General features: G+C 26.2%; 3 protein-coding genes across 3 annotated transcripts; 2 read left to right on the top strand and 1 right to left on the bottom strand.

The window, feature by feature from the left end:
- The first annotated feature begins 8,027 nt into the window (after nucleotides 1–8,027).
- Nucleotides 8,028–9,799, top strand: LOC122725087 (GDSL esterase/lipase-like). The gene is made up of 5 exons (XM_043961676.1): nucleotides 8,028–8,321; nucleotides 8,408–8,529; nucleotides 8,667–8,876; nucleotides 8,976–9,219; nucleotides 9,308–9,799. Exons 1-5 carry the CDS (start codon nucleotides 8,069–8,071, stop codon nucleotides 9,616–9,618), a joined length of 1,140 nt encoding a protein of 379 aa, XP_043817611.1. The 5' UTR covers nucleotides 8,028–8,068; the 3' UTR covers nucleotides 9,619–9,799.
- A 207-nt stretch (nucleotides 9,800–10,006) lies between these two features.
- On the bottom strand, nucleotides 10,007–45,672 carry LOC122725126 (GDSL esterase/lipase 1-like). Its single transcript, XM_043961856.1, has 5 exons — nucleotides 45,665–45,672; nucleotides 44,340–44,521; nucleotides 44,132–44,253; nucleotides 43,803–44,031; nucleotides 10,007–10,245 (listed from the first exon to the last, which is right to left on the bottom strand). The coding sequence occupies exons 1-5, from the start codon at nucleotides 45,670–45,672 to the stop codon at nucleotides 10,007–10,009; spliced, it is 780 nt and encodes a 259-aa protein (XP_043817791.1).
- A 2,901-nt stretch (nucleotides 45,673–48,573) lies between these two features.
- LOC122725085 (GDSL esterase/lipase-like) lies at nucleotides 48,574–50,275 on the top strand. Its single transcript, XM_043961674.1, has 5 exons — nucleotides 48,574–48,862; nucleotides 48,958–49,079; nucleotides 49,169–49,393; nucleotides 49,484–49,733; nucleotides 49,823–50,275. Exons 1-5 carry the CDS (start codon nucleotides 48,613–48,615, stop codon nucleotides 50,077–50,079), a joined length of 1,104 nt encoding a protein of 367 aa, XP_043817609.1. The 5' UTR covers nucleotides 48,574–48,612; the 3' UTR covers nucleotides 50,080–50,275.
- The last annotated feature ends 18,393 nt before the right edge of the window (nucleotides 50,276–68,668 follow it).

The following is a 68,668-nucleotide window of genomic DNA, read 5'->3' as shown; positions in this document are numbered from 1 at the left end:
GAAAATTTTCCGTCGCAGAAGTCCAAATACACATAGTGGTGCAAATTTATTGTGAAAACTTTTGCAAACAAACCCTTAGCAAGGAAAATATTTCATTTAACTTTTTTTCTCATTGAAATTTTATTTACACAAAATCTTTTCAAAAATTAAAATTTATTTTTATTTTCCAAGATAAACATTAAATTTTTATATCATCAAAAAGTCATTGATTTTAATTAAATGAAAATTATTATTATATATAAGATATTGGGTAGGATGAAATTGAAAAAAAAAACTAAATAATTATTAAGTGAATTAGGTTTAATAAATAAAGAATTAAATATCTTAGTAGAAAATAAAAAAATTAAAATTTAATATAAAAATTTAAAGTTGCTAATAAATAACTTTATTGACATATGAATTTGATGGTAAATAATTAAATTTTTACTTAGATTTTGATTTTGGACATATTTGAAGCTGAAAGTATAAAAAAAAACAGTAGAGACAGTTTTAGAATTGTTTTAGACGAGAAGGTACAGCCTTAACCAATGCTATAACTCAAACTCGACATACAGATCGTAAGATTTTTATTTGGACAGCTATATAGAATTCAAATTATTTCAAATAGTTTCAAATACAATCATATTAAAAATTAATTAGGATAACAACGATAGAAGTATTAGTCAATTTATTTTACTTCTTTTGAAAAAGTTGTTTTAGAAGTAGGGTTTCATCTCTCTTCTTTCAATTCTCTTCCTTTTCGTCTCTTATTTTTCTACAATTTTGTTATAGTCGTTATTTCATGATATTAAACTTTTATTTCGTTTAATCATTTTCATGAGTCGAAGAACTTATAAGCTTTATTTTTAGTGTTAGCTTTGATTGTATATAGTTATTATTTTTCAATTATAATTGAAATTTATTATAATGTTGAACTACGTGAATTATAAATTTATAAAAAACTATATATTTCAAAATTGTGAAGAGATTATAGAAATATATTTTATTTTTTTTTTAATTTAATATATTATAATTCTCAATAAATTAAATAGAGTTAAAATTTTATTAGCTTTATTTTCTTAATTTTTTAATCAATTTTTGTACCAAATCAATTTAAAAGGAAATTTGTTTATTTTAAAAAATACTTAAAGTTACATTACATATTAAAATCATTTATTTTAATTTTTCAGTTTTATAAGGTGAAAGTTACTTTTTTTTATTTTAATTAAAATATAATAAAAGATAAACTTGATTAGTTACTTTTTTTTATTTTAATTAAAATATAATAAAAGATAACTTTTTTATTATATTTTAATTAAAATATAATAAAAGATAAACTTGATTTAACTTGCATGAGATAATCCATAATAACATGTAATATTAAATTGAAGTAGAGTCTAAGTAAGAAAAATATAAAAGCAAAAAGTAATTATTGCTTACCGCTAGTTGTTAGATACAAAGGATTATTTTATGGATATGTATAAACATCGTCATTTTGTCAATAAAATAATTACTAGCTTTTCTTTTTTTCTCTTTTTTTATTATTTTTAAAGAAAGTCTTAATCAAGCACTAATATTGATAGACTTTCAAGTTTAATGGAAGCCAAAGAGATACTTAAAAATAATATTGTGTTAAAATATTTATGCAAGTTATTTAGCGATTAAAAAAATTCCGTTGTTGATTTAACGACTGATATTTACTATCATAAAATCCATCGCTCTAATTTAGTGATGTAAATTTTAGTTGAAAAAATTTTGTGATGAATATCAAATATTAAATTAAACTCATCGCAAATTTATTATCAAAGTTTTTATGATGAAATAAAATATTTTTAGCGACGAAAATTTTATTAGCTTTATTTTCTTAATTTTATTAGTCAATTTTTGTACCAAATCAATTTAAAAGGAAATTTGTTTATTTAAAAAAAAAATACTTAAAGTTACATTACATATTAAAATCATTTATTTTAATTTTTCAGTTTTATAAGGTGAAAGTTATTTTTTTATTTTAATTAAAATATAATAAAAGATAAACTTAATTAGAAAAAAATTGAAGTATAAAAAGATTAATAATGTTAAATTTATATAAAAAGATTAATAACTTAATTAGAAAAAAATTGCAATTGGTCGATCTATAAAAAAAAAAAAGAAATTGTAAGGTGGTTGGCACCTATAAGCAGTCACTTCAATGCTCAAGTGATGAGTTGCAAAACTTATCACTTTTTTCACATTAAATTTCATAATTTTGATATAAACAATTGGTTTTTATTTTGGACAGGTTTTGAGCTAAACATGAGAAAAGAAACGGAAAGAGACTGTTTTAAAGTTTTTTCTAACTGGAAGGTATAACCTTATCTAAGGCTGTGATTCAAGCTCAATTGACAAATTGCAGAATTTTTGTTTTGCCATCGATACAGAGTTTAAAATTGTTTGATATAAATGCAAATACAATCAAATCAGGATTAGGATAAGAGTCGGAGTAGTAGATTTATTTTTTTATTCTTTTAAATTGTGAATAATTATCTTTTTATTTAGGAAATGCCTATATAAATACCTAAACTTAAGCTTTAGATCATTTCCACCGTTACGCACCATTTTTTATATTATTTTAGTGCAAAACATTAATTTTTCTCTCGATGAACTTGTCATATTGTGAGATTTTGGCAATGAGTTGCCTTGATCTTTTCTTTGACACCTGTCACCTTATGGAATTTTAGTAATGAGTTGTCTTGATTTTTTCCTTAAGGAACATATCGTCTTGTGGGATTTTGGCAATAATGTGCATTGGTTTTTCCTTTAACAAACTTGTCGTCTTGTGAGATTCTTTTTCTCTTGATAAACTGTCGCCCTGGAATTCTTTTTCCCTTGACGAACTTTTCACCCTGAGAGATTCTTCTTCTCTTGACAAACTTGTTGCCTAGTGGATTTCTTTTTCCCTTGACGAATTTATCGCATTGTGAGATTATTTTTCCCTTGATGAACTTGTTGTCTTGTGAGATTGTTTTCCCTTGACGAACTTATCGTATTGTGAGATTATTTTTCCTTTGACAAACTTGTCGCTTTGTGGGATACTTTTTCTCGTGACGAACTTTTTGACTTATAAGATTCTGGCAATAAATTGCTTTGATTTTGAAATCCACTATAATGGATGGAAAGCCACTGAAAGAGAGCATAAAACTTTTATTTTGTGAAATGTATCATCACTATACAGTTGGTCCTCTTTTATAACTCATATGCAAAGTTAATTCTCATGCAAAATATTTATGTGAAATTTCTTAATACTTATTAGGAATTATGATATAACATTATAAAAATTTAACTTGTATGAGATGACCATAATAACACGTTGATATTAAATTGATGCAGAGTCTAAATAAAATAAATATAAAAGGAAAAAATAATTATTGCTTACTATGGGTTGTCAGACACATAAGATTATTTTATTGATATGTGTAAATATCGTCATCTTGCTAATAAAATAATTAGTAGCTTTTTTCTTTTTTTATTATTTTTAAAAAAGTCTTTATAAAGCACTAACATTGATAGACTTTCATGCTTAATGAGAACTAAAGAAATACATAAAAATAATATTGTGTTAAAATATTTATGCAAATTATTTAGCGATGAAGAAATTCCGTTATTGATTTAGTGACATATTTACTATCATAAAGCCTGTCGCTCTAATTTAGCAATGTAAATTTTAGTCGCAAAAAAATTATGACGCAATTCAAATATTGGATTAAACTCATTGAAAATTTATTATCAAAGCTTTTACGATGAAATAAAATATTTTAGTGACAAAAATTAAAATTTATCATTATTTCCCAAGATAAACATTACATTTTTATATCATCAAAAAGTCATTGATTTTAATTAAATGAAAATTATTATTATTATGTATAAGATATTGGGTAGAATGAAATTGACAAAAAAAAAATGCTAAATAATTAATAAGTGAATTAGGTTTAATAAATTAAAATTTAAATATCCTTGTAGAAAATAAAAAAATTAAAATTTAGTATAAAAATTTTAAGTTGCTAATAAATAACTTTTATTAACATTTTTTCCATATTAATTTTTACGAGTTTATTATGAATTTGATGGCAAATAATTGAATTTTTACTTAGATTTTAATTTTGAACTGATTTAAAACTGAAAGTATAAAAAGGAACCAACAGAGACTGTTTTAGGCGGTAAGGTACTGCCTTACCCAAAGTTGTGATCCAAACTTAATGGATATATTGTAAGATTTTCATTTTGACAGTAGTATAGAATTCAAATTATTTTAAATAGCTACAAATATGATCAGAGTTTTAAATTTTGAATATTATCTATTATTATTATTTTTAAAAAATATATATATATAAAGACTGTTTTAGAAGTAGGATCTCATCTCATCTCTTCCATCGTTATTTTTTTAGAGATTTAAGAAGTGTATTGAATATTTTAAATAGACAACATATTACTATTAATACAAATAACAATTAGTATATCTATGTTAAAAAATTGAATGATTTAATTTAAATAATTCGCTTATAATTGTTGATTAAGTTGGATTCTTCTCTTCTTAAAGTAATTAATTAATTAAATCTACATGTTTGATGAAATTATTAATTAATTAGAAATTAATATAGCATTTCGTAAATTAATTTAATCTTAAAAAAAATCGATGGGATCCACTTGTTTAAACACTCTAACCAAATAATAGAAAATTAAATAAATTACCTTTTGAATCAATAAACTGAAATCTATTAACTTTGATTATCTAAACTTTTAAATTATTTATTTATTCATCATTCAATCACACCATTTTATTTCTTCTTCTCTCATTCGTTTTAAATAATTTTTCTTCTCCTCACTTGTTATAAAAATTAAATAAATTTAAGATTTATATGGGATCGACACACATTATTCTACCTACAAAAATTATTAAATTAAAAATAAAAATCAGATTGATGGATTTAACACCCTCAAAAATATTTATCATAATAATTGTAATCAAATCAAAGAATTTTTAAGATTTCATACTATTAATTACCTTTTAATTAAATTAGGTCATGATATTAGTCTTTTATTTCTTGTAATCATTTTCATGAGTTGAAGAACTTTAAGTTTTTTTTTTGTTAGCTTGGATTGTATATAGTTATTATTTTTCAATTTTAATTGAAATGTATTATAATGTTGAACTAAGTGAATTATAAATTTATAAAAAAATTATATATTTTAAAATTGTGAAGAAATTATAGAAATATATTTTATTTTTGTTTTAAATTTAATATATTATAATTCTCAATAAATTAAATAGAGTTAAAATTTTATTAGCTTTATTTTTTTACAAATTTTTTAATCAATTTTTGTACCAAATCAATTTAAAAGGAAATTTGTTTATTTTAAACAATACTTAAAGTTACATTACATATTAAAATCATTTATTTTAATTTTTCAATTTTATCAGGTGAAAGTTACTTTTTTCTATTTTAATTAAAATATAATAAAAGATAAACTTAGTAAAAAATTGAAGTATAAAAAGATTAATAATTTTAGATTTATATAAAATTTATAAATAATTTAAATTAAATTAAATTGATTTTAATACGGTCTCAAAATTGTCTCTAAAGTCTTTTTTTTTTTAGTATTTTAAAATTTTTTAGATTTTTTATACAACTATTTAAGAGGGATGATATATTTAATGAGACAATTTATTTTTTATTCAAAATTATTTATTTTTAAAATTTATTTAGGGTTTATTTTTGAAGGCTTTTATATGAGTGAGTTTTTCTAAAAAGAAATTATAAAATTTAAATTTAAAAACAAAACCAGGTTATTTATAAATAAAAGAAAACAAAATCAGCAATTGGTCTCTATCAATAGTAGCGTCCCTGCTTGGAGCTAGAAATAGTGTTTAACTTATCAAAACATTCTAGATTAATTTAGGCAAAGATACAAATATTTAATTGATAATTAACGCATTAATTAGATTGCTAGTTCTACTTATATTAAATTTTCAATTCAAAATAAAAATAAAAAAATATGAAATTTACTGGAAATGTATTTCCATTCAAAAAAGTTATCATAACCCACAGTTACAAATTTTTTCTTTCCAAAAAGTTGATAATATTCCAAAAAATTGATTATGAAACTTAATCTGTTTTAAAATAAAAAAAAAAGTTATTATCACCTTACAAGGCTGAAAAATTAATATGATGATTTTAATATGTAATGTAATATTAAATATTTTTTTAAAAATAAACCCAATAAACTTTTTTTCTTTTAAAATTGATTTGCATAAATAAAAACTAAATACGCGATGATAATGATTTTAAATATTAAATCGAACCTGCTTACCGAAGAAATAGATATGCTGTAAGTGTTTTTAAAAAACAAACAAACTAAATAAATTTGAATTGGATATTATTTAATTTTATTTTGATATTTATATATCATATTAATTGTCCAATCAAATTTTTAATACTGCAAACAATTTTTAGATAATTTTTAATAATGCAAACAATGATATTTATATATCATATTAATCTTATCAGCAGTTAAATTCTATTTAAATTTTTTTTGTCATAATTGAAAATAAAAATATTTTATAGAGAATATCTAAGATATAATCACTTAAAAAAAATAATTAACTAGCCTATATATTAAGTTATTAGATTATGAGTGTGCATATATGTACATAAATTTACAGCAGTTTCATAAATTTATTTTTATTTTTTAATTTTAGTTTTATCTCATTAATTCGATTTGAAAAAAAAAATATTTTAATTATGTGAAAGTTAAAAAAAAAATAAAAGTGAGGAAAAAAATTATTTCAATTATTTTATTTAAAAAAAAGTCAAAGTTTAATATTTTATTCACGAAATTTTATATTAAATTCAAAAAAATCATATATATATAAATCCTTTTCTTATCGTTATAAATAAGATTTGAGAAGGAATTTTTTGTCATTGTGAAAGTTTCAAATTTACAAATCAAATTATCATTCTTTAATTAAGACTTAAAAGATAAAAATTATATTTAAAAAGTATGGATAAATTAGTTAAAAAGATAAAATAAATTAATTTTAACAATGAATCAAATTTAGTACTTATTATAATAATATAAATTATTTTATAATAATTTAATAACTAATTAATTAAAAAAATAAAGAAATCCTTAATTATTTAAATATTGAAACTAAAAAAAGATGGTTTAAAAAATATAATCTAACTTTATTTAGGGCAAACAAAATAATCAAAAGTTGTATGATGATTTTCTTAAGCCTTAATTAACTTTTTTTTTTAATTTTAATTCTACAAAATATAGTTATATCTTTCAATAATATTTGATAATTGAAATTCAAGGTCATTTCTCACAAAAATTTTAAATTTCATATTATTATCCTATAAAAAATAAAGTTTAATATTTATGAAAATGGATAAATTACATCCAGAATATCTAAACTTAAGTTTTAGATATCTCTAACCTACGCACTATTTTTTATATTATTTTAATGAAAATATTAAAATAATAATAATATATATATATATATTAGCTTAAAAACTATATAAAAAAATTCTTAATTATTCAAATATGTACAATCTCTTGGAGTGTTATTAAACTATATAAAATTAAATACAAATTTTATAAATAAATAAAAGAATAAAGATTTAAAATAAATTAATTTTTGATGGTAAATTTAAATTTAATTTTATTGTAATAAAAAATATAATGAGTATTTTAGATAGTCTTTTTTACTCATTTCTTAAGCTAAGAAGTATACACCATAAATAATATGCTAAAATAACGACCATAAAAGTGTAATCAAAACACATTGATCTTCGTCATTAATTTTTTTAGAATTTCATCAAATTTTTTTAAAAATATAAAATTATAATATTTAATAAATAAAATTATTCAAAAACTTAAGTAAAACATGTAAGCATCTAAAATTCTTAAAGAATGATTTTCACATTTGCATACATATGTTGAATATAGTAGACTCCTATCTAATCTATAACCATTATAAATTGGAATCAGAAATGGCCAAACTCAAACCACAAAGAAACCAAATCTACATAAGCTCAATTAAAGTTGTGCAATGGCAATCTGTTTAGCTCATTCGTTGTTCATTTTAAGTTTATCAGTTCTCACCCTTGTCAATCCAACCCCAGTTTACTCCTTTGATAAATATTTCTTCATTTTTGGGGATGGACTCTATGATCCAGGCAATAAAATATTCTTAAATCCTGATGAGTATCTTCCTTCTTTTCATTCACCATACGGCACCACCTTCTTTACTGGCCATCCTACGGGAAGATATTCCGATGGTCGCACAGTGGCTGATTTTATTGGTATGTAAGATGTATATAACATATATAAATCGAGATTAATGAGAAATTTGATTAACTCTAGTGTTGTGCTTTGATTGCATGCACAGCTGAAAAGGAGGGATTTCCTTTTCTAATTCCTGCTCTCAACGGAAGTGAAGATTTCACTTATGGTGCCAATTTCGCCAGTGAGGGTGCAACTGTTCTTGATAGTAAGAAGGACGAAACTTCTGTAAGCACGTAGTCTTGATATTTGTTTTTGAGTGATTTTGTCTGTATAGATCTCGCTCTATATAAACAATAAGAAACTGAAATTTTGAGGCTAATAGAGCACTGTTTGTATTATAATTTTCTTGTTCTATGTTTCAGCTGAACCTTACAAGCCAGGTTGAGCTTTTTAACTTCGTCATAGACTTATGGAAACTCTTATATAACGAAACTGAAGTGAAGAGGAGGGTGAATATGGCTGTTTACTTGATTAGCATAGGTGCACAAGATTATTTCGATTCCGTATACTTTATAGGAAATCATACAATTATAGTGGACAAGGTGGTTGCAGGCATATTGGATGCAATCAAGGTTTGATAATCGTCTATTCCTTGTCAATAATATTTAAGATGAAGCATTGCTTTACGTGCATCTACATATAAGTGTTGTTGTATTGTTGATTTAGCGCAGGCTTTGTATGCTATTGGAGCAAGAAAATTTGTAGTTCAGAACGTGGCACAATTAGGTGGTCTCCCTTTTGTTAAACAAAAATATGGAAAATTGAATGAAACTTTAGCAATATATGCAGAAGCACACAGAGATGAACTAAATCGTACACTTGTGGAACTAGGAGAAGAGTATCCAGACCTCAATTATACAGTCTTTAATGCATATGATGCCATCGGCTGCCTGATTGATGCACCTGAAGATTACGGTAATTTTAATCAGCTTCTCTCTCTGTTCTGTCTTTTGTCTAATATACATATATAAGATTCATTTGGATGATATATATGTATGATCAGGGTTCAAAAATGGGAGCAGTGCTTGCTGTGGGAACTCGACATATCGTGGGGAAGCTTGTGGAGCTTTGGAATATGAATATTGTGTATGTGGAAACAAGGCAGAGTATGTATTTTTTGATGGCGTCCATAACACAGATGCTGCCAATGAACTATTAGCTGAATGGATGTGGAATAAAACGAAAGGATATGTGCGACCTTACGGGGTTCACGACTTTTTTAAATCCTCCTCTGATAACTCCAACCTTCAGATTCAGATTCAGATGCCTCGTACCCAAGCTGCTAGAGCTAGGCCCTTCAAAGTATATTATTAAGTAGCTAGTTATATATCAAGTAAGGCATTCGTCATATATTACTATGGCGTATCCACTAAATAAATATGCATCTCATCATCTCTGATCTTGAACATCCCAGGTGATGTTATTGCTGCAAAATAATATAGGATCTGATGTCATCTTCAATAAAATGCCTTGCTTCTTTTGTTTCTTATATATATATATTTTGTTTATCTATGATATTTCTTACTGTTGATTGATTTTTTATATCAAAATAAATATTTACAATAAGCATAAAATTATTTCTGATAATAAAAATTGAGTACAACTGAAAAATAAATCACTAAAAATGAGAGTATAAAACTCAAGTTATTTTATAAAATAATAAAAGAAAGTTTAACATTTTTTTATATAAGGGATAATTTTATTAAAATATCTTGAAAAAGAACTGGTTAATTAAATCCCGTTGAACTGAATATTCAAATCCTTCCAGTTCTTGCTCTAGATCTTCAAGTGCTTTTGAAACTTCTTTGTTGTGTAGTTTTATTAGAGCTGTGGCTTCTTCCAGGCAGCCACCGCTGGTGCTTAGTGCTCTAGTGAATGGTGCACAACCGTAAGGCCCTATATTTACAAAGCCAAATCTCCTTCCTCCCTTTTTGTAAAATTTCCTGAAATTTAACGTTCAATTACGTATACATAATTAAGCTATTTTAAATTTGAATTATTATTTATTTAATAATAAACCAATTAAATTCCAATTTAATTCGATTTAACTTTAAACTCTTAACTCTCTATTTTTATTAATTTTGAAATTGATCTGAATATAAAAACAAGACTAAAATACGTCGAATTTCATCATTTATATTTTAAAAATTTATTAACTAATTTTTTTGAGAAACCATAAATTTGTAATTGTTAGGAAGTCACATTTTCAATAAATTTCATCTTCTTCTAATTATTTTCACAAAATTTATTTTGATATAAAGTTTAATATAAGTAGGACCAACAACTTCTAATTTGTGTAAACACTAAAATTAAAAATTTTAAATTTTTATAAAATTTAAAATTAATTTAAATAACAAAAAATATAATTATAAATAAATTTTTTTTTATTCCCCTCTTTTTTTTATTTGATTGCTAATAAGAAAATAGAATAATATATTCTGTAATAAACCTCATCCATGATTTTTGTGCAAGATTTCTGTCTTCTATTTAGTGTGCCTTACGCGTAACTTGTACTCAGGTGGACTCATAATTTTTTTAATGTAATTTTATATAAATTTTTTATCTTAGTATTTTAATTTTCACTAATTAATTAATTAAAAAACTAAAAAAAAAACTTATTTAATTACCATCTAACAATGGAACTAAAAAAGTTTTAAAATATAATCTAATTAATTTGTCTAGGACAAACAAAATTAATAAAAATGGACTGATGATTTGTTTAGATTTAATTAACTTTTTTGAATGGTACTATTTTTTATAGTAAAAGAAATATGATAATTAATTATTATGATTCTGCATAAGATTGTTATATCTCTCGTAACATCCAACATCGATGTTATAGAAAAATATATAATAATTAGTTTAAAATTTTTAAATAAAGTAAATTAATTATTATCAATGAATAGAAAATTAGATTTAAAAATTATTTAATTTATTTTTAGTTCGATTGTTACAATAATATTTGACAATTTTTATATTTTATGAACATTCTTAATCTCCAAAATCACTATAATATTTTTCTAAATCCTTGTCATTACCTTACCAAAAAATTCAATATTTATTAAAGTATTTTTTAAAAAATAATCATTCTCTATTATTTTATAATATTATTAGCAAATGATTATCTAAAGCGATGAGAACATGATAAAATGAATAAATTAAAACAAAAAATAGAGCACTTAGATGTTAATTAAGCTAATAGATCGGCAAGCAAACTAATTAAAAATTAAATCTAGCAAGAACAATTAAACTAGACTAGAATTTAACTAAGACTAAACTCAAATAAAATTCATAGCATCCCAAACCCTAGAATTAAAACTATTCACTAATTAGTGTATTTACGATAAAAATATGAAATAAAACTAAATGGATATGGAAATAACGAAGAAATAATAGGATCCAAATTGAATTTTCGCCTAGATTATCAAATCCCAGTTGAAAAATTACCAAGTACAGAATATTATAGAGCTAATTAAGTAGGGATTTCGCGCGATATGAGGAGCAACACGGGTTTATGTTATAGCTTATATTGCATCGTGCCTCAACAGAACATCAGGTTAGTAGATGACATAAACTTTGACACGGGCGTGTAATGTCTTATTGATGTTGTATGCATCATATTTCTTTGGGTATGGACTTACAAAATAAGAGAGGACACTGAGTGGATTGGCTTAGTAATCTCTATGATCTATACGTCATATGGATACTGAATAATTAAATTGATTATTGAGATAATAACATACCTGATTATGGAGGTTGTGAGCTCGTATTGGATAGAGTTTGGATATTGTTAAAAGTGTATGAGATGATAGCGTTATATCTAGTATGAGATATAGAATCCTACATAAAATAGAATAAGGAATTCTATATAAGATACTATATAGAACTCTATCAGATAAGAATAACATTCTGATATGAATAATATCCTATTATGATTAGAATTCTACCACTCTATTAGAAGTTTGATGTGATTTAGATTATTAAGATCCAAATTTAATATATTTTAATTTTGATCTACATCAGTAGTCCCCTCTCTAGTTTTCAAATCTTTAGGTTAGATATTGGATGGTTCCATTTGACGAACTTGTTGCCTTGCAGGATCCTAGTGATGAATTGCCTCAATGGTCACTTTGATGAACTTGTCATTTTGCTGAATTCTGGCAATGAAATGCCTTAGTGGTTTCCTTTAACGAACTTATTGTGTTGTGAAATTTTAACGATGAGTTGCTTTGGTGTTCCCTTTGATGAATTTATTGCCTTGCGAGATCTCTTTAATGGTTCTCTTTGACGGATTTGTCGCCTTGTGAGATTTTGGTGATAAATTGTCTTGATTTTTCCTTTGATGAACCTGTCGCCTTGTGAGATTATAGCAATGAATTGCCTTGATTTTTTTCTTAATGAATTTGCCGCCTTGTGGGATTCTGGTAATAATTTGCCTTAATTTTTCCCTTGATGAACTTGTAGTATTGTGGGATTTTGGCAATGAGTTGCCTTGATTTTTTCCTTGATGAACCTGTCACATTGTGGGATTTTAGTAATGAGTTGCCTTGATTTTTTCCTTGACAAGCCTGTCGCCTTGTGGGATTTTGGCAATAATGTACCTTGATTTTTTCTTGACAAACTTGTCGTCTTGTATGATTCTAACAAACTCATCGTCTTGTGGAATTCTTTTTTCCTTGACGAACTATTCGCGTTGTGAGATTTTTCTTCTCTTGACGAACTATTCGCGTTGTGAGATTTTTCTTCTCTTGACGAACTTTTCGCGTTGTGAGATTTTTCTTCTCTTGACGAACTTTTCGCCTTGTGAGATTTTTCTTCTCTTGACGAACTTTTCGCCTTGTGAGATTTTTCTTCTCTTGACGAACTTGTCGCCTTTTAAGATTTTTCTTCTCTTGACGAACTTGTTGCCTTATGGATTTCTTTTTCCCTTGACAAACTTGTCATTTTGTGGTATTCTTCTTTTTTTGATGAACTTGTCATCTTGTAAGATTATATTCCCTTACGAACTTGTGGCTTTGTGGGATTCTTTTTCTTTTAACGAATTTGTAGACTTGTAAGATTCTGACAATAAGTTGCTTTGATTTTGAAATTCACTGGAATGGGCGAAGAGCCACTGGAAGTGAGTATAAAACTTTTATTTTGTGAAATATATAATTACTATAGAGTTAGTCATCTTTTATAGGTGACATAACCTTTTAAAGCTCATATGCAAAGTTAATTCTCATGGAAAATATTTTTATAAAATTTTTTAATACTTTTTAGGTATTGTGATATAATATTATAAAAATTTAGCTTACATGAGATGACCCATAATAACACATGATATTAAGTTAAGTAATTATTGCTTACTGCTGGTTGTTAGACACGTAGAATTATTTTATTGATATGTGTAAATATCACCATCTTGCTAATAAAATAATTAGTAGCTTTTTTTTTCCTTTTTTTATTATTTTTAAAAAAAGTCTTAATCAAGCACTAATGATTTTGTTGCAAGTTATTTAGCGATGGTGAAATTTTGCTGCGGATTTAGCGACTGATATTTACTATCACAAAATCCATCGCTCTAATTTAGCTATATAAATTTTAGTCGCAAAAATTTTATGACGGATATCAAATATTGGATTAAACTCATCGCAAATTTATTATCAAAGCTTTTACGATGAAATAAAATATTTTAGTGAAGGAAATATTTTGTTGTAGAAGACTAGATTTCTACTAAATTGTTAAATAGATACAAAGTGAAAACTTCTTGCAATGGAATAAAATTCTTTAGCGATGAAAAAAAAACTTTTTTAGAAAAACAAATTTCTAAAAAATAGGAAAGAAATATAAATTTGGTGTAAAAGTTTTTTGCGATGGATCACAACCCTTTAGCAATGAAATTTTTCGTCGCAGAACTCCAAATATGCGAGTGGCGCAAATTTATTTTTTAAATATCAATTTATTTCTATTGAATTTTAAACTCTTTTAACTCTCTATTTTTACTAATTTTGAGATCGATTCGAATATAAAAATAAGGACGAAAACACATTTCAAATTTTATCATTTATATTTTAAAAAGTTATTAACTAATTTTTTTGAGAAACCATAAATTTGTAATTGTTAGGAAGTCAATTTTCAATAAATTTCATCTTCTTCTAATTATTTTCACAAAATTTATTTTGATATAAAGTTTAATATAAGTAGGACCAACAACTTCTAATTTGTATAAACACAAATTAAAAATTTAAAATTTTTATAAATTTTAAAATTAATTTAAATAACAAAAAATATAATTATAAATAAAATATTTTTTTATTCCCTTCTTTTTTTTTATTTGATTGCTAATAAGAAAATAGAATAATATATTCTGTAATAAACATCATCCATGATTTTTGTGCAAGATTTCTGTCTTCTATTTAGTGTGCCTTACGCGTAACTTGTACTCAGGTGGACTCATAATTTTTTTTAATGTAATTTTATATAAATTTTTTATCTTAGTATTTTAATTTTCACTAATTAATTAATTAAAAACTAAAAAAAACTTCTTTAATTACCATCTAAACAATGGAACTAAAAAAGTTTTTAAATATAGTAAAAGAAATATGATGAATAATTATTATGACTTTGTAAGACTTTCGACGCAAATTTCCTTTTGTGATCCCTTTATGACTCGATACTATTGTCTTTTTCTCTTTCTTAAACCTAACTTCTTCTTTTCCCTTTCCAAGAAAGACGATCTGCGTCAATTATGAAAAAGAAGATGTTGTTATCCCTATTAATTAAGAGTTTCAGAAATATTTTGATCGTCACTTATGATTTCTGTATGGTGGAAATGTTTCTCATATACAATCCAGTCAGTTTTCAGAATATACAAACCTCTTTGGCATATTTATGGCATTCTTTAGAGGGGTATTTATTATGGAATTAGAGGCAAAAATATATCTGTTTTGGTTCTTTAATAATATTGATTTTGAAAATATAGGGAATGAGGGCTCTTGGTTGTATATTCAATTCCTGTTTGTTTAGAAGGAAATACAAGGTAATGAAAATCGTTGGAGTAGTAATAAATAAATATTTTATTCATTTATTTTAACAAAACATACCATATATGTCTTATAATGTTAAATAAGTATTTAATTATATTAATGAGTTTTAATTTAATAATATTGAAATAATTTTCATAATTAAAATTCATGATTTAGACATTCAAGTATAAAAGTACTTAAAATTAACTAATATTAATGGCGGGATTTTACTATACTTGTTAGTGATCTACGGTTGAGAATATATATATATATATATATATATATATATATGGTAGTTTAATATGCAATAGGCCGAAATGGCCAAATCAAAGAAGAGTTTAACGTTTGGTTTGGGGCAAGTTTAAGTTTTCATATCATGTTATTAATGGAACAATCAAAATTATTGTTGGATAAATTAAGAGTTTTGGTCTTTCAGTTGCTGGAATATTTACAAGTTTACCTACCAAGTATTTTCATCATTATAAAATGATTCATTTTCTATATACCAAGTATTTTCATCATTATAAAATGATTCATTTTCTATATCATATTGTCGTGTATTGTTGAGCGAGAGTTCAGTCACATGACCTGTAGTTGAGTTGTACATGACACACTTCTATTCACAATAATTGCTGGTTGGATCATCAATCCATGAAGGCAAAAGATGGTTTGTGTCGAGCCTATTTGATCCAACAAATGCCTTGAAATCTAAGAGAGCCAATCTCTCTTCTTCAAAGCAACCTTTGTTTCCATGGATTTGAATCCACAGAATCACAACACCCAACAATAAGCACTTTGCTATTTTAGCCAACTCCATTTGGAAATGCGATGCTCCCATCCACCACTCCTTCCCCTTATTTATATTCATTCATAACTATTTGTCTTCCATCACATCCCTAATGACAAATATTGGATTTTTTCTTTTTAACAAAAGGTAACTTTTAAAGTCTAGATCAATAAATAAATTATATATATATATATATATTTCTGTGAAATTCTTACATATAGAAACAGTTAAGCCTAAAAAGTATACTCATAATTTTTTTATATATAATTTATGTAAAATTTTCATATATGTAATATAATATATCTTAGTACATTACTTTTATATTATTAAAATTTTAATTAGGAAGAATGGTTTGATGTAATTAAGAAAAAAAAGAAGGGAAATCAAGTAAATATAACTAATGAGAGTAAAATGAAAGTTAAATGTATTGGTAATTCTATTTAATTTGGAGGCTGAAATGGTTGAAATTTCAATTTAAATGGAATTAGTAATTGAAATTTTTTTTTATTATTTTTAGAATTTTATTTAGTGACAATCAATAAAATTAAATTGTGAGTGGTTAATCAGTAGAATGATTTTTGAAATACAAAAAAAATTAATGGTTCTAAGTTATATTTTATTAATGAGTTTACGCCAATCATGTTAATTTTTATATATTTTTTATTATTATTAGATAATTATCACACTAATGAGAGAACTAAAAAGATGATTTTGAAAACATAATCTAATGTCTTTAGGATAAAGAAAATTAAGAAAAGTGGAATGATGATTTGATTTTCTTGAGACTTTCCTTCAATAATATTTCATAATTGATATATTTGATGAGCATTCCAAGTTAGTTTCCATAATATTTTCAAAATCTTTGCCATTCTCATATAAAGAGAAAGGTTAACATATATAAATGGTATTAACAACATATGTAATAGTTAATCTTTTTTTTTTAAAAAAAAATATTAAATTCACTTTTTTTTTCTCATTGAAAAATTATTTATATAAAATCTTTTTTTATCACTATTTTCACATAAACATTAAACTTTTATATTATCACATAATTTTAATTAAATATAAAATTAATTTTGTAAGATGTTTTGTAGATAAAAAATGAAAAAAATATTTTCACTAACTACTTACTACATTAAAAAGTATGAATTCAAAAACATAAAATTACAACTATACCTATGTAGAAAAAAAAAATTTAGTGTAAAAATTTTAAGTTGCTTATAAATAATATTTATTAAATTAGACCATGAGATAATATTTTTTAAGGTGAAAATTTTATTAAATGCTAAAATTTTTGTATTAGCTTGTGTTTGTGTTGTATATAGTTATTATTATTTTTTTCTTTTCATCATACTAAAAATTTATTGTAATGCTGAACTTTGAATCATAAATTTGTAAATTATCTATTATAAAATGATAAATATAATATAGATTATACTTTATCTTTATTTTAATTAAATTAATAGTTAAAATATTATTAGTTAAACTTTTTTATTTTTTAATCAATTAATCTTATGCAAATCAATTTAAAAGGAAAACAGGTTGTTTTTGTTTAGTTTAAAAAAAATATTTGATGTTACATTACATATTAAAAATATTATTAATTTTTTAAAAATAATTAATGGTTATTACACATTAAAAATATTTTTACTTTTAAAAAATATTTAATGTTACATTGCAGGCTAAAAGTATTACTTTTAACTTTTCATTTTTATAAAGAGAAAGTAATTTTATCTTAGTATCTTGTACTCAGGTGGACTCATAATTTTTTTTTTAATGTAATTTTATATAAATTTTTTATCTTAGTATTTTAATTTTCACTAATTAATTAATTACAAAACTAAAAAAAACTTATTTAATTACCATCTAAACAATGGAACTAAAAAAGTTTTAAAATATAGTAGGATACAAATTGAATTTTTGCCTAGATTATCAAATCCCAGCTGAAAAATTACCAAGTTGAGAATAGTAGGAATTTCGCGCGATATGAGGAGCAACACGGGTTTAAGTCATAGCTTATATTGCATCATGCCTCAACAGAAATTCAGGTCAGCAGATGACATAAACTTCGACACACGGGCGTGTAATGTCTTATTGATGTTGTACGCATCATATTTCTTTGGGTATGAACCTCGAAAATAAGAGAGGACAGTGGGTGGATTGGCTTGACAACCTTTATAATATTTACGTCAGTACGGGTATTGAATAATTGAATTGACTATTGAGATAATAACATACCAGATTATAGAGGTTGTGAGCTCGTATTGGATAGAGTTTGGATATTGTTAAAAGTGTATAAGATGATAGAGTTATATTTAGTATAAAATACGAAATCCTATATAAGATAGAATAAGGAATTCTATATAAAATAGGATATAGAATTCTATCAGATAAGAATAATATTCTGATATGAATAATATCCTATTGTAATTAGGATTCTACCACTTTATTAGAAGTTTGATGTGATTTGGATTATTGAGATCCGATTTTAATATTATCTTAATATTGATTACATCAGTAGTCCCCCTCTAGTTTTTGAATCTTAAGGTTAGATATTGGATGGTTCCCTTTGACGAACTTGTTGCCTTGCAGGATTCTAGCTATGAAATACCTCAATGGTTCACTTTGATGAATTGGTCATTTTGCAGAATTCTGGCAATGAAATGCCTCAGTGGTTTCCTTTAACAAACTTATTGTGTTGTGAAATTTTAGCGATGAATTGCTTTGGTGGTTCCTTTTCATGAATTTATCAGCTTGCAGGATCTTTTTTATGGTTCTCTTTGACGGATTTGTCGCGTTGTGAGATTTTGGCAATAAATTGTCTTGATTTACCTTGATTGTTTTCTTAACGAATTTATCGTCTTATGGGATTCTAACAATAATTTGTCTTAATTTTTCTTTTGATGAACTTGTCGTATTATGAGATTTTGGCAATGAGTTGCCTTGATTTTTTCTTTGACGAACCTATCACCTTGTGGGATTTTAGTAATGAGTTGCCTTGATTTTTTCCTTAACGAATCTATCGTCTTGTGGGATTTTGGCAATAATGTGCATTGGTTTTTTCCTTGACAAACTTGTCGCCTTGTGAGATTCTTTTTCCATTGATAAACATTTCGCCTTGTGCAATTCTTTTTCCCTTACAAATTTGTTGCCTTGTGAGATTCTTCTTCTCTTGAAAAAATTGTTGCCTTGTGGGTTTCTTTTTTCCTTGACGAACTTGTCATTTTGTGGTATTCTTCTTTTCTGGATGAACTTATCGTTTTGTGAGATTCTTGTCTCTTGGCGAACTTGTCTTCTCTTGAAGAACTTATCGCATTGTGAGATTCTTTTTCTCTTGTCAAATTTGTTACCTTGTGGGATTCTTTTTTTCTTGATGAACTTGTCAGCTTGTAAGACTCTGGCAATAAGTTGCTTTGATTTTGAAATCCATTTGAAAGTGAGCATAAAACTTTTGTTTTGTGAAATGTATTATCACTATAGAGTTGGTCCTCTTTTATAGGTGACATAACTTTTTAAAGCTCATATGTAAAGTTAATTCTCATGCAAAATATTTTTGTGAAATTTCTTAGTACTTATTAGGAATTATGATATAACATTATAAAAATATAACTTGCATGTGATGACCCATAATAACACGTAATATTAAGTTGATGTAGAGTCTAAGTAAGACAAATATAAAAGAAAAAAGTAATTATTGCTTACTGCTGGATGTTGGACATATAGAATTATTTTATTGATATGCGTAAACATCGCCGTTTTGCCAATAAAATAATTAGTAGTTTTTCTTTTTTCTCTTTTTTTATTATTTTTCAAAAAAGTCTTTATCAAGCACTAATATTGATAGATTTTCATACTTAATGGGAGCCAAAGAGATACTTAAAAATAATATTGCGTTAAAATATTTATGTAAGTTATTTAGTGATCGAAAAATTTCGTTGTTGATTTAGCTACTGATATTTACTATCATAAAAATTGTCACTCTAATTTAGTGATGTAAATTTTATTCACAAAAAATTTGTGACGGATATCAAATATTGGATTAAACTCATCGTAAATTTATTATCAAAGCTTTTAGGATGAAATAAAATGTTTTAGTGACGAAAATTTTTTGTTGTAGAAGCCTATATTTCTATTAAATTGTTAAATAAATACAAAGTGAAAACTTCTTGCGAAATAAAATTCTTTAGCGTTGAAAAATTTTCATAGAACCCAAATTTCTAAAAAATATGATAGAAATACAAATTTGTCGTAAAACCCTTTTGCGACAGATCACAATTTTTTAGCGATGAAAATTTTCCGTCACAGAAGTCCAAATACACAGACTGGTGCAAATTTATTGTGAAAACTTTTGCGAACAAACCCTTAGCAAGGAAAATGTTTCATTTAACTTTTTTTCTCATTGAAATTTTATTTACACAAAATCTTTTCAAAAATTAAAATTTATTATTATTTTCCAAAATAAACATTAAATTTTTATATCATCAAAAAGTCATTGATTTTAATTAAATGAAAATTATTATTATATATAAGATATTGGGTAGGATGAAATTGAAAGAAAAACTAAATAATTATTAAGGAAATTAGGTTTAATAAATAAAAAATTAAATATCTTTGTAGAAAATAAAAAATTAAAATTTAATATAAAAATTTAAAGTTGCTAATAAATAACTTTATTGACATATGAATTTGATGGTAAATAATTAAATTTTTACTTAGATTTTGATTTTGGACATATTTGAAGCTGAAAGTGTAAAAAAAAACAGTAGAGACAGTTTTAGAATTGTTTTAGATGAGAAGGTACTGTCTTAACCAATGCTATAACTCAAACTCGACATATAGATCCTAAGATTTTTATTTGGACAGCTATATAGAATTCAAATTATTTCAAATAGTTTCAAATACAATCATACCAAAAATTAATTAGGATAACAACGATAGAAGTATTAGTCAATTTATTTTACTTCTTTTGAATTTTAAATATATATATTTTTTAGAAAATGTATATATAAAAGTTGTTTTAGAAGTAGGGTTTCATCTCTCTTCTTTCAATTCTCTTCCTTTTCGTCTCTTATTTATATTAAACTTTTATTTCGTTTAATCATTTTCATGAGTCGAAGAACTTATAAGCTTTATTTTTAGTGTTAGCTTTGATTGTATATAGTTATTATTTTTCAATTATAATTGAAATTTATTATAATGTTGAACTACGTGAATTATAAATTTATAAAAAACTATATATTTCAAAATTGTGAAGAGATTATAGAAATATATTTTTTTTTAATTTAATATATTATAATTCTCAATAAATTAAATAGAGTTAAAATTTTATTAGCTTTATTTTCTTAATTTTTTAATCAATTTTTGTACCAAATCAATTTAAAAGGAAATTTGTTTATTTTAAAAAATACTTAAAGTTACATTACATATTAAAATCATTTATTTTAATTTTTAAGTTTTATAAGGTGAAAGTTACTTTTTTTTATTTTAATTAAAATATAATAAAAGATAACTTTTTTATTATATTTTAATTAAAATATAATAAAAGATAAACTTGATTAGTTACTTTTTTTTATTTTAATTAAAATATAATAAAAGATAACTTTTTTATTATATTTTAATTAAAATATAATAAAAGATAAACTTGATTTAACTTGCATGAGATAATCCATAATAACATGTGATATTAAATTGATGTAGAGTCTAAGTAAGAAAAATATAAAAGCAAAAAGTAATTATTGCTTACCGCTAGTTGTTAGATACAAAGGATTATTTTATGGATATGTGTAAACATCGTCATTTTGTCAATAAAATAATTACTAGCTTTTCTTTTTTCCCTTTTTTTATTATTTTTAAAGAAAGTCTTAATCAATCACTAATATTGATAGACTTTCAAGTTTAATGGAAGCCAAAGAGATACTTAAAAATAATATTGTGTTAAAATATTTATGCAAGTTATTTAGCGATAAAAAAAATTCCGTTGTTGATTTAACGATTGATATTTACTATCATAAAATCCATCGCTCTAATTTAGTGATGTAAATTTTAGTTGCAAAAATTTTGTGATGAATATCAAATATTAAATTAAACTCATCGCAAATTTATTATCAAAGTTTTTATGATGAAATAAAATATTTTTAGCGACGAAAATTTTATTAGCTTTATTTTCTTAATTTTATTAGTCAATTTTTGCACCAAATCAATTTAAAAGGAAATTTTTTTATTTAAAAAAAAATACTTAAAGTTACATTACATATTAAAATCATTTATTTTAATTTTTCAGTTTTATAAGGTGAAAGTTATTTTTTTATTTTAATTAAAATATAATAAAAGATAAACTTAATTAGAAAAAAATTGAAGTATAAAAAGATTAATAATGTTAAATTTATATAAAAAGATTAATAACTTAATTAGAAAAAAAATTGCAATTGGTCGATCTATATAAAAAAAAAGAAATTGTAAGATGGTTGGCACCTATAAGCAGTCACTTCAATGCTAAGTGATGAATTGCAAAACTTATCACTTTTTTCATATTAAATTTCATAATTTTGATATAAACAATTGGTTTTTATTTTGGACAGGTTTTGAGCTAAACATGAGAAAAGAAACTGAAAGAGACTGTTTTAAAGTTTTTTCTAACTGGAAGGTATAACCTTATCTAAGGCTGTGATTCAAGCTCGATTGACAGATTGCAGAATTTTTGTTTTGCCAGCGATACAGAGTTTAAAATTGTTTGATATAAATGCAAATACAATCAAATCAGGATTAGGATAAGAGTCGGAGTAGTAGATTTATTTTATTTATTCTTTTAAATTGTGAATAATTATCTTTTTATTTAGGAAATGCCTATATAAATACTGCCTCAGAAGTAGGAAATCACCTCTCGTCTCCTCTCTTCTTCTCCACACTCACCTTTCAGTTTCTCTTCGGCGACCACTCCTTCCCCTTCTTCTTTTATTTTCTGCAATTTTTATTATGGACCTTAGATGCTAAATATATTTTTTTTTCAGTTAAAGGTTAATCAAGTTGAGATTTAATTAAGTTGTGAGATTTTGTTCTTAATTTTTGTTCATCTTAATTTTTATTTTCAATTAATTTATATTTTTGATAAACACTACCTCCATTGTTGTCCTCTTAGGAATTCAAGAGGCCCATTGAATCTCATAAGAAGATAACATATTGCTAATTAACCCAAGTAAATACCTAATTATCTAACTAGGTTAATATTCATTTATATTAAGGAATTAATTAATTTGGTTTAAATAATTCGCTTATCATTATTGATCAAGTTTGAATTTTTCTCTTCTTTAAGCAATAAATTAATTAAATTTAGACGCTTGATGGAATTATTAATTAACTAAAAATTAATTTAAACGCTACATGGATTAAATTAATCTTAAGAAAAGAAAAAATTGGTGGGATTCGCTTGTTTGAACACTATTACCAAACAATGAACAATTGAATGGACTTTCTTTTTAATCAATGATAAACTATAAACCTACCAACTTTGATTACTTTTAGCTGAGTTTTTAATTTGATAATTTGTTTCATTGTTCTAATTGCATTATTTTATTCCTTTTTTAGTTTATTCTTAAAATCAACTTCTCCAATAACAATTTTATTCTTTACTCTTTTGTTTTAAATAATTCTTCTTTTTCTCACTTTTCATAAAGATTAAACAATTTTGAAGTCTATGTAGATCGATACTCATTTATCCTATCTGCAAAAAATTAGTTTTAATTGACGGATTTCATAACCGTCATCAAGTTAATAAATTGATAGAATGAGCAAATGTAATGAATTATTTTTTAGCTTAGAATTAATGTGTCAGAATGTATACTTTAATCTATGTGTATATTTGTTTTTATGTTGTAAGAAGATGGAGTTGGTTATTGAATCTCCTGGAAATTCATCTGGTACCGGCTATTAAATAGAGAATTCCATATTTGTAAGTGTTGTGGGAATCTACTAGATTACATCTACTAATAGTAACTTTCTATGAACACTCAACCTGCTCAGAACAAAGCGAATCTTAGTGAAGAACTGAGTGCTATGGTATTCAGATTTTCCGGAGTGAAATATCTATGATTAAGTATCAGATTTTCCTGGGTGAAATATCTACGATTAAGTATCAGATTATCTTATCAAACCCTTAGTATGTGACCCTATCTTACGCTAACAACTCATGACTTATTTTGTGAGATTATTATGTCCCATCACGAATGTATTAGATAAGAAACTTGAGTGATTGAAAAATGCAAATACATAAAATTGATGAATGATGATTTTCACATACATGCTGAATAGTAAATCTACAACCATTTATTTATCTATATTTATCTATTTTATAAATTTTATTTTTTTTATTTTATCTCGTTATTCCAGTTTGTAAAAAGAAAAAAATTATTTTAATTATGCGAAACTTTAAAAAATTAAGAATGAAGAAAAAAAATATTTTAATTATTTCATTTAAAAAAAATGTCAAAGTTTAGTATTTTATTTGCGAAATTTCATACTGAATTCAAAGAGAATGTCATATACATAGTGATGGGAGCGGGTATTAAGCGGAAACAACCCAGATCCGAAACACATATCAAGGGAAACTAAAAACATAAATATTAACTGACCTCTTGAAGCGCAGAATCGCTCACCGGTCTTTGTTCCTAAGATCTTGGAGTCACCCACGATCTTCTGCAGTAACCCTAGCTATCTCTCTAGAAAGTTTTTCTGAGTGGGCAGAAAAGAATAACGCAAGCGTCTTTTCAACTTAGGGTTTTTCTTATTTATATTCTTCAAAACGTATTTTCCATAGGAAAATAACATTTAATATAAATAAATAAATAATAAATTATTTTATTAAAATAATTATCAATTACTTAAATAAAATAATCCATTTATTATTTAAATAAAAACCCTATTATTCCAAACAACTAGGGTACTACAGGGACCGCAGGAATAAAATAAATTAGGCCACTAATTACAATAAGAACCTATGTAGGACCAACATATTCTTATTATAATTAATCAAGAATTATACCACTAAAAATTCATGATTGAACTCCTTATTTATTTTACAATTCCACAACATAATAATATTATGTTCTCCATGTTAAGATTACTGATGCTGTTATTTAAATAACTCACTGACAATTTATTTAAATAACAATACAACTTTAAGATTGTCGCTCAACTTATTTCATGTGTCGGATTCAAAATCCACCTGCAGGGTTTACACAATGAAACCTTATAAGCATACTTAAAGTGCATCATCAATCTCTAAATCGAGACATGGATTCCATCATTAATTAATATTTCACAAACACAAATTATCTTTGCCCAATCCACCGAGAATATTATTCCAATAATGAAACTCACCCTTTAATGAATCAAAGCACAAGATAACAAATGCTTGCTCATATTAAATTAAATCAAGATTAAGAACATAAACTATATTTCTAATGTCCTAGAGAATATGTTTAATAGCCAGTATAAACATCCATTCTCTATTTGGTCCAATTAGATACATACAAAATGTACTAATCACAATTATTGATCATATGCTGAAAACCAATTTATTTAATGCAAAAATCTAATTAAATACATAGATATAATTGTCAATAGAAAAACATAAAAACTATACTATTACATTTGCATGGTTAATAGTATATCTCTATCAATCTCCCACTTAGACTCATAACCATGCATCAATTATTCTAACTCCCATTCCTTCTACATGACTGTCAAAAGTCTTTGCTGGTAAGCTCTTTGTAAAAGGATCAGCCAAGTTGTTTTCCGATGCGATCTTTGTCACTACCACATCACCCCTTTGAACTATGTCACGTATCAAATGATACTTTCGCTCAATGTGTTTTGCCCTTTTATGGCTCCGTGGTTCTTTCGAGTTTGCAACTGCCCCGCTATTATCACAATAAAGTGTAATAGGCGATTGCACTGAAGAAACCACACCTAGATCCATAAGGAAGTTTCTAAGCCATACAGCCTCCTTAGCAGCCTCAGAGGCTGCTACATACTCAGCTTCCATGGTGGAATCAGCAACACAAGTTTGCTTAATACTCCTCCAAATTATGGCTCCACCTCCTAAGACAAAAACATTTCCTGAGGTAGACTTTCGAGAGTCCCTATCAGACTGAAAATCTGAATCTGTATATCCAATGGGTATAAGATCCTCTGACTGAAAGACTAACATATAATCCCTAGTTCTTTTTAAGTACTTGATTATATGTTTGACTGCAGTCCAATGTTCTCGCCCAGGATTAGACTGAAATCTGCTAACCATGCCAACTGCAAAACAGATATCAGGTCTAGTACACAGCATTGCATACATGAGGCTTCCAACTGCTGAAGCATAAGGAACTGCCTTCATGTTCTCTATCTCATCAGGTGTCTTAGGACACTGATCCTTAGATAGAGTGATTCCATGTCTGAAGGGAAGAAATCCCTTCTTGGAATCTTGCATGCTGAAACGAGCAAGAATAGTATCAATATAAAGTGCTTGAGATAAACCAATCATTCTTTTCTTGCGATCTCGCATGAGCTTGATCCCAAGAATATGAGCAGCTTCTCCCAAATCCTTCATATCAAAACGCTGGGATAACCAATCTTTGACAGAAGTCAACATACCAACACAATTCCCTATAAGCAGAATATCATCCACATATAGTACCAGAAAAACAACTTTATTACCATTCCATTTCTTATACACACAAGACTCATCATGACACTGATCGAAACCAAAAGTTTTGATCGACTGGTCAAAACAAGTGTTCCATGACCTAGATGCTTGTTTAAGCCCATATATGGACTTATTCAATTTGCATAGCAAATTTTCTTGTCCACTTGTTATGAAACCCTCTGGTTGCTTCATATAGATGCATTCATCAAGACTCCCATTTAGGAAAGCTGTCTTGACATCCATTTGCCAAATCTCATAATCAAAATGAGCAGCAATGGATAGAAGAGTTCTAATAGACTTTAGCATGACAACTGGCGAAAAAGTTTCCTCATAATCGATCCCTTCTTTTTGAGTAAACCCTTTTGCAACAAGCCTTGCCTTATAAGTTTGCACTTTACCGTCTATACCCCTCTTTTTCTTATAGATCCACTTGCATCCAATGGGTTTAACCCCTTTGGGTGGTTCTACAAGTTCCCAGACTTGATTAGAGTACATAGACTCCATCTCAGATTTCATAGCTACAAGCCACTTATCAGCATCTTTATCTTGTAGTGCTTCATCGTAACATGCTGGTTCGATATTCACTTCTTCAGGGATTCTGTCAAATGCTTCTCCCAAAAGTGTATATCGAATCGGCGGTCGTCTAATTCTCCCACTACGACGAAGTACTACATTTTGTGCAATCTCACCTTGATCTTGCTGTGGCTGTAAGGCCAGCAAGTCAATGACTGGTGGTACTACATCCTGGTCATGTTCTAGAGTGTCAACATGTCCTTCATCACCCACAGGCAATGAAATGTCAATAGCTCCAACATGTTCTTGCTCATGTAAAGTTGGATCAACATCTGCAATTTCAGTTCCAACATAACTCCCACTACTTTCGGGCTGTAGTGAAATGTTGGGTGCTGAATGTTCATGCAGAGGTCGATCTACTGGTCCACTAACATGTCTCCCACTACGTTGAGGTAATGGAATGTCAGCTCCGACCATGGATGGATCAGGTTGGTTTTTAAATGGAAAAGTTCTAGTTGGTATATTCTCTCCTCTCAATTCATACAAGGCTAACTGACTTTTGGGAATATGGTTTCTAATATAGTCTTCCTCAAGATAATGTGCATTAGTGCTAACAATGACCTTTTTATCTTGAGAACTATAAAATAGACCACCTTTCGTTCCTCTAGGATATCCAATAAAGAAGCATAAGTCTGTTTTTGAATCCAATTTATCTGCTTTCCCTTTCAGCACATGGGCTGGGCAACCCCACATCCGAACATGTCTTAGACTAGGCTTTCGCCCAGTCCACAGTTCTGTAGGAGTTTTAGGTACTGACTTAGATGGAACCAAATTCAAAATATATGCTGCTGTTTCTATTGCATATCCCCAAAACGAAATAGGCAAATCTGAATAACTCATCATTGATCTAACCATTTCCATAAGTGTCCTATTTCTCCTTTCTGCTACACCATTCTGTTGTGGCATACCAGGTGCAGACAACTGTGAGGTAATTCCTTGTTCTGTTAAATAAGCAATGAATTCCCTAGAGAGGTATTCGCCACCACGGTCAGACCGCAATGACTTGATATATTTTCCATGTTGTTTCTCCGTTACTGCCTTGAATTCTTTGAATTTCTCAAAGCATTCAGACTTACGGCGCAACAGGTAAATATACCCATATCTTGAGTAATCATCTGTGAAAGTCACAAAATACTCAAAACCACCCCTAGCTTGGACACTCATTGGACCACACAAATCAGAATGAATCAATTCAAGCACATCACTAGTTCTATTACCCTTTATAGGAAAAGGCCTCTTAGTCATTTTACCTTCTAAACAAGATTCACAGGTTGGTAGTGCCTCTACTTTCAATGAACTCAATGGTCCATCCTTGACCAACCTAGAAATCCTATCTAAATTAATATGACCAAGCCTTAAATGCCACAAATAGGTATGACTAAAATCAATAGGACGTTTTCTTTTCAATGAAACAATGACATCAAAGTTATTAATTTCAGAATTAGGAATTTGCAGTTCAGGTGAAACTTTGAGAATAAAAAGATCATCAATCATTGAGCCAGAACATATCATTTGTTTTCGAAATTTAATAACGACTGAATCATCATAAAATTCATTGAAACAAACCGAATATCCATTCTTGCTCAAACTAGAAACAGAAATCAAATTCCTTCTAATAGAAGGTACATATAAAACATCCTTCAAAACCAATGTTCTTTTATTCTCAAAATTCAAAGAAACATTTCCTATAGCTAGAACTGCAACTTCTGTGCCATCTCCCAGAAAAATGCTTACATCTCCTTCACTTAGCTGACGAGTTACCTGAAACCCCTGCAATGAATTGCAGACATGATTAGTGGCTCCAGAATCTACACACCATTGGAGTGTAGTCAACACCGCTAAACAAGTTTCAACTATCAGCATATAGAAAAAAGATATACCTTGCTTCTTCTTGGCTAACCAAGTTGGACATTGTGCCTTCCAGTGACCAGGTTGCTTGCAGTGAAAACACTTGCCCTTAGGCTTTTTCACAGCACCATTTGCATTGGGCTTAGCCTTGTGAACATTTTTCTTCTTCTTACCCTTTTTCTGGGCAGAAGAAGAACCTCGCTCAACATTAAGCACAACAGGTTGAGCTCCTTGCTTAATGATAGTCTCAGCAGCTACCAGCTCATTCAGCAATTTAGACAGAGTAAAATCCATCTCATTCATGTTATAGTTCAGACGAAACTGCTGAAAACTGGCGGGCAGTGTGTTCAAGACCATTTCTATCTGTGTAGTCTGGTCAACCACAGCACCTAGAACCTCCATGTCATTCAGAAGACTCATCATCTTCAAGACATGAGTTCTAACAGGGGTTCCCTCTTCCATTTTGGAAGTAAGAATCTCCCTCAGTGCATTTTGCTTGGCCGCACTAGTTTGGTCTCCAAACATCTCCTTGAGATTTGCTAGCATATCATAAGCTGTGTCCATCTTCTGATGCTGATGCTGCAAAACATTTGACATAGAAGCCAAAATGTAACATCGCGCCATCTCATCAGCTTTAACCCATTTCTGGTAAGCCTTGGTGTCCTCCTCAGAGGCACCCTCACCGGGTTTTTCAGGACACTCTTCATTTAGCACAAACTTGTACTCCTCAGCAGTAAGTAAAATGTCCAAATTTCTTTTCCAGTCAACATAGTTTGAACCCTCAAGTTTGTTTTGGGTAAGGATGTTGGCAAGGGGACTGAATGATGCCATTTCTATTGTAAGATTATGCATTAAACAACAAAAAAAAACAGCATATCAATAATAAAAAAAATGAATTTAAACCAAAAATTGCACATTGACAACAATGATATCAAAATTCACATATGCATATCTAAACATTCATGAATAGTAACCTCGATGGGAGAATTCAACCAAACACATGTTATGCATATTATAATAAGATAAGACCAGCACATACTACTCGATGGGAGATAACATGCTTCTTAAATAAATATTAATATGTGGGAAAAAAAAAATTATATCTAATTCATGTCCCCAATTAATTTATTCAGATGGAGAATTAAATTAATATAGACAAATTAGACTAGCTCAGTAATTATATTAAAACATGACATCTTCCGATGGGGAAGAAATGCAAATAATCACAACTAAAAAGTAATAATTAACACCCACAAATTAATTTTAATATAATTAAAACTTTAATTAAAAAAAAATTTAATTAAAATTCATTATAAAGTAAATTTTGCAAAAATAATAAAAATAATGGGACCATTTTGCAAATAAAATTACACATTTTGGACTTCAAAGTGAATAAAAATATATATGGGTCTTTTAAAAAAATTTATAAAAATAAGAGCACCAAAACAGAAATTCGGCAGGCAGCAGCTTCTTCTTCACGAAGAAACCCTAGCCGCCGCCGCCACTTCCCTTCAAACTCCATGGCCGCCGTCTGAAGAGCTTCAACCGCGCCGGACCAGGACTCAAGCGGCTTTGCGACCACCGCCCATCCACTCCAGCACCTAGAAGCTCGCCAGCGATCCAAGCCAGAAAACCGATTGGTATTCTTTGCTGCCGTTTTCAAGTTCCGGACGTCAAACCAGTCTACCGGCGACGAGCTAGCGAAGGTTTGAGGCCTTACGCACCGCCTGCCGACGACGAGACTCCGGTTTCACGCCAACTCACCTTCTGTTCTCTACTGTTCATTCTGTTTCCCTTTTTTTTTTTTTATTTAATATTTAATCACAACAATTCGTTTTTCCAGATTTTTAATCAAAAACGATTTAAATTAAAACCAGTATATAAAACAACAACAATCATGTTTCAATCGCCAGAAAACATCAAACGAACAACATGATATTAATGGCAAAATGAATTTAGCCACCCTGTATGGTTTCGAAAGGCTCTGATACCAATTGATGGGAGCGGGTATTAAGCGGAAACAACCCAGATCCGAAACACATATCAAGGGAAACTAAAAACATAAATATTAACTGACCTCTTGAAGCGCAGAATCGCTCACCGGTCTTTGTTCCTAAGATCTTGGAGTCACCCACGATCTTCTGCAGTAACCCTAGCTATCTCTCTAGAAAGTTTTTCTGAGTGGGCAGAAAAGAATAACGCAAGCGTCTTTTCAACTTAGGGTTTTTCTTATTTATATTCTTCAAAACGTATTTTCCATAGGAAAATAACATTTAATATAAATAAATAAATAATAAATTATTTTATTAAAATAATTATCAATTACTTAAATAAAATAATCCATTTATTATTTAAATAAAAACCCTATTATTCCAAACAACTAGGGTACTACAGGGACCGCAGGAATAAAATAAATTAGGCCACTAATTACAATAAGAACCTATGTAGGACCAACATATTCTTATTATAATTAATCAAGAATTATACCACTAAAAATTCATGATTGAACTCCTTATTTATTTTACAATTCCACAACATAATAATATTATGTTCTCCATGTTAAGATTACTGATGCTGTTATTTAAATAACTCACTGACAATTTATTTAAATAACAATACAACTTTAAGATTGTCGCTCAACTTATTTCATGTGTCGGATTCAAAATCCACCTGCAGGGTTTACACAATGAAACCTTATAAGCATACTTAAAGTGCATCATCAATCTCTAAATCGAGACATGGATTCCATCATTAATTAATATTTCACAAACACAAATTATCTTTGCCCAATCCACCGAGAATATTATTCCAATAATGAAACTCACCCTTTAATGAATCAAAGCACAAGATAACAAATGCTTGCTCATATTAAATTAAATCAAGATTAAGAACATAAACTATATTTCTAATGTCCTAGAGAATATGTTTAATAGCCAGTATAAACATCCATTCTCTATTTGGTCCAATTAGATACATACAAAATGTACTAATCACAATTATTGATCATATGCTGAAAACCAATTTATTTAATGCAAAAATCTAATTAAATACATAGATATAATTGTCAATAGAAAAACATAAAAACTATACTATTACATTTGCATGGTTAATAGTATATCTCTATCACATAGATTCTTTCCTTGTCGTTATGGATGAAGATTTGAGGAGAAATTTTTTTTCTTGTATTATGGTCGAAGATTCGAGGAGAAATCTTTTTGAAGAAGAAGATAATGATCTAAACACAAGAATGACACAATTTTTTTACAAAAAGTTATGCATTAAAATCTTTATATTACCATCATTTAATTCAAGACTTACGAGATAAAAACTGTAATTAGAAAGAATGGATGATAAAAAATAAGTCACACTCTCTTCAACACATATGGAAGCGTAATACAATTTTAGATCACTTAATACATGTATGGTCAAATTACACTTAAACTAATTTTGTTATTTTAGTATTTTAGTATTTTGTAAAATTTATTTTAAATTAATTTGGCCTAAATTAAAGTCAAATTCATGCCGCCCATTTTAAAAGGAGATTCCTCCGAAGATAATTTAGAAAAAGGATCTTCAATCTAATTTAGGTTTGACTAGATATATTTCCTATATTGTAGTTACACCTTAGAGGCTATAAACATAACCTTAAGATGGTAGCCACAAGAATACGATGAAAAAAGATAATGTTATGGATAATATTTTGGTTAATCTCCATTATTTAATACATTATTAAATTTCAGTTTTGTGGTGCTCTAATATGAATTTTCTCTATATTTAGTTAGTTTATCAAGAAAATTTTGTGATGTTCTCAAAACTTGAATCGTTTAATTATCTATATTTCTAACCACATGAGTTGATTAAGGGTATAGTAGAACAATCTTTACTCCATAATCTTAGTTTCAAATCACATTAATTAGTTAGAGTGTTATAAACCAATTTTCTGGAGGATATTTTCGTTTAATTTTTTATCATGTGTTCAGATTCTTAATACATGTTGGTCTTGAATTCCGCTTTGAACTATTTTTAAAGTATATTATAAAATTTATAATTATTTTTATAATTATTTTTCTTCTATTGTAGATCACGTAGTTTAATTATTGGAACGCTATGTGCGATTTTTAAAAATTTAAAAATATTGGTTTAAATTAGTTAAGAAGGTAAAATAAATTAATTTTAACAACGAATCAAATTTAATGTTTATTATAATAATATAAATTATTTTATAATAATTTAATAACTAATTAATTAAAAAAATAAAGAAATCCTTAATTATTTAAATATTGAAACTAAAAAAAGATGATTTAAAAAATATAATCTAAATTTATTTAGGGAAAACAAAATTATCAAAAGTTGAATGATGATTTTCTTAAGCCTTAATTAACTTTTTTTTTTTAAATTTTAATTCTAAAAAATATAGTTATATCTTTCAATAATATTTGATAATTGATATTTCATGGTCATTTCTCACATAAATTTTCAATTTTCATATTATCACCCTATAAAAAAATAAAGCTTAATAAATGTATAAATTATATTCAAAGTACCTAAACTTAAGCTTTAGATAATTTCCAACGTTACTCACTATTTTTTATATTATTTTAGTGCAAAACATTAATTTTTCTCTCGATGAACTTGTCTTATTGTGAGATTTTGGAATTGAGTTTCCTTGATTTTTTCTTTGACACCTGTCACCTTGTGGAATTTTAGTAATGATTTGTCTTGATTTTCATAGAACCCAAAATTCTCTAGCGTTGAAAAATTTTCATAGAACCCAAATTTCTAAAAAATATGATAGAAATACAAATTTGTCGTAAATCCCTTTTGCGAACAAACCCTTAGCAAGGAAAATGTTTCATTTAACTTTTTTTCTCATTGAAATTTTATTTACACAAAATCTTTTCAAAAATTAAAATTTATTTTTATTTTCCAAGATAAACATTAAATTTTTATATCATCAAAAAGTCATTGATTTTAATTAAATGAAAATTATTATTATATATAAGATATTGGGTAGGATGAAATTGAAAAAAAAACTAAATAATTATTAAGTGAATTAGGTTTAATAAATAAAAAATTAAATATCTTTGTAGAAAATAAAAAAATTAAAATTTAATATAAAAATTTAAAGTTGCTAATAAATAACTTTATTGACATATGAATTTGATGGTAAATAATTAAATTTTTACTTAGATTTTGATTTTGGACATATTTGAAGCTGAAAGTATAAAAAAAACAGTAGAGACAGTTTTAGAATTGTTTTAGACGAGAAGGTACTTCCTTAACCAATGCTATAACTCAAACTCGACAAACAGATCCTAAGATTTTTATTTGGACAGCTATATAGAATTCAAATTATTTCAAATAGTTTCAAATACAATCATATCAAAAATTAATTAGGATAACAACGATAGAAGTATTAGTCAATTTATTTTACTTCTTTTGCATTTTAAATATATATTTTTTAGAAAATGTATATATAAAAGTTGTTTTAGAAGTAGGGTTTCATCTCTCTTCTTTCAATTCTCTTCCTTTTCGTCTCTTATTTTTCTACAATTTTGTTATAGTCGTTAGGTCATGATATTAAACTTTTATTTCGTTTAATCATTTTCATGAGTCGAAGAACTTATAAGCTTTATTTTTAGTGTTAGCTTTGATTGTATATAGTTATTATTTTTCAATTATAATTGAAATTTATTATAATGTTGAACTACGTGAATTATAAATTTATAAAAAACTATATATTTCAAAATTGTGAAGAGATTATAGAATATATTTTTTTTTAATTTAATATATTATAATTCTCAATAAATTAAATAGAGTTAAAATTTTATTAGCTTTATTTTCTTAATTTTTTAATCAATTTTTGTACCAAAATCAATTTAAAAGGAAATTTGCTTATTTTAAAAAATACTTAAAGTTACATTACATATTAAAATCATTTATTTTAATTTTTCAGTTTTATAAGGTGAAAGTTATTTTTTTTTTATTTTAATTAAAATATAATAAAAGATAACTTTTTTACTATATTTTAATTAAAATATAATAAAAGATAAACTTGATTGGTTACTTTTTTTTTTTATTTTAATTAAAATATAATAAGAGATAACTTTTTTATTATATTTTAATTAAAATATAATAAAAGATAAACTTGATTTAACTTGCATGAGATAATCCATAATAACATGTGATATTAAATTGATGTAGAGTCTAAGTAAGAAAAATATAAAAGCAAAAAGTAATTATTGCTTACAGCTAGTCGCTAGTTGTTAAATACAAAGGATTATTTTATGGATATGTGTAAACATCGTCATTTTGTCAATAAAATAATTACAAAGTTTTCTTTTTTCTCTTTTTTTATTATTTTTAAAGAAAGTCTTAATCAAGCACTAATATTGATAGACTTTCAAGTTTAATGGAAGCCAAAGAGATACTTAAAAATAATATTGTGTTAAAATATTTATGCAAGTTATTTAGCGATTAAAAAAAATTCCGTTGTTGATTTAACGACTGATATTTACTATCATAAAATCCATCGCTCTAATTTAGTGATGTAAATTTTAGTTGCAAAAATTTTGTGATGAATATCAAATATTAAATTAAACTCATCGCAAATTTATTATCAAAGTTTTTATGATGAAATAAAATATTTTTAGGGACGAAAATTTTATTAGCTTTATTTTCTTAATTTTATTAGTCAATTTTTGCACCAAATCAATTTAAAAGGAAATTTGTTTGTTTAAAAAAAAATACTTAAAGATACATTACATATTAAAATCATTTATTTTAATTTTTCAGTTTTATAAGGTGAAAGTTATTTTTTTATTTTAATTAAAATATAATAAAAGATAAACTTAATTAGAAAAAAATTGAAGTATAAAAAGATTAATAATGTTAAATTTATATAAAAAGATTAATAACTTAATTAGAAAAAAAATTGCAATTGGTCGATCTATATAAAAAAAAAAAAAGAAATTGTAAGGTGGTTGGCACCTATAAGCGGTCACTTCAATGCTCAAATGATGAGTTGCAAAACTTATCACTTTTTTCACATTAAATTTCATAATTTTGATATAAACAATTGGTTTTTATTTTGGACAGGTTTTGAGCTAAACATGAGAAAAGAAACTGAAAGAGACTGTTTTAAAGTTTTTTCTAACTGGAAGGTTATTGACAAATTGCAGAATTTTTGTTTTGCCATCGATACAGAGTTTAAAATTGTTTGATATAAATGCAAATACAATCAAATCAGGATTAGGATAAGAGTCGGAGTAGTAGATTTATTTTATTTATTCTTTTAAACTGTGAATAATTATCTTTTTATTTAGGAAATATCTATATAAATACCTAAACTTAAGTTTAGATCATTTCCACCGTTACGCACCATTTTTTATATTATTTTAGTGCAAAACATTAATTTTTCTCTCGATGAACTTGTCATATTGTGAGATTTTGGCAATGAGTTGCCTTGATCTTTTCTTTGACACCTGTCACCTTATGGAATTTTAGTAATGAGTTGTCTTGATTTTTTCCTTAAGGAACATATCGTCTTGTGGGATTTTGGCAATAATGTGCATTGGTTTTTCCTTTAACAAACTTGTCGTCTTGTGAGATTCTTTTTCTCTTGATAAACTGTCGCCCTGGAATTCTTTTTCCCTTGACGAACTTTTCACCCTGAGAGATTCTTCTTCTCTTGACAAACTTGTTGCCTAGTGGATTTCTTTTTCCCTTGACGAATTTATCATATTGTGAGATTATTTTTCCCTTGATGAACTTGTTGTCTTGTGAGATTGTTTTCCCTTGACGAACTTATCGCATTGTGAGATTATTTTTCCTTTGACGAACTTGTCGCTTTGTGGGATACTTTTTCTCGTGACGAACTTTTTGACTTATAAGATTCTGGCAATAAATTGCTTTGATTTTGAAATCCACTATAATGGATGGAAAGCCACTGAAAGAGAGCATAAAACTTTTATTTTGTGAAATGTATCATCACTATACAGTTGGTCCTCTTTTATAACTCATATGCAAAGTTAATTCTCATGCAAAATATTTATGTGAAATTTCTTAATACTTATTAGGAATTATGATATAACATTATAAAAATTTAACTTGTATGAGATGACCATAATAACATGTTGATATTAAATTGATGCAGAGTCTAAATAAAATAAATATAAAAGGAAAAAATAATTATTGCTTACTATGGGTTGTCAGACACATAAGATTATTTTATTGATATGTGTAAATATTGTCATCTTGCTAATAAAATCATTAGTAGCTTTTTTCTTTTTTTATTATTTTTAAAAAAAGTCTTTATAAAGCACTAATATTGATAGACTTTCATGCTTAATGAGAACCAAAGAAATACTTAAAAATAATATTATGTTAAAATATTGATGCAAATTATTTAGCGATGGAGAAATTCCGTTGTTGATTTATTAGTGACATATTTAATATCATAAAGCCTGTAGCTCTAATTTAGCGATGTAAATTTTAGTCGCAAAAAAATTATAACGCAATTCAAATATTGGATTAAACTCATTGAAAATTTATTATCAAAGCTTTTACGATGAAATAAAATATTTTAGTGACAAAAATTAAAATTTATCATTATTTCCCAAGATAAACATTAAATTTTTATATCATCAAAAAGTCAATGATTTTAATTAAATGAAAATTATTATTATTATGTATAAGATATTGGGTAGAATGAAATTGACAAAAAAAAAATGCTAAATAATTAATAAGTGAATTAGGTTTAATAAATTAAAATTTAAATATCTTTGTAGAAAATAAAAAAAAATTAAAATTTAGTATAAAAATTTTAAGTTGCTAATAAATAACTTTTATTAACATTTTTTCCATATTAATTTTTACGAGTTTATTATGAATTTGATGGCAAATAATTGAATTTTTACTTAGATTTTAATTTTGAACAGATTTAAAACTGAAAGTATAAAAAGGAACCAACAGAGACTGTTTTAGGCGGTAAGGTACCGCCTTACCCAAAGTTGTGATCCAAACTTGATGGATATATTGTAAGATTTTTATTTTGATAGTCGTATAGAATTCAAATTATTTTAAATAGCTACAAATATGATCAGAGTTTTAAATTTTGAATATTATCTATTATTATTATTTTTAAAAAAAGTATATATAAAGACTGTTTTAGAAGTAGGATCTCATCTCCTCCATCGTTATTTTTTTAGAGATTTAAGAAGTATATTGAATATTTTAAATAGACAACATATTACTATTAATACAAATAACAATTAGTATATCTATGTTAAAAAATTGAATAATTTAATTTAAATAATTCGCTTATAATTATTGATTAAGTTGGATTTTTCTCTTCTTAAAGTAATTAATTAATTAAATTTACACGTTTGATGAAATTATTAATTAATTAGAAATTAATATAGCGTTTCGTAAATTAATTCAATCTTAAAAAAATCGGTGGGATCCACTTGTTTAAACACTCTAACCAAATAATGAAAAATTAAATAAATTACCTTTTGAATCAATAAACTGAAATCTATTAACTTTGATTATCTAAACTTTTAAATTAATTATTTATTCATCATTCAATCACACCATTTTATTTCTTCTTCTCTCATTCATTTTAAATAATTTTTCTTCTCCTCACTTGTTATAAAAATTAAATAAATTTAAGATTTATATGGAATCGACACACATTATTTTATCTACAAAAATTATTAAATTAAAAATAAAAAATCAGATTGATGGATTTAGCACCCTCAAAAATATTTATCATAATAATTGTAATCAAATCAAAGAATTTTTAAGATTTCATACTATTAATTACCTTTTAATTAAATTAGGTCATGATATTAGTCTTTTATTTCTTGTAATCATTTTCATGAGTTGAAGAACTTATAAGTTTTTTTTTTGTTAGCTTGGATTGTATATAGTTATTATTTTTCAATTTTAATTGAAATTTATTATAATGTTGAACTAAGTGAATTATAAATTTATAAAAAAATTATATATTTTAAAATTGTGAAGAAATTATAGAAATATATTTTATTTTTGTTTTAAATTTAAAATATTATAATTCTCAATAAATTAAATAGAGTTAAAATTTTATTAGCTTTATTTTTTTAAAAATTTTTTAATCAATTTTTGTACCAAATCAATTTAAAAGGAAAATTGTTTATTTTAAACAATACTTAAAGTTACATTACATATTAAAATAATTTATTTTAATTTTTCAATTTTATCAGGTGAAAGTTACTTTTTTTTCTATTTTAATTAAAATATAATAAAAGATAAACTTAGTAAAAAATTGAAGATGGAGAGACAACTCTCTCATTTTCGGGCTGAAGATGGAGAGACAACTCTCTCATTTTCGGGCTGAAGATGGAGAGACAACTCTCTCATTTTCGGGCTGAAGGCCTCTTATAGGTGGCTGGAGAAACCACCTTCAGCGGCCGAACAGGAAGGTCCAGTGCGATGACTGTGCGGTTGTCGAAGTCGGTAAAAAATACCTTTTTAGTTATCAACAATTTTACAACTGTAGATAGTGGCAAAATGATCGAATCCACAGGAAATTGATACTTACCTATTGTTCTTATCAAGACCAAGTAAACAAATTGAAAATAAAATAAAAGGGGGGGGGTTTTGAGATTGATGAACTGTAACGACCCAGAAACCGGACCGCTACCGGCGCTAGGATTCAAATCGACTTAAGGTCGCCGGGACCCGTAGCAAGCCTAATATATATCCTGTATACCTGATAACATCCCATACATGATCATACATTTTCATAAAAATTTAAAACTTTCCATATACCAAGCTTGACCTGTACATGCACTATAACCATATACATAAAAACCCCATACTAGAGCCCTCATCAAATGTTCTAGTGGGTCTACATAACTGATCGCGGTTGTCGAAGCCGGTCAAAAATAACCTTTCTGGTTATTAACAATTTACAACTGCAGATAGTGGTGAAAGGATCGAATCCACAGGGAATTGAGAACTTACCTATTTTCCTTATCAAGACCAATAAAATAAACTGAAACAAAAATAAACTGAAAAAGAAGAAAACTAAAAATGAGATAAATTGAAACGAGATAAAACTGAAATGAGATAAAACTGAAAGTAAAATGGGGGGTTTTGAGATTGATTCAATTAAACAACTACTGAAAGCAATAAAATAAGTGAATAATAAAATAAAAGAGAAATAAATAATAAGAAAGCTCTAGTTGAAGAATTGGATCCACTTCAATTGTTGAGATTGATCATTGACACTTAGTTTCTTTTGATTGATTCAATAGATTAGTTATGGAGATGGAAGACGCTTCTCACCACCATGTCTCTCCTTATGATTAAACCAATTAGGGAACATCCTCTAATTAATTACTAATTAAGAAATTGCCAAGGAACGTCCTTGGGCCTTAGGCATCAAAACAATTGTTAATTGCATGAAGAGATAGAGAGATCCAATCCTAACTACTCAAACGCATGAGATGTCGTTAGATCATACAATTTCCTTAGTTTTTACACCAAGTGTTCTTATGTTTGAATAATCCAAGCAATTACGGACTTAAATCATCCAAACTAACATATTATTACTTTGCAATCAAGAATCAACGTAGATCTAAACAACAAAGCAATATTGAAATCAAGCATGAAATTGCACAAATATTGAACAACTAAAAGTTAAACAATGTTTGATCAAGTCTCCCAATCCATATAACAACTAAACTATCACCTAATCTTCAACTAGAATAAAAGATTTCAGCCTCTCATGACTGAAACAAAATCAAAAATAAAAGAAAAAAAGAAAGGTAGAAGAAGAGATGTGAATCCCATAGGTGTCACTAAGGGGGTGTGTAAAAGAGTATGGGGAGGCTCCTTAGGAGTCTTTTTATAGTTGAAAGTATTGCCCTAGGTCTCCTTGCTGCCCAAGAGGCTACTTGTTGCCTAAGTTGTGTCTGAAAAGGAAAGAATCGCATTGTAAATTATTCAGAAGGAAAGAGGTGCGCGGCATGCACTGCAGAAGGAAGTTGTGCGCCTTGCTCTTCAGAAGGCAAGAAGGAGCGCAGATTGGCTCTCAGAAGGGAAAGAGGCATGCTTCAAGGCTTCAGAAGAGGAAAGAGACGTGGCTTTAGCATTCAGAAGAAAGGAGGCACGTACCAAGGGATTCAGAAGAGGAAGGAGAGGCGCCTTGGTCTTCAAAAGGCAGGTGGCGTGCGCATGGACTGCAGAAGAGGGAATGGAGCGCAGTCATTAATGTGCAGAAATGGAAAGATATATGTCCTGTCTTTCCTTTTTAGGTGGAGCCTTCGTTTGAATTTTGAATGCTGAATACAGAAGAGGCAAGTGCATCTCCTTGAAATCTTGCTGCCTAAATAGGAAGATTTGACTGCTGCAGTGTGTGCACATCTTTGAATGAGGAAAGAAAGATCTACGATTTGAATTTCAAATAATCTTCTGACTGAGTTTTCCTTATTTTTTTTTGCTTCTGCATTTTCCTTATTTGAAAACTTTTCTTTTCTGAAAACTTTCATTTTTTGGCACTTTCCATATTTGGCACTTTTTGGCAGTTTTAAAAGCATTTTCTCCGGATTGTCCCTTTACACCTAATATCTGCAAAACATGATTAAATCCACAAAATTAAGCAGAAAATGTACAAATAAACATCAAGAACATAATGATAAAGTTGATTAAAATATGCTCTATCAAATACCCCCACACCTAACTTTTTGCTTGTCCTCAAGCAAAAAAACATAGTCAAACAAGCTCTCTTTGCTCTAGATCCTTATTTCCACTTAAGCTCTTACTCAAGACGCCTATTTTGAATCATTGCAGTGAAGAATATATGCATCAAAGTTACTCACCTTCTTTCCTTGTTTCCCTTTACTTACCATGGCTAGAATTTGTTTTACTCAAGAGAGAGATTACACATGCACATGTTATTGCTCAGTTAAGACTTTTTCTAGCTTTCAGAGTGATTTGCCCTTACCTTGAAGTACTTTATTCCGCTTTTTGTACCTTAATCTTGCTTGAAAAAGTCACCAACCTTTTGACGTGAAGGTACATATTGGTGATACCCACCCCCAGTTACTCAGTTGGTCACCTGTCCAAGTGGCTACTAGCTCTGTTCATAGTCTTTCAACCATTGGAACAGTTTTCAATTGTGCTTATGAAGTCTAAACCTTTACTGAATTTCTTTAATCAATGCATTGGACAAATCAACACCAATTGCTAAATCAAGTCATGTTAAGTTCATTCATACAATTTCAATTCATTCTCTCTAATGAGTGTCATCAATACATTTTTCACCATGGCAAGCTCAAAGATTCAATTCAAAAGGCAATTTCCAAACATAAATATAACTCATTGCAATTGATTCAACATAAGTTTAAAGAGTTATCACATCAATGGGGTCATGGAAAGAAAAGCTCATTCAACATAGTCTATCAGTTTGAGTAGAGCACATCAAAACACAAACGAGAAGTTGTAGAAAAATGAAAAAAATCACACTCAAAATGAAAATAAAAATTCAAACTGAAAACTAAAGCAAAAATTAAAAATCCAGAAATATGCACCCCCACACCTAAATCATGCATTGTCCTCAATGTATAGGAAATATTAAAATGCAAAAGAAACTGAGTACTCCCCTGGGTGTGGTGTGCATGGTGCGATCCACTTGATCAAGGCTCAAGTAATTGGGGAAGGAAAAAGGATCCCAACTGCATTAAGCAAAAAGTGTAGCACGCCCTTTGATTTTGTCATAGCCCATCCCATTTTTTCCATGTACTCATGAAGCAACATGATTAGCTTCTCTTCTTTCAGATGAGGTGTGCCTCTAGCCCTTATGTTTGCATTTTTGAGATGATTGGGAAGCACTTTGAACTCCAATTCATGTTTCTCCATGTGTAGCTGCAAATTGGTACTAAAGTTTGGCAAAACAAACTCTACCTTATTCGGAGGTTTGGGCAAGCATTGATCAGTATGGTCCTTTGGTTTGGGTGCTTGGAATTCCATTTGTTCCTTGTGAGCATGGGCTGTTTGCATTGGATCTATGGCTGAATTGGTTTCAGTTTGCTCCTTCTGCGCAAGATCTATCTGCAAGGGAAGACTGGAAGGAGTTTCAGGCGATGGAAGCTGAAGAGGTGCGATGGGAAGTGTTGCAAGACTGTCTTGCGATCCAAGTTGAGGTGGTTCGGTTGGAGTTCCTTCTGACTGCGCAAGATTGATCTGAATAGGTGCGATTGGCTCTCCCTTGTTTTGTGCATGGTTGCAGTCCACCTGTTGGATGCAACAGTCAGTTTCTTTCAGTTTTGGCTCTTTCTGGCTCTCTTCCCTGCAAGGATCATTGTTTAGTATATCATCTTGATTTGTATAAAAAACATCTTTGCTCAAATAATCAATGACATCTAAACTATCAACAGGTTCTATTTGACTAGTTTGTTTGGACAAACAATTTTCTGATTGTTTCTCTTCAGCAGCTTGCTCTTGTACTTGCCAACTTTCATCATCTGTCTCATCATCTTGAAATTCTTCCTCTCTTCTCAACATGTTTACATTCATTGAGGTGGCCAGTTGATCATATGTGTACGTACTTTGATCCCAGTCGTGAAGTTGTCGACGACCATCCCTACGTACTCTTCGCTGGAGTAGTAATGCAGTACACTGAAACCGTCGGTGACTTTCCCATAGTCATTGGTTCCAAAGCTGAATAAGTAAATGGCTTTGGACAACAATGCTTCGGTCTCTGAATCACCTAATTTATGCCTTAGCCGTTTCTTCACATTCTTGAAATTACTAAGCTGACCTTTAAGGTGTATTACCTATTTTTGAAAGCAAAGATATTAAATCAAACTCAATCCTCTCCGACGACCAACCCACAAAAAGATGCGAAGTATGAATGACAAGAGGAAGATCACATACAATTTTATCAGGATTTACACCCAGAACTTCAGCTCCTCCTGATGCAAAGTTCACTCCATATCTCAATTGACGATTTCTTGTCTGACGATATGGTAGGGGGAACGGTAACTTGGCATATTCAGCTGCAATAGATAATATTTTTTTTGGTCGGGAATCATAAACAATGTATATATTAACCTACAATTAGAGAAAAATATAAGTTCCATACCGATAAAATCTGGAATCAATCGACCATCAGAAGCTCTCCCAGTAGGATGCTTGAAGAATGTTTCACCGTAGGGCCAGTAGCAAGCTGAACTTGTGGGATTGTTATTATTTCCAGTATCAAATAGAGAGTCTCCAAATATGAATAAAGGAGCATGATTCTCTGGAGAGGGTAGATGACTTGTGCTGATAATGTTTAGTTGTTTAGGTTGTATATATGTAAATTTTTTTTTATATACAGTTTAAATTTGAGATCTCTTAATTATAAAAAAAATTAATTTCAATAAATTAAAATTTAATAATATTTTTATTTATTTATTTTTTTAACAAAACATATCATATATGTCTTATAATGTTAATTAAATATTTAATGATATTAATAAGTTTTAATTTAATAATATTGAAATCATTTTCATAATTTAGACATTCAAGTATAAAAGTACTTAAAATTAACAAATATTAATGGCGGGATTTTACTATACAAGTTAGTGATCTACGGTTGAGACTATCTATATATATGGTAGTTTAATATGCAATAGGCCGAAATGGCCAAATCAAAGCAGAGTTTAATGTTTGGTTTGGGCCTCCTGGCCCATTTAAAAGAATTCTGGGACATCGAGGCCCAATTCGAAATTTTGAGCCATACAAATGCAGTATGACCTTTTGAGCCAAATTACAGCCCAATTTATATCTTTGAAAATTATTTAGGCCCAATCTATGCCCATTAATTAAATTTAAAATGAATTAAAAAAACACTTAATGCTTAAAATCTATCTTTTTCAAACGCAAAAAAGTCATGAGGTGGGTATTCATTGGAGTACGCGAACGGTTAGTAGTCTCATTTCATAAAAAATTTATAAGACTTTTTATGTTCATGTCACAAGATATGTATTTATTAGGCCAGTGATTAGAGTTGATCTTGATTTAGGACACCACGAGACGAGTATCTATTAGGCTAATAACCAAAGTTGATCTCGATTAATAAAATTTTTATGCCGTTATCGTAATCGGATAAGTCAATGTTGCTCCAAGTTGTGAAAATAATTATCACTTTCGAATTTAAAGGATAAAAAACCAGCGAGAGACTTTTGATATAACACAATAATTATTTAAAGTAAATCATATGTTTGCATTCAAAGACAGAACCATGTGACAATAATTTGATCAAATGATATTCGGTTCCAATGAAAGAAAAGAAAATTCGAATACTTCATGTCTCAACTTTTCATCAAAACTTACACTTTTAACCACACGGCGAGACTTCTTAGAAAATTAACATTAGAAAACGTAATACAACACATTTCTATTATATTGATTATCGCAGAATACCTATCCATTAACTTGTATCAGTTAAAATTTCAGAAAATATGATAAATAACTCTATTTTTTTGCAGTATAACAGTTAATAATTATATAAATTAAAATATTTAATTTTTATACAACTACTCTTGAGTTTAAAGTATTATATTATATAAAATAAGAAATTTATTGACTTAGTATCGGACCAGCCGTTGGAGGCACCAATCACCTCACATCACGCTTTTTTGGTAGATTGACTAATTGTAACGTAATTATGTTTCAACTACATAAATATTATAATATTATAATGAATTTTTTTAATTAAATATATAAAAACATATATATTTTAAAATGACATTAAAAATATTGAAATTAAAAAAAGTCATTACATAAATTAAATAATTTATATAACAATTTTACATCTAAATTATTTTTTTGAATATTTAAATATTTAATGATATAATATTTTTATTTATATTTTTATAGAGAAACATCAATTTTGTACATCTTCTGTAGTTAGAAAATATATTTTGTTGGACCGTAAAACCTAAACTTTACATGAATTCTCTATATTTAACACATGATTGCTGAATTGTTTATAGACATTATTTTAAAGAATAATTACTTTTTTAACTTTCATTATAAAAAACATAGCGATTAAATTTATCAATTACATTATAAAAATAATCGTTAATAATTTTAACGATTACTTACTAATTATTTAAAATATTATAGTGTTTATATATTAAAAAAAATTAAACTAAATTTATTTGTATATTATTTTTTTATGAATCAAATATTATCATATGATAATATCTAAATAATTCACTAAGATCAATTGTTGAATGCTTTCGTCAAATAAAATATTTTATTGCCTAAAAATGTTTTATTGAATAAGCCTAGTGAATTAAGTTTAAGGTAAAAAGTAAGTTAACAAGAATATTAAGTAAAGGTGCCAAAGTTCTCTCTCTAATTAATTCTGTATTTATCAATTATTTCAATGAACAAGTAATTGTGTCTTTTTAATGAAATTAATTCTTAAAACTCTAAGATCCTTTGTTTTTTTAATTAAACTATCGTTGGTTTTTTTTTATTGTATTAAAACCTATCAAGATTTATTATTAATTTATAAAATATATAGGTAATTTACATCAATTCTCCTTTAACTTAGATGATAATTTTATTTTAATCATTAATTAAATTTAATTTATTAAAATAAAATCAGTAAACTTAATATTTGTTTAAAAAAAGTCATCTCTACCTGCAACAGCAAGTTTTTGCTGTTGCATGTAAAAAATATTCAATTATTCATTTTACTCCAATCTCTTAAAAAGAATAAAGAACCCCCCTTTTACTTTTTTTTTTCTCCTTCATATTTTTTATTATTAGATTAACTATTAGTTATTTATTAAGAAAATTATTTTACTTTAATTAATGTATTAGGAAAATTATATATTATTCATGAAAATTTAAATTGAAATAATTGGAATAATAATAATAAATTTAAAATGTTATAGTAATATTTTAATTTTATATAAAATAAAAATAATAAATAAAATATTAACTCATATTTTACAAATTATTGTTATTAAAGATTAATGTTTTTGGAAAAAAAAATGAGCACAAATATATTCAAGTACATTTTTTTTATGATATTTTAAAAATTGAAATATGACATATGTTTTTTTCTATATATTATATACGTTATGTTTTTGGTATGTATTATATAATTTAAATAATATAAAAATAATTTATTAATTATAAATTAAGTTATTTATATTATTTTATCAAATATAAAAATATATCAAAAACACTTAGATTTATCTGGTGGTAAGTGTATCTGAATAAATATGAGAAATTTTAAATTTTATTCTCTTAATTTCCATTTAAAAAAAAATACACCAAATGTTATTAAAAAATTGCATAATAATACTTCAAACAATATATTAACTTTATTATTTAAATAATTTATAGTATAATTTTAAAAATATAAATAAATAATACGTATAATGTGCTGACCAAATGACTAATTTTTCGGTTCTTTATTACTAAAACTGAAAGCTGAAATATTTGTGTTGAAATTCATTTTTCATTTTAAAAAAATAAATTAATATTTCATTAGAGTAATTCATAGAACGTGATGTATTTTTTATTTTTTATTTTTATTTTATACAAAATTAACATATATCATGTAATAATAAAAATGATATTATAAATTTAAATTTTATTTTTATTATTATTGCTTTTCCAATAATTGAAATTATATATATATATATATATATATATATATATTAAATTTTATAATAATTTAATTTTATCAATAAAATAATTTTATTAATAAAAAAAAGAGAAGAGAGGCAAGATAATATTTTTATTCTTTTTAAAATTAGGGCAATATGGGTAATCAAAATCTTTTTAATCAGGAAATCTGTATTAAAGACCTTCTCTAAAATAAATAAGAAATTGAGAGATTTTATTTTAACAAGCCGCTGAAATAAAATTATTATATAATTAAATTTAGAGACGATGTGTGTAAATTACTCTATAGTATTATTATTAATTTTAGTTTATCTCTAAATAATCAAAATACAATTACACATTTTATTAAAATTAATAATACAGTATACACAATGAGCGAGTATAAACAATGTTGAATGCACATTAAAAAAAAAAAAGAACTAGCAGTGATATTATATTTAGTGATGGATAATATTTTAGCCTCTTAATTATTGAAATTTAGTGATATTAAATTTAGTAAATTTTTTTTACATTTATTATATTTAATTTATAATTAATGCTTTTGTGCATATAAATAATATAAAATATGCAGACACATAAAATTGATGAAAAAATTGATTTTCACATTTGCAAACGCATGCTGAATAGTAAATCTAACATCCATTATAAAGAGGAATTGGAGATGGCTTAACACAACCACAAAGAAACCAAGTCTGCATATGTTTAATTGAAGTTGCGCAATGGCAAGTGTAGCTTATTCCATCTTCATCTTAAGTTTATTCGTTTTCACCATTGTCAATCTACATCCAGTTTCCTCTGAGTTTGATGAGTATTTCTTCATCTTTGGAGATGGACTCTATGATTCAGGCAATACTGAATACATAATTCCTGACGAGTATCTTCCCGTTTATCACTCCCCATATGGCAACACTTATTTTAAACATGGCACAGGAAGATATTCGGATGGTCGCCTAATTCCTGATTTTATTGGTATGAAATAAGATATATATATTTATGCATAGTATTATAAATAGATTAATAAGAAACTGATGAAATTTAATGTTGTACTTTGATTGCATGCACAGCTCATAAGGTTGGCTTTCCTGATTTCATTCCCCCGGCCCTCAACACTAGTGCAAATTTCACTTATGGTGCCAATTTCGCTTCAGAAGGTGCAAGTGTTTTCGATATTCAACAAAACAATTCAGTAAGCACTCAATTAATTATCAATTGAAATTGAATGATTCCTTTGAATGTAATTACATGTAATAACTTAATTTCTTTCTTGATTTTTAGCTGAACTTTCGAAATCAGGTTAGACACTTCATAGAATTGATAAAAGAATGGAGAGCCGACCTACAAAATATAACCGAAGTCAATAGGAGGTTGAAGAAGGCTGTTCTCTTAATTAACATAGGGACTCCTGATATTTTGAATGCTAATATCACTTCTAACACCACCGACGCTCAATTGGAAACTATTACAACGGAAGTGATTGGGAATATTTCGGACAAGATCAAGGTTTGGTCGATGTTTTATACACGATGAATATATAATGAGTTAGTTTCAGCATGTGAGTTAATAAAATGTTATACTTGTGGTTTTTGGCAGGTGTTGTATGATTTAGGAGCAAGGAAATTTGTATTTCAGACTCCGCCGCCCCTTGGCTTCCTTCCATATGTTAAGCAAACGCGCAATGATTCCATTATTTCTGTAAAACTGAATATAGTAGCACTTTTGGTAGTTGATGAACTATATGCGGCGCTCATGGAGATTAAACAACTAAATCCAGCATTCAATTTTACAATCTTTGGGGACTTCTTTCCCATTTTCTGGAGAGTATTATTACCTCCACTTTTTGGTAAGTATATATGTGTAAATAAAATTTCTAAATATATATTAGAGTTTGTGGTTAGCAATTCTTGATTCATTTATTGTTGGTTTGAGCAGGATTCAACGAAAGTCGCGTCGCATGCTGTGGCAATGGCACAGTTCGTGGCCAAGGTTGTGGAGTTTTAGGTTATGAATACTGCGTATGTGGTAATAAGACAGAATACTTGTTTTTTGATGGGACTCATTATAGTGAGGCTGCTAATAAACAACTAGTTGAACTGATGTGGGACAAGAAATCAGGTTACATAGTACCTTATGATCTTAAGGATTTCTTTGAAATATCGAACTCCACATCTCTCAAGTCTGCAACTTAATTATTAAGTTGTTGCTGTATTTCTGAGGCATCAGCATTCCCTCATAGTCACAGTAGTATGGCTTTTATTTCCACCAAATAAATAGCAAGATCATTTCTTCTTACAGTGTATGAAGAGGTGGCCGGTTAAATAAAGTTGGATGTGATGTTCTCGAAATTATAAATTAATAAAATACTTTTTTTTTTCTTTTATTAAATTTCAGCTTTGTATATATATATATATATATATATATATATATATATATATATATATATATTTCTGTGAAATTCTTACATATAGAAACAGTTAAGCCTAAAAAGTATACTCATAATTTTTTTATATATAATTTATGTAAAATTTTCATATATGTAATATAATATATCTTAGTACATTACTTTTATATTATTAAAATTTTAATTAGGAAGAATGGTTTGATGTAATTAAGAAAAAAAAGAAGGGAAATCAAGTAAATATAACTAAGGAGAGTAAAATGAAAGTTAAATGTATTGGTAATTCTATTTAATTTGGAGGCTGAAATGGTTGAAATTTCAATTTAAATGGAATTAGTAATTGAAATTTTTTTTATTATTTTTAGAATTTTATTTAGTGACAATCAATAAAATTAAATTGTGAGTGGTTAATCAGTAGAATGATTTTTGAAATACAAAAAAAATTAATGGTTCTAAGTTATATTTTATTAATGAGTTTACGCCAATCATGTTAATTTTTATATATTTTTTATTATTAGATAATTATCACACTAATGAGAGAACTAAAAAGATGATTTTGAAAACATAATCTAATGTCTTTAGGATAAAGAAAATTAAGAAAAGTGGAATGATGATTTGATTTTCTTGAGACTTTCCTTCAATAATATTTCATAATTGATATATTTGATGAGCATTCCAAGTTAGTTTCCATAATATTTTCAAAATCTTTGCCATTCTCATATAAAGAGAAAGTTTAACATATATAAATGGTATTAACAACATATGTAATAGTTAATCTTTTTTTTTTAAAAAAAAATTGTTAAATTCACTTTTTTTTTCTCATTGAAAAATTATTTATATAAAATCTTTTTAAAATTAAAATTTTTATCACTATTTTCACATAAACATTAAACTTTTATATTATCACATAATTTTAATTAAATATAAAATTAATTTTGTAAGATGTTTTGTAGATCAAAAATGAAAAAATATTTTCACTAACTACTTACTACATTAAAAAGTATGAATTCAAAAACATAAAAATTACAACTATACCTATGTAGAAAAAAAAAATAAAATTTAGTGTAAAAATTTTAAGTTGCTTATAAATAATATTTATTAAATTAGACCATGATATAATATTTTTTATAAGGTGAAAATTTTATTAAATGCTAAAATTTTTGTATTAGCTTGTGTTTGTGTTGTATATAGTTATTTTTTTTTTCTTTTCATCATACTAAAAATTTATTGTAATGCTGAACTTTGAATCATAAATTTATAAATTATCTATTATAAAATGATAAATATAATATAGATTATACTTTATCTTTATTTTAATTAAATTAATAGTTAAAATATTATCAGTTAAAATTTTTTATTTTTTAATCAATTAATCTTATGCAAATCAATTTAAAAGGAAAACAGGTTGTTTTTGTTTAGTTTAAAAAAAATATTTGATGTTACATTACATATTAAAAATATTATTATTTTAAGAAATATTTAATGTTACATTACATATTAAAAATATTATTAATTTTTTAAAAATAATTAATGGTTATTACACATTAAAAATATTTTTACTTTTAAAAAATATTTAATGTTACATTGCAGGCTAAAAGTATTACTTTTAACTTTTCATTTTTATAAAGAGAAAGTAATTTTATCTTAGAGTCATAGCTTATATTGCATCATGCCTCAACAGAACTTCAGGTTAGCAGATGACATAAACTTCGACACGGGCGTGTAATGTCTTATTGATGTTGTACGCATCATATTTCTTTGGGTATGAACCTCGAAAATAAGAGAGGACAGTGGGTGGATTGGCTTGACAACCTTTATAATATTTACGTCAGTATGGGTATTGAATAATTGAATTGACTATTGAGATAATAACATACCAGATTATAGAGGTTGTGAGCTCGTATTGGATAGAGTTTGGATATTGTTAAAAGTGTATAAGATGATAGAGTTATATTTAATATAAAATACGGAATCCTATATAAGATAGAATAAGGAATTCTATATAAAATAGGATATAGAATTCTATCAGATAAGAATCATATTCTGATATGAATAATATCCTATTGTAATTAGGATTCTACTACTTTATTAGAAGTTTGATGTGATTTGGATTATTGAGATCCGATTTTAATATTATTTTAATATTGATTACATCAGTAGTCCCCCTCTAGTTTTTGAATCTTTAGGTTAGATATTGGATGGTTCCCTTTGACGAACTTGTTGCCTTGCAGGATTCTAGCTATGAAATACCTCAATGGTTCACTTTGATGAACTGGTCATTTTGCAGAATTCTGGCAATGAAATGCCTCAGTGGTTTCCTTTAACAAACTTATTGTGTTGTGAAATTTTAGCGATGAATTGCTTTAGTGGTTCCTTTTGATGAATTTATCACCTTGCAGGATCTTTTTTATGGTTCTCTTTGACGGATTTGTCGCGTTGTGAGATTTTGGCAATAAATTGTCTTGATTTACCTTGATTGTTTTCTTAACGAATTTATCGTCTTATGGGATTCTGACAATAATTTGTCTTAATTTTTCTTTTGATGAACTTGTCGTATTGTGAGATTTTGGCAATGAGTTGCCTTGATTTTTTCTCTGACGAACCTATCACCTTGTGGGATTTTAGTCATGAGTTGCCTTGATTTTTTCCTTAACGAATCTATCGTCTTGTGGGATTTTGGCAATAATGTGCATTGGTTTTTTCCTTGACAAACTTGTCGCCTTGTGAGATTCTTTTTCCATTGATAAACATTTCGCCTTGTGCAATTCTTTTTCCCTTGACAAATTTGTTGCCTTGTGAGATTCTTCTTCTCTTGAAAAAATTGTTGCCTTGTGGGTTTCTTTTTTCCTTGACGAACTTGTCATTTTGTGGTATTCTTCTTTTCTGGATGAACTTGTCGTTTTGTGAGATTCTTTTCTCTTGACGAACTTGTCTTCTCTTGAAGAACTTATCACATCGTGGGATTCTTTTTCTCTTGTCAAATTTGTTATCTTGTGGGATTCTTTTTTTCTTGATGAACTTGTCGGCTTGTAAGATTCTGGCAATAAGTTGCTTTGATTTTGAAATCCATTTGAGAGTGAGCATAAAACTTTTGTTTTGTGAAATGTATTATCACTATAGAGTTGGTCCTCTTTTATAGGTGACATAATTCTCATGCAAAATATTTTTGTGAAATTTCTTAGTACTTATTAGGAATTATGATATAACATTATAAAAATATAACTTGCATGTGATGACCCATAATAACACGTAATATTAAGTTGATGTAGAGTCTAAGTAAGACAAATATAAAAGAAAAAAGTAATTATTGCTTACTGCTGGATGTTGGACATAAAGAATTATTTTATTGATATATGTAAACATCGCCGTTTTGCCAATAAAATAATTAGTAGTTTTTCTTTTTTCTCTTTTTTTATTATTTTTAAAAAAAGTCTTTATCAAGCACTAATATTGATAGATTTTCATACTTAATGGGAGCCAAAGAGATACTTAAAAATAATATTGCGTTAAAATATTTATGTAAGTTATTTAGTGATCGAAAAATTTCGTTGTTGATTTAGCTACTGATATTTACTATCATAAATTTTGTCACTCTAATTTAGCGATGTAAATTTTATTCACAAAAAATTTGTGACGGATATCAAATATTGGATTAAACTCATCGTAAATTTATTATCAAAGCTTTTACGATGAAATAAAATGTTTTAGTCACGAAAATTTTTTGTTGTAGAAGCCTATATTTCTATTAAATTGTTAAATAAATACAAAGTGAAAACTTCTTGCGAAATAAAATACTCTAGCGTTGAAAAATTTTCATAGAACCCAAATTTCTAAAAAATATGATAGAAATACAAATTTGTCGTAAAACCCTTTTGCGACCGATCACAATTTTTTAGCGATGAAAATTTTTCGTCGCAGAAGTCCAAATACACAGACTGGTGCAAATTTATTGTGAAAACTTTTGCGAACAAACCCTTAGCAAGGAAAATGTTTCATTTAACTTTTTTTCTCACTGAAATTTTATTTACACAAAATCTTTTCAAAAATTAAAATTTATTTTTATTTTCCAAGATAAACATTAAATTTTTATATCATCAAAAAGTCATTGATTTTAATTAAATGAAAATTATTATTATATATAAGATATTGGGTAGGATGAAATTGAAAAAAAAAACTAAATAATTATTAAGTGAATTAGGTTTAATAAATAAAAAATTAAATATCTTTGTAGAAAATAAAAAAATTAAAATTTAATATAAAAATTTAAAGTTGCTAATAAATAACTTTATTGACATATGAATTTGATGGTAAATAATTAAATTTTTACTTAGATTTTGATTTTGGACATATTTGAAGCTGAAAGTATAAAAAAAAAACAGTAGAGACAGTTTTAGAATTGTTTTGGATGAGAAGGTAATGCCTTAACCAATGCTATAACTCAAACTCGACATACAGATCATAAGATTTTTATTTGGACAGCTATATAGAATTCAAATTATTTCAAATAGTTTCAAATACAATCATATCAAAAATTAATTAGGATAACAACGATAGAAGTATTAGTCAATTTATTTTACTTCTTTTGAATTTTAAATATATATATTTTTTAGAAAACGTATATATAAAAGTTGTTTTAGAAGTAGGGTTTCATCTCTCTTCTTTCAATTCTCTTCCTTTTCGTCTCTTATTTTTCTATAATTTTGTTATAGTCGGTAGGTCATGATATTAAACTTTTATTTCGTTTAATCATTTTCATGAGTCGAAGAACTTATAAGCTTTATTTTTAGTGTTAGCTTTGATTGTATATAGTTATTATTTTTCAATTATAATTGAAATTTATTATAATGTTGAACTACGTGAATTATAAATTTATAAAAAAACTATATATTTCAAAATTGTGAAGAGATTATAGAAATATATTTTATTTTTGTTTTAAATTTAATATATTATAATTCTCAATAAATTAAATAGAGTTAAAATTTTATTAGCTTTATTTTCTTAATTTTTAATCAATTTTTGTACCAAATCAATTTAAAAGGAAATTTGTTTATTTTAAAAAATACTTAAAGTTACATTGCATATTAAAATCATTTATTTTAATTTTTCAGTTTTATAAGGTGAAAGTTACTTTTTTTTTATTTTAATAAAAATATAATAAAAGATAATTTTTTATTATATTTTAATTAAAATATAATAAAAGATAAACTTGATTTAACTTGCATGAGATAATCCATAATAACATGTGATATTAAATTGATGTAGAGTCTAAGTAAGAAAAATATAAAAGCAAAAAGTAATTATTGCTTACCGCTAGTTGTTAGATACAAAGGATTATTTTATGGATATGTGTAAACATCGTCATTTTGTCAATAAAATAATTACTAGCTTTTCTTTTTTCTCTTTTTTTATTATTTTTAAAGAAAGTCTTAATCAAGCACTAATATTGATAGACTTTCAAGTTTAATGGAAGCCAAAGAGATACTTAAAAATAATATTGTGTTAAAATATTTATGCAAGTTATTTAGCGATTAAAAAAATTCCGTTGTTGATTTAACGACTGATATTTACTATCGCTCTAATTTAGTGATGTAAATTTTAGTTGCAAAAATTTTGTGATGAATATCAAATATTAAATTAAACTCATCGCAAATTTATTATCAAAGTTTTTATGATGAAATAAAATATTTTTAGCGACGAAAATTTTATTAGCTTTATTTTCTTAATTTATTAGTCAATTTTTGCACCAAATCAATTTAAAAGGAAATTTGTTTATTTTAAAAAAATACTTAAAGTTACATTACATATTAAAATCATTTATTTTAATTTTTCAGTTTTATAAGGTGAAAGTTAATTTTTTATTTTAATTAAAATATAATAAAAGATAAACTTAATTAGAAAAAAAATTGAAGTATAAAAAGATTAATAATGTTAAATTTATATAAAAAGGTTAATAACTTAATTAGAAAAAAAATTGCAATTGGTTGATCTATATAAAAAAAAAAAGAAATTGTAAGGTGGTTGGCACCTATAAGCAGTCACTTCAATGCTCAAGTGATGAATTGCAAAACTTATCACTTTTTTCACATTAAATTTTATAATTTTGATATAAACAATTGGTTTTTATTTTGGACAGGTTTTGAGCTAAACATGAGAAAAGAAACTGAAAGAGACTGTTTTAAAGTTTTTTTTAAGTGGAAGGTATAACTTTATCTAAGGCTGTGATTCAAGCTCGATTGACAGATTGCAGAATTTTTATTTTGCCAGCGATACAGAGTTTAAAATTGTTTGATATAAATGCAAATACAATCAAATCAGAATTAGGATAAGAGTCGGAGTAGTAGATTTATTTTATTTATTCTTTTAAATTGTGAATAATTATCTTTTTATTTAGGAAATGCCTATATAAATACTGCCTCAGAAGTAGGAAATCACCTCTCGTCTCCTCTCTTCTTCTCCACACTCACCTTTCAGTTTCTCTTCGGCGAACACTCCTTCCCCTTCTTCTTTTATTTTCTGCAATTTTTATTATGGACCTTAGATGCTAAATATATTTTTTTCAGTTGAAGGTAAATCAAGTTGAGATTTAATTAAGTTGTGAGATTTTGTTCTTAATTTCTGTTCATCCTAATTTTTATTTTCAATTAATTTCTATTTTTGATAAACACTACCTCCATTGTTGTCCTCTTAGGAATTCAAGAGGCCCATTGAATCTCATAAGAAGATAACATATTGCTAATTAACCCAAGTAAATACCTAATTATCTAACTAGATTAATATTCATTTATATTAAGGAATTAATTAATTTGGTTTAAATAATTCGCTTATCATTATTGATCAAGTTTGAATTTTTCTCTTTTTTAAGCAATTAATTAATTAAATTTAGACACTTGATGGAATTATTAATTAACTAAAAATTAATTTAAACGCTACATGGATTAATTTAATCTTAAGGAAAGAAAAAATTGGTGGGATTCGCTTGTTTGAACACTATTACCAAACAATGAACAATTGAATGGACTTTCTTTTTAATCAATGATAAACTATAAACCTACCAACTTTGATTACTTTTAGCTGAGTTTTTAATTTGATAATTTGTTTCATTGTTCTAATTGCATTATTTTATTCCTTTTTTAGTTTATTCTTAAAATCAACTTCTCCAATAACAATTTTATTCTTTACTCTTTTGTTTTAAATAATTCTTCTTTTTCTCACTTTTCATAAAGATTAAACAATTTTGAAGTCTATGTAGATCGATACTCATTTATCCTATCTGCAAAAAATTAGTTTTAATTGACGGATTCCATAACCGTCATCAAGTTAATAAATTGATAGAATGAGCAAATGTAATGAATTATTTTTTAGCTTAGAATTAATGTGTCAGAATGTATACTTTAATCTATGTGTATATTTGTTTTTATGTTGTAAGAAGATGGAGTTGGTTATTGAATCTCCTGGAAATTCATCTAGTACCGGCTATTAAATAGAGAATCCCATATTTGTAAGTGTTGTGGGAATCTACTAGATTACATAACTTTCTATGAACACTCAACCTGCTCAGAACAGAGCGAATCTTAGTGAAGAACTGAGTGCTATGGTATTCAGATTTTCCGGGGTGAAATATCTACGATTAAGTATCAGATTTTCCTGGGTGAAATATCTACGATTAAGTATCAGCTTATCTTATCAAACCCTTAGTATGTGACCCTATCTTACGCTAACAACTCATGACTTATTTTGTGAGATTATTATGTCCCATCACGAATGTATTAGATAAGAAACTTGAGTGATTGAAAAATTCAAATACATAAAATTGATGAATGATGATTTTCACATACATGCTGAATAGTAAATCTACAACCATTTATTTATCTATATTTATCTATTTTATAAATTTTATTTTTTTTTATTTTATCTCGTTATTCCAGTTTGTAAAAAGAAAAAAATTATTTTAATTATGTGAAACTTTAAAAAATTAAGAATGAAGAAAAAAATATTTTAATTATTTCATTTAAAAAAATGTCAAAGTTTAGTATTTTATTTGCGAAATTTCATGCTGAATTCAAAGAGAATCTCATATACATAGATTCTTTTCTTGTATTATGGTAGAAGATTCGAGGAGAAATCTTTTTGAAGAAGAAGATAATGATCTAAACACAAGAATGACACAAATTTTTTTCAAAAAGTTATGCATTAAAATCTTTATATTACCATCATTTAATTCAAGACTTACGAGATAAAAACTGTAATTAGAAAGAATGGATAATAAAAAATAAGTCACACTCTCTTCAACACATATTGAAGCGTAATACAATTTTAGATCACTTAATACATGTATGGTCAAATTACACTTAAACTAATTTTGTTATTTTAGTATTTTTAGTATTTTGTAAAATTTATTTTAAATTAATTTGGCCTAAATTAAAAGTCAAATTCATGCCGCCCATTTTAAAAGGAGATTCCTCCGAAGATAATTTAGAAAAAGGATCTTCAATCTAATTTAGGTTTGACTAGATATATTTCCTATATTGTAGTTACACCTTAGAGGCTATAAAAATAACCTTAAGATGGTAGCCACGAGAATACGATGAAAAAAGATAATGTTATGGATAATATTTTGGTTAATCTCCATTATTTAGTAAATTATTAAATTTCAATTAAAATTTTGTGATGTTCTCAAAACTTGAATCGTTTAATTATCTATATTTCTAACCACATGAGTTGATTAAGGGTATAGTAGAACAATCTTTACTCCATAATCTTAGTTTCTAATCACATTAATTAGTTAGAGTGTGATAAACCAATCTTCTGGAGGATATTTTCGTTTAATTTTTTATCATGTGTTCAGATTCTTAATACATGTTGGTCTTGAATTCCGCATTGAACTATTTTTAAAGTATATTATAAAATTATAAAAAATTATAAAATTTATAATTTTTTTAAAATTATTTTTCTTCTATTGTAGATCACGTAGTTTAATTATTGGAACGCTATGTGCGATTTTTAAAAATTTAAAAATATTGGTTTAAATTAGTTAAGAAGGTAAAATAAATTAATTTTAACAACGAATCAAATTTAATGTTTATTATAATAATATAAATTATTTTATAATAATTTAATAACTAATTAATTAAAAAATAAAGAAATCCTTAATTATTTAAATATTGAAACTAAAAAAAGATGATTTAAAAAATATAATCTAAATTTATTTAGGGCAAACAAAATTATCAAAAGTTGAATGATGATTTTCTTAAGCCTTAATTAACTTTTTTTTTTAATTTTAATTCTAAAAAATATAGTTATATCTTTCAATAATATTTGATAATTGATATTTCATGGTCATTTCTCACATAAATTTTCAATTATCATATTATCACCCTATAAAAAAATAAAGCTTAATAAATGGATAAATTATATTCAAAATACCTAAACTTAAGCTTTAGATAATTTCCAACGTTACTCACTATTTTTTATATTATTTTAGTGCAAAACATTAATTTTTCTCTCGATGAACTTGTCTTATTGTGAGATTTTGGCAATGAGTTGCCTTAATTTTTTCTTTGACACCTGTCACCTTGTGGAATTTTAGTAATGAGTTGTCTTGATTTTTTCCTTAACGAACCTGTCGTCTTGTGGGATTTTGGCAATAATGTGCATTGGTTTTTCATTTAACAAACTTGTCGCCTTGTTAGATTCTTTTTCTCTTGATAAACCGTTGCCCTGGAATTTTTTTTCCCTTGATGAACTTTTCACCCTATGAGATTCTTCTTCTCTTGACAAACTTGCTGCCTAGTGGATTTCTTTTTCCCTTGACGAATTTATCGCATTGTGAGATTATTTTTCGCTTGATGAACTTGTTGTCTTGTGAGATTATTTTCCCTTGACGAACTTATCGCATTGTGAGATCATTTTTCCTTTGACGAACTTGTCGCTTTGTGAGATACTTTTTCTCGTGACGAACTTTTTGACTTATAAGATTCTGGCAATAAATTGCTTTGATTTTGAAATCCACTCTAATGGATGGAAAGCCACTGAAAGAGAGCATAAAACTTTTATTTTGTGAAATGTATAATCACTATACAGTTGGTCCTCTTTTATAACTCATATGCAAAGTTAATTCTCATGCAAAATATTTATGTGGAATTTCTTAATACTTATTAGGAATTATGATATAACATTATAAAAATTTAACTTGTACGAGATGACCATAATAACACGTTGATATTAAATTGATGCAGAGTCTAAATAAGATAAATATAAAAGGAAAAAGTAATTATTGCTTACTATGGGTTACCAAGACACATAAGATTATTTTATTGATATGTGTAAATATCATCTTGCTAATAAAATAATTAATAGCTTTTTTCTTTTTTTATTATTTTTAAAAAAAGTCTTAATAAAGCGCTAATATTGATAGACTTTCATGCTTAATGAGAGCCAAAGAGATACTTAAAAATAATATTGCGTTAAAATATTTATGTAAGTTATTTAGCGATTGAAAAATTTCGTTGCTGATTTAGCGACTGATATTTACTATCATAAAGTTTGTCGCTCCAATTTAACGATGTAAATTATATTCACAAAAATTTTGTGACGGATATCAAATATTGGATTAAACTCATCAATAATTTATTATTAAAGCTTTTACGATGAAATAAAATATTTTAGTGACGGAAATTTTTTAGTGTAGAAGCCTATATTTCTATTAAATTGTTAAATAGATACAAAGTGAAAACTTCTTGCGAAATAAAATTCAATAGCGTTGAAAAATTTTCATAGAACCCAAATTTCTAAAAAATATGATAGAAATACAAATTTTTCGTAAATCCCTTTTGCGACGGATCACAGTTTTTTAGCGATGAAAATTTTCCGTCGCAGAAGTCCAAATACACATAGTGGTGCAAATTTATTGTGAAAACTTTTGCGAACAAACCCTTAGCAAGGAAAATGTTTCATTTAACTTTTTTTCTCATTGAAATTTTATTTACACAAAATCTTTTCAAAAATTAAAATTTATTTTTATTTTCCAAGATAAACATTAAATTTTTATATCATCAAAAAGTCATTGATTTTAATTAAATGAAAATTATTATTATATATAAGATATTGGGTAGGATGAAATTGAAAAAAAAAAACTAAATAATTATTAAGTGAATTAGGTTTAATAAATAAAAAATTAAATATCTTTGTAGAAAATAAAAAAATTAAAATTTAATATAAAAATTTAAAGTTGCTAATAAATAACTTTATTGACATATGAATTTGATGGTAAATAATTAAATTTTTACTTAGATTTTGATTTTGGACATATTTGAAGCTGAAAATATAAAACAAACAGTAGAGACAGTTTTAGAATTGTTTTAGACGAGAAGGTACTGCCTTAACCAATGCTATAACTCAAACTCGACATACAGATCGTAAGATTTTTATTTGGACAGCTATATAGAATTTAAATTATTTCAAATAGTTTCAAATACAATCATATTAAAAATTAATTAGGATAACAACGATAGAAGTATTAGTCAATTTATTTTACTTCTTTTGAATTTTAAATATATATATTTTTTAGAAAATGTATATATAAAAGTTGTTTTAGAAGTAGGGTTTCATCTCTCTTCTTTCAATTCTCTTCCTTTTCGTCTCTTATTTTTCTACAATTTTGTTATAGTCGTTATTTCATGATATTAAACTTTTATTTCGTTTAATCATTTTCATGAGTCGAAGAACTTATAAGCTTTATTTTTAGTGTTAGCTTTGATTGTATATAGTTATTATTTTTCAATTATAATTATAATTTATTATAATGTTGAACTACGTGAATTATAAATTTATAAAAAACTATATATTTCAAAATTGTGAAGATATTATAGAAATATATTTTATTTTTTTTAAATTTAATATATTATAATTCTCAATAAATTAAATAGAGTTAAAATTTTATTAGCTTTATTTTCTTAATTTTTTAATCAATTTTTGTACCAAATCAATTTAAAAGGAAATTTGTTTATTTTAAAAAATACTTAAAGTTACATTACATATTAAAATCATTTATTTTAATTTTTCAGTTTTATAAGGTGAAAGTTACTTTTTTTTTATTTTAATTAAAATATAATAAAAGATAACTTTTTTATTATTTTTTAATTAAAATATAATAAAAGATAAACTTGATTAGTTACTTTTTTTTATTTTAATTAAAATATAATAAAAGATAACTTTTTTATTATATTTTAATTAAAATATAATAAAAGATAAACTTGATTTAACTTGCATGAGATAATCCATAATAACATGTGATATTAAATTGAAGTAGAGTCTAAGTAAGAAAAATAGCAAAAAGTAATTATTGCTTACCGCTAGTTGTTAGATACAAAGGATTATTTTATGGATATGTGTAAACATCGTCATTTTGTCAATAAAATAATTACTAGCTTTTCTTTTTTCTCTTTTTTTATTTTTTTTAAAGAAAGTCTTAATCAAGCACTAATATTGATAGACTTTCAAGTTTAATGGAAGCCAAAGAGATACTTAAAAATAATATTGTGTTAAAATATTTATGCAAGTTATTTAGCGATTAAAAAAATTCCGTTGTTGATTTAACGACTGATATTTACTATCATAAAATCCATCGCTCTAATTTAGTGATGTAAATTTTAGTTGCAGAAATTTTGTGATGAATATCAAATATTAAATTAAACTCATCGCAAATTTATTATCAAAGTTTTTATGATGAAATAAAATATTTTTAGCGACGAAAATGTTATTAGCTTTATTTTCTTAATTTTATTAGTCAATTTTTGCACCAAATCAATTTAAAAGGAAATTTGTTTGTTTAAAAAAAAATACTTAAAGATACATTACATATTAAAATCATTTATTTTAATTTTTCAGTTTTATAAGGTGAAAGTTATTTTTTTATTTTAATTAAAATATAATAAAAGATAAACTTAATTAGAAAAAAATTGAAGTATAAAAAGATTAATAATGTTAAATTTATATAAAAAGATTAATAACTTAATTAGAAAAAAAATTGCAATTGGTCGATCTATAAAAAAAAAAAAAGAAATTGTAAGGTGGTTGGCACCTATAAGCAGCCACTTCAATGCTCAAGTGATGAGTTGCAAAACTTATCACTTTTTTCACATTAAATTTCATAATTTTGATATAAACAATTAGTTTTTATTTTGGACAGGTTTTGAGCTAAACATGAGAAAAGAAACTGAAAGAGACTGTTTTAAAGTTTTTTCTAACTGGAAGGTATAGCCTTATCTAAGGCTGTGATTCAAGCTCGATTGACAGATTGCAGAATTTTTGTTTTGCCAGCGATACAGAGTTTAAAATTGTTTGATATAAATGCAAATACAATCAAATCAGGATTAGGATAAAAGTCGGAGTAGTAGATTTATTTTATTTATTCTTTTAATATGTGAATACTTATCTTTTTATTTAGGAAATGCCTATATAAATACTGCCTCAGAAGTAGGAAATCACCTCTCATCTCCTCTCTTCTTCTCCACACTCACCTTTCAGTTTCTCTTCGGCGAACACTCCTTCCCCTTCTTCTTTTATTTTCTGCAATTTTTATTATGGACCTTAGATGCTAAATATATTTTTTTCAGTTGAAGGTTAATCAAGTTGAGATTTAATTAAGTTGTGAGATTTTGTTCTTAATTTCTGTTCATCTTAATTTTTATTTTCAATTAATTTCTATTTTTGATAAACACTACCTCCATTGTTGTCCTCTTAGGAATTCAAGAGGCCCATTGAATCTCATAAGAAGATAACATATTGCTAATTAACCAAAGTAAATACCTAATTATCTAACTAGATTAATATTCATTTATATTAAGGAATTAATTAATTTGGTTTAAATAATTCGCTTATCATTATTGATCAAGTTTGAATTTTTCTCTTCTTTAAGCAATTAATTAATTAAATTTAGACGCTTGATGGAATTATTAATTAACTAAAAATTAATTTAAATGCTACATGGATTAATTTAATAAAGAAAAAATTGGTGGGATTCGCTTGTTTGAACACTATTACCAAACAATGAACAATTGAATGGACTTTCTTTTTAATCAATGATAAACTATAAACCTACAAACTTTGATTACTTTTAGCTGAGTTTTTAATTTGATAATTTGTTTCATTGTTCTAATTGCATTATTTTATTCCTTTTTTAGTTTATTCTTAAAATCAACTTCTCCAATAACAATTTTATTCTTTACTCTTTTGTTTTAAATAATTCTTCTTTTTCTCACTTTTCATAAAGATTAAACAATTTTGAAGTCTATGTAGATCGATACTCATTTATCCTGTCTGCAAAAAATTAGTTTTAATTGACGGATTCCATAACCGTCATCAAGTTAATAAATTGATAGAATGAGCAAATGTAATGAATTATTTTTTAGCTTAGAATTAATGTGTCAGAATGTATACTTTAATCTATGTGTATATTTGTTTTTATGTTGTAAGAAGATGGAGTTGGTTATTGAATCTCCTGGAAATTCATCTGGTACCGGCTATTAAATAGAGAATCCCATATTTGTAAGTGTTGTGGGAATCTACTAGATTACATAAATTTCTATGAACACTCAACCTGCTCAGAACAGAGCGAATCTTAGTGAAGAACTGAGTGCTATGGTATTCAGATTTTCCAGGGTGAAATATCTACGATTAAGTATCAGATTTTCCTGGGTGAAATATCTACGATTAAGTATCAGCTTATCTTATCAAACCCTTAGTATGTGACCCTATCTTACGCTAACAACTCATGACTTATTTTGTGAGATTATTATGTCCCATCACGAATGTATTAGATAAGAAACTTGAGTGATTGAAAAATGCAAATACATAAAATTGATGAATGATGATTTTCACATACATGCTGAATAGTAAATCTACAACCATTTATTTATCTATATTAATCTATTTTATAAATTTTATTTTTTTATTTTATCTCGTTATTCCAGTTTGCAAAAAGAAAAAAATTATTTTAATTATGTGAAACTTTAAAAAATTAAGAATGAAGAAAAAAATATTTTAATTATTTCATTTAAAAAAAATGTCAAAGTTTAGTATTTTATTTGCGAAATTTCATACTGAATTCAAAGAAAATCTCATATACATAGATTCTTTCCTTGTCGTTATGGATGAAGATTTGAGGAGAAATTTTTTTTCTTGTATTATGGTCGAAGATTCGAGGAGAAATCTTTTTGAAGAAGAAGATAATGATCTAAACACAAGAATGACACAATTTTTTTACAAAAAGTTATGCATTAAAATCTTTATATTACCATCATTTAATTCAAGACTTACGAGATAAAAACTGTAATTAGAAAGAATGGATAATAAAAAATAAGTCACACTCTCTTCAACACATAATGGAAGCGTAATACAATTTTAGATCACTTAATACATGTATGGTCAAATTACACTTAAACTAATTTTGTTATTTTAGTATTTTAGTATTTTGTAAAATTTATTTTAAATTAATTTGGTCTAAATTAAAAGTCAAATTCATGCCGCCCATTTTAAAAGGAGATTCCTCCGAAGACAATTTAGAAAAAGGATCTTCAATTTAATTTAGGTTTGACTAGATATATTTTCTATATTGTAGTTACACCTTAGAGGCTATAAAAATAACCTTAAGATGGTAGCCACGAGAATACCATGAAAAAAGTTAATGTTATGGATAATATTTTGGTTAATCTCCATTATTTAGTAAATTATTAAAATTCAATTTTGTGGTGCTCTAATATGAATTTCCTCCATATTTAGTTAGTTTATCAAGAAAATTTTGTGATGTTCTCAAAACTTGAATCGTTTAATTATCTATATTTCTAACCACATGAGTTGATTAAGGGTATAGTAGAACAATCTTTACTCCATAATCTTAGTTTCTAATCACATTAATTAGTTAGAGTGTGATAAACCAATCTTCTGGAGGATATTTTTGTTTAATTTTTTATCATGTGTTCAGATTCTTAAAACAGTTGGTCTTGAATTCCGCATCGAACTATTTTTAAAGTATATTATAAAATTATAAAAAATTATAAAATATATAATTTTTTTTTATAATTATTTTTCTTCTATTGTAGATCACGTAGTTTAATTATTGGAACGCTATGTGCGATTTTTAAAAATTTAAAAATATTGGTTTAAATTAGTTAAGAAGGTAAAATAAATTAATTTTAACAACGAATCAAATTTAATGTTTATTATAATAATATAAATTATTTTATAATAATTTAATAACTAATTAATTAAAAAAATAAAGAAATCCTTAATTATTTAAATATTGAAACTAAAAAAAGATGTTTTAAAAAATATAATCTAAATTTATTTAGGGCAAACAAAATTATCAAAAGTTGAATGATGATTTTCTTAAGCCTCAATTAACTTTTTTTTTTTAATTTTAATTCTAAAAAATATAGTTATATCTTTCAATAATATTTGATCATTGATATTTCATGGTCATTTCTCACATAAATTTTCAATTTTCATATTATCACCCTATAAAAAAATAAAGCTTAATAAATGGATAGATTATATTCAAAATACCTAAACTTAAGCTTTAGATAATTTCCAACGTTACTCACTATTTTTTATATTATTTTAGTGCAAAACATTAATTTTTCTCTCGATGAACTTGTCTTATTGTTAGATTTTGGCAATGAGTTGCCTTGATTTTTTCTTTGACACCTGTCACCTTGTGGAATTTTAGTAATGAGTTGTCTTGATTTTTTCCTTAACGAACCTGTCGTCTTGTGGGATTTTGGCAATAATGTGCATTGGTTTTTCCTTTAACAAACTTGTCGCCTTGTGAGATTCTTTTTCTCTTGATAAACCGTTGCCCTGGAATTTTTTTTCCCTTGATGAACTTTTCACCCTGTGAGATTCTTCTTCTCTTGACAGACTTGCTGCCTAGTGGATTTCTTTTTCCCTTGACGAATTTATCGCATTGTGAGATTATTTTTCCCTTGATGAACTTGTTGTCTTTTGAGATTATTTTCCCTTGACGAACTTATCGCATTGTGAGATCATTTTTCCTTTGACGAACTTGTTGCTTTGTGGGATACTTTTTCTCGTGATGAACTTTTTGACTTATAAGATTTTGGCAATAAATTGCTTTGATTTTGAAATCCACTATAATGGATGGAAGCCACTGAAAGAGAGCATAAAACTTTTATTTTGTGAAATGTATCATCACTATACAGTTGGTCCTCTTTTATAACTCATATGCAAAGTTAATTCTCATGCAAAATATTTATGTGGAATTTCTTAATACTTATTAGGAATTATGATATAACATTATAAAAATTTAATTTGTACGAGATGACCATAATAACACGTTGATATTAAATTGATGCAGAGTCTAAATAAGATAAATATAAAAGGAAAAAGTAATTATTGCTTACTATGCGTTACCAAGACACATAAGATTATTTTATTGATATGTGTAAATATCATCATCTTGTTAATAAAATAATTAATAGCTTTTTTCTTTTTTTTATTATTTTTAAAAAAAGTCTTAATAAAGCACTAATATTGATAGACTTTCATGCTTAATGAGAGCCGAAGAGATACTTAAAAATAATATTGCGTTAAAATATTTATGTAAGTTATTTAGCGATTGAAAAATTTCGTTGCTGATTTAGCGACTGATATTTACTATCATAAAGTTTGTCGCTCCAATTTAACGATGTAAATTATATTCACAAAAATTTTGTGACGGATATCAAATATTGGATTAAACTCATCAATAATTTATTATCAAAGCTTTTACGATGAAATAAAATATTTTAGTGACGGAAATTTTTTAGTGTAGAAGCCTATATTTCTATTAAATTGTTAAATAGATACAAAGTGAAAACTTCTTGCGAAATAAAATTCAATAGCGTTGAAAAATTTTCATAGAACCCAAATTTCTAAAAAATATGATAGAAATACAAATTTGTCGTAAATCCCTTTTGCGACGGATCACAATTTTTTAGCGATGAAAATTTTCCGTCGCAGAAGTCCAAATACACATAGTGGTGCAAATTTATTGTGAAAACTTTTGCGAACAAACCCTTAGCAAGGAAAATGTTTCATTTAACTTTTTTTCTCATTGAAATTTTATTTACACAAAATCTTTTCAAAAATTAAAATTTATTTTTATTTTCCAAGATAAACATTAAATTTTTATATCATCAAAAAGTCATTGATTTTAATTAAATGAAAATTATTATTATATATAAGATATTGGGTAGGATGAAATTGAAAAAAAAACTAAATAATTATTAAGTGAATTAGGTTTAATAAATAAAAAATTAAATATCTTTGTAGAAAATAAAAAAATTAAAATTTAATATAAAAATTTAAAGTTGCTAATAAATAAC

The sequence above is a fragment of the Manihot esculenta genome, chromosome 11 (genome assembly GCF_001659605.2).
Source record: "Manihot esculenta cultivar AM560-2 chromosome 11, M.esculenta_v8, whole genome shotgun sequence".
In the NCBI taxonomy this organism is placed as follows: Eukaryota; Viridiplantae; Streptophyta; class Magnoliopsida; order Malpighiales; family Euphorbiaceae; genus Manihot; species Manihot esculenta.
Note: the sequence above shows the minus strand (reverse complement) of the source record. Positions and strands in the feature narration are given on the sequence as shown.

What these genes read in the sequence shown, in the direction of transcription:
- LOC122725085 (XM_043961674.1), top strand. Translation starts at nt 48,613, where the DNA reads ATGGCAAGTGTAGCTTATTCCATCTTCATCTTAAGTTTATTCGTTTTC. An exon ending in ATATTCAACAAAACAATTCA is followed by an intron (nt 49,080 to 49,168) that starts GTAAGCACTCAA and finishes CTTGATTTTTAG; the next exon opens with CTGAACTTTCGAAATCAGGT. An exon ending in ATTATTACCTCCACTTTTTG is followed by an intron (nt 49,734 to 49,822) that starts GTAAGTATATAT and finishes TGGTTTGAGCAG; the next exon opens with GATTCAACGAAAGTCGCGTC.
- LOC122725126 (XM_043961856.1), bottom strand. An exon ending in ATTGATTCCAGATTTTATCG is followed by an intron (nt 44,254 to 44,339) that starts GTATGGAACTTA and finishes TATCTATTGCAG; the next exon opens with CTGAATATGCCAAGTTACCG. An exon ending in GTGTAAATCCTGATAAAATT is followed by an intron (nt 44,032 to 44,131) that starts GTATGTGATCTT and finishes TTTCAAAAATAG; the next exon opens with GTAATACACCTTAAAGGTCA.
- LOC122725087 (XM_043961676.1), top strand. Translation starts at nt 8,069, where the DNA reads ATGGCAATCTGTTTAGCTCATTCGTTGTTCATTTTAAGTTTATCAGTT. An exon ending in GTAAGAAGGACGAAACTTCT is followed by an intron (nt 8,530 to 8,666) that starts GTAAGCACGTAG and finishes TCTATGTTTCAG; the next exon opens with CTGAACCTTACAAGCCAGGT. An exon ending in TGATGCACCTGAAGATTACG is followed by an intron (nt 9,220 to 9,307) that starts GTAATTTTAATC and finishes ATGTATGATCAG; the next exon opens with GGTTCAAAAATGGGAGCAGT.